This window comes from Alligator mississippiensis, chromosome 12, assembly GCF_030867095.1.
Source record: "Alligator mississippiensis isolate rAllMis1 chromosome 12, rAllMis1, whole genome shotgun sequence".
Classification (NCBI taxonomy): Eukaryota; Metazoa; Chordata; order Crocodylia; family Alligatoridae; genus Alligator; species Alligator mississippiensis.
Window position 1 is genome coordinate 26060674 of NC_081835.1, and position 71941 is coordinate 26132614.

Consider the following 71941-nt stretch of genomic DNA (forward strand, 5'->3'; position numbering starts at 1 on the left):
GCACCACATGATCTGGGGCAGTTCTTGCAGCATGGTGGGGTTGGGCTTTGGGGTCTGCATGGGCTGTCCTTCTGATGTCATGGACCATGTGGTGTTGGTGTCATGCACCACGTGACTGGGGGTGGGGGTGGAGTTGCTGATGTCACGCACCACGTGACTGGGGTCAGGGGGCGGGGCTGGTGATGTCACGTACCATGTGACTGGGGTCAGGGGGTGGGACTGGTGATGCCACACACCATACAAGGGGAAAGGGGCAGAGCTAAAGGGGCGGGGCTCCCGGTCCCGTCCACCTGTCACATTTGCATTGAAGGGCAGTGAGCCTATATACGACTATTGAACTTTTCCACTGTTGGTTGGAAATGGAGTGTTCTTGCTCTTCAGCCCTGAAGAGTCATTGGGACTAGTCAGTTGGTCTAGCCATTAGTCTTCTCAGAGCGTTTCCTTTTGGGTAATACTGGGAAGTCTACCACAGGTAGAATCCTTGGGATGAGTGAGTATTCTTGAACTTTGAGGGATCGAGAGATGCCATTATTTGACTGAATTACTTGAAGCTGGGTATAGTATTGCCCCACCTTTTTAACAGTCTTGGATATTCCAGAGTTGACATCTCCAAGCACAAGTAATAATCCATCTTTCATGGTGGAAAGATCTATACTACCATAGAAAACCAGACTCTGGACATAATACATTCCTTCTGCGGAGTTCAATACACTTGGCAAATCCCAATCACAGCCTCCAAAAAGCCTTCTAAAGTCTTCCTGATATTCCAAGGAAGAAACTGACTCACAAAGTCTTGGGGACAGATTTTTTAAAAGCACATGAGGACTGTAACAAGACCTCTAATGGGATTGCTCAAAAATATGAAAGTCTTAGCGTGGGAACTAGATTTCCAGTGCAAATTTCTGAAAGCATCTGAGGGGTCTAAAAGGTAGATGCCACAAAGCTCATTACTACTGGGGAATGACATCAAAATTGCCACTCTTCAACATCTGAAGACTAATACTGTGATGCTATGGCAATCGATGCTTCTGAAGCAGATCTGGGGGTCACCAGGAATCCACTCTGGTACGTAAGTCTGTTAGTGCTGTGAACAGAACAATACCAGTATGAATCATTTCCAAGGATCCTTTTAAATGGTAAAGGTGGCACATAATTTACCATCAGGGCTGTTCCTAGGGGGGGCGAATCGGGGCGACTGCCCCAGGCCCTGCACTTCGGGGGACCCCGCAGAGTGGACTGGAGTAGTGGCTTCACATCCAGCCACTTGCTACCCCACCCCCACCTCCCCTAGCTTCTTCAGGGCCGGGGCCCGTGGAACCAGAGTGGGGATGGGGCCCTGCATAGGCTGATTTGCCCTGGGCCCAGCACCCTGCTTGGGTCAGCTTTGTTTGCCAGACATTTTATTCTAGGAATGCTCCCAGCTTAGGCTGTGTAACAAACAGCTTGAAGGAGGCCACTGATGATAGTGCTATATTTTCCAGTTCAGTTTCGTAGGAGATAATGCCTTTGCTAGCTAATAAGCAAGTGCCAGACTTGCACCAGTCCCAGGTTACAGCTTTGGCCAGCAATATGATACACTACCATAAACTATAGAACTTACAGATGTTGTGGCTCTCTTGTATCTGTACACTAAAATGGTGTAGTCACAAAGGAGAGCATCAGGGCAGACTCTGGCTCTGTGTGGAGACTCAGTGGAGTGTAGGCAACTCTCAAAATTAGTGTGTCAACAGGCAGAATTTGTCCATTTGATATATTACACTGCATTCTTGGGTACCCAGTGATGCATGAAGTTACAGTGGCAGCAAGAAGATCAGATAATGGATGGATGGCTGAAAGTCCCAATACATTTAATCCTGGCTGCGAACACTGTTAATCCAGAGACCAGGTTGTGGACAATTTATTTTGTGTGGGGAAACATTCATAAACATATTTACACCCAGGGATATTTGGCTGGAGTTTGACAGCATTCTAGTGCTGATTTGTATGTTTCAATGCTCCAAACACTCGATACGTTTCTGACATCATAACAATGCAAAACTTTGCAGATGGAAAGCAGGGAGGAGGCTGGGAGGGTTGCTTAAGTCTCTTTTTTTAAAAGGGAGAAAAAACAAATGGAAAAAGAGTAGCTGATGTACATTTCAAAAAAGGTAATCTAAGCTGAAGTGTTTCTATTAACAAATTATCACTTTCCAGCAATTCATGAGTCTGTCTAGTCTGTCAGTAGTTATTTCCTTTTCTGACCCAAGGGAAATGTGGTGTCTTGGATATCCGCCTGTGGCATTGACTCATGGATGTTGGTTTAATGGTGGTAACTGTCTTTGGTCCTAAGATGAAACATTCAAATAGAGCTCTTTTATGATCAGCTCGACGTGACCATTGCACTGCAAACACTGTAGCAAAGCCACACTAGCATGTTCAGAATCTGCGATGCAGCTTTGTTTGGTTTTAATTCTCCCTGATGGGGAAAAATAAGGAGTTAATGGGAATGGTTATGTAGAAATTTTATCGTTGCTTTGAATGTGCCCGTGTCTTCCTGGTAGTCTTGGATGAGCTGCCAAGGACTGAATGTGTGTTGGAAGGCTGCATTACACTCATGGCCTTGCTTTACATTCCTGCAGGTCAAGGTTGAGTAAGACTGATGGGACAGTATAGAGAATATTGCCAATGACCATGACATTGTGAAATATTGGTGTGGATGAATGGAGCACTTGAGAGCTTTGGAAAAGTGTATTGTAATTTAACAGGAATTAAATATAGGTCTAGAGAAACTATTCTCTAAAGTTATAAAAAAGTATCTTTTACTAAACTATAGAATTAACCTTTTAACTAGCTAACTTTAACATTATAGAGAAGATGCAGATTACAATCTGTAGGTCTTTTCTGTGAGGAGAATGATCAGAAGAGTTAATTTTGAAAGCTTTGTCTCCAGTCAGGGGGCAGCAGCTGGGAGGAGGAGGACATAAGCTTAGCTATAGAGCAGGGTACACAACAAAGGCATCTAATGCCACAGCGTGCAGCATTCCTTCATTATGTCCCCCATTTCCTACACTTTTGACGGGGCATTGACAGCATCTCAGCCCCAGGAAGCAAGACATTAGGACTGTAGAAGGAACCCACTTCCTTTGCATGGCAACGTGACACAATCATTAGGGCAGGCAGATCTCCTTCTCTAATACCTTTCTCAGTTTATCCTATTCCTACCCTACATCTCATTTGGTCTCCCCTGGGCTTTTTTGATGCCCAAAAGGTAAAAGACTGAGGTAAAATTTTTGTAACATGAGTTTGGCCAGGATAGGCACTCTTCAGTTTTCCTTTTCCTCTTTCTCTACTCTGTTTTCATGTCCATCTTGTATTAAAAAAATACTCCAGTCTGAGATGCATGCCTCAGGAGTGCATTTCGTATGTGTGCTGTGGTCCACTCTCTTAAATGAATAAACAATAAAGGAAAACTTCCTGTCTTCTCCCTGTGTGGTCAACAGGAAGCTGTCTCCCTGCCTGCAATGCGTAAGATAAATACAAGTAAATCCAAGAACAAAATTAGCATTCAAGAACATCCCATAAAGAGCAGCAGGATCACAAAACAATGAGTGGCTTCTTTATCATATATAATATTTTTGTCAGTGTTGGATATAGTAAGTAATCCTGAGTTCTAGTAGTTTTGTTCTATTGGTGCTTGGTTGAATTGTATGGTAGCAGAATTACTAGTGGTATGCCTTCTACTTTACTTGGTACAGTATGTAGTATTACTGGACTAGACATAATTCATAGTTGTTGCAGTCATTGAAGAGCTGCAAAATGAGGCCAAAACTTTTGCATGGTTCTTTGGTATCATGAGCCGGCAAAAGGTTTGGAACCTACAATTTCATCTGATGATTGTTTCCCAAACATTTGGGATGATCATTGAGATCCTTATTATGGTAATTCTTGTTATAAGCTGTGAAAGATGGCTTTAAAAAATTCACAGCCATAACAATGAAAAACCAACCAAGAAAAAGATTTATTGAGAGGCCTATTTTTCCCAATGCTTTGTTCGCAGTGACTGTACAGAAACAAAGCTGCATCCAGACTTAACCAACACCCAGCAATAGAAATATGGCATATGATACATTGTGCAGCCCTAGTGGCAAAGTTAAAGATTTGTGTGGGTTTGTTTGCATGTTTGCTGGTTTAATTTAGTTTATCTGAGCAAAGGTGGGATTTTTAACCAGAAACAGAGAAGTCAGGTCAGATTATTTGATAACACCATTCTGCTTGAGAACAACTTTTAGGAAATTACAGATTTTAGATAATATATCCTAAACATTTTTGTCCCATAAATACTGTCATTATCATCTGCCTAATCAAATAAAACTGGATTGAGAAGTCCAAGAAAAAATAGACCTCGATTCAGGAGGTACATTACTCATGCAAATAGCCAAAGTAGCATGTGAGACTTATTTTGCCCCTGTTTCACTAAACACAGAGTGAGGGGATGAACTAGTATGAACTGCAGTCCCAAGATGGCCTATAAAAGCTCATGGTACTTCATTATTGATGATCTGCTTTTAAGTGAAAATTTTGCTTGGAGCCAAGCAGTGTTGGACTCTGAAGATACACCAGGAAAAGCATCTTGGACCTAGGAATGGCAGAAAATGATGCATTTATCTGCTGTAGCTAGAAAAGATTCATCTAGGATTTTAAATACGAACTGGATAAGGTTCTTTTTTAAATGTGCCTAAATAATTAAAGTAACTTTGAGAAGCTTTTGCCTGATTAAAAAAAATCATGATCTTTTAAGGCCTCAGTGACTTAAACATGGATTGCATGTCTGAAGGCATTTTTCAATTATCAGTTAATTGCAGTGAAAACACTGCAGTGAAAGCTTGCCCTTTTTATTTGGCAAAACAGTAAAATATAAGTGTAATGCCCTTGGTGTTTGGTACCTTTAAAAAATCAGATTGTTTAGTTAAGATCACATGAAACATGTTTCAGAAGGTCACTGAAGCCATTGAGAATAATGATCCAGAAATGAGTAGAGGGAAACTGAAAAGGAATGAATTGGCAAGGAACTGGAAAGAAATACAAATGTACTGAACAGGAGGACAAGCAAAACAAATCTGGAAATCTAAAAACTATTTGGAGTAAACCAAGGGCAGAAAAACTGAGTTGGTTAAGCCATGTAGCAGACATGCCTTTTACTGCAGAGAGGAGTGTTCTGAATGACTGAGTGAAAAATCTGGGTGCCAAAAAGGTGAAGTCTGATCTTGTGAGGAGCAGGTAGAAAGAGATCCATGAGGAGATCATCTGATATGGGCTTATCCCCCTTCAATTCCTACTACAGGTATAGGGAGGAGGGGCTCAGCTCTTTGTTGGGGCTGCTGGGGGTTGGAAGATGCTATGAGAGAGCATGCTATGGAAGATGCTATGAGGATTTCTTCAGGCTGTATTCAACTTGGTGTCAGCTGGCACCTTTCTGGCAGTGGCTAGGGGATCAAGGACCTACAGTGACCATAGAGATCATTACTAAAATCAGCTGAAAGATCTGGGTGAGGCATCGGGTGGAGTTGGGATACATGGGCTTGAGCCTCCCACTGCAGGATAGAGAAGAGGCTGCTTCCTACTTCGTCACCTGCTGTCTTGACTCCTGTGGGGCACACCAAGGCAGCTGAGCCTAGGCCCAAAGTGAGGTGCTCAGACTCCCACTTTGGTAGACTACTTCCCCATTAGCAAAAGATGGTGTGAGGTCGCATTCCTCCCTTTCAAAATCCTACCCTGCCCATGGGAGTAGCAGGATGTGTCCCTGTATTTCTCCATCACAATCTCACTAGCCAGTTTTAACTGAGACAAATTCTGACCAATCTTCCCATGTTTGTCAGTGTGAGCAGTGGAGATATTGGAGGAGGAATTCTAAGCAGCCTAGGCTAAGTCACAACGTGGTGCAAGTGGAAGAAACTCCAGCATAGTCAGTGGAGTTAGAATTGTAGAAAATTAGGGCTGGAAGGGAGCTCAGGAGACCATCTAATCCAACCCCCTGCTCAAAGCAGAACCATCCCCAACAAGATCATCGCAGCTAAGGCTTTGTCTAGCTAGGTCTAAAAAACCTCCAAGGATGCAGATTCCACAGCCTCTCTGGGTAGCCTCTTCCAGTGCTTTACTACCCTCCTAGTGAAAGTTTTTCCTAGTATCTAACCTTCAACTTGAAAACATTGCTCCTTGTTCTATCATTTGCCACTACTGAGAACAGTCTTGCTCCATCCTCTTTGTAACCAGCCTTCAGGTAGTTGAAGGCTGCTATTAAATCTTCCCTTAGTCTTCTTTTCTGAAGACTAAATAAACCCAATTCCCTCAGCCTCTCCTCAGAATCATGTGCTCCAGTCCCCTAACCATTGTTGATGCCCTTTGCTGGGCTCTCTCCAATTTGTTCACATCCTTTCTGTAGTAGGGGGCCCAAAACTGGACATAGTACTCCAGATGTGGCCTCACCAATGCAGAATAGAGCAGAAGAGTCATTTCCCTCAATCTGCAGGTGGCGTTCCTGCTAATGTAGCTCAGTATGCTGTTAGCCTTCTTGGCAACAAGGACACTGTTGGCTCATATTCAGCTTGTAGTCCACTGTACCCCCCAGATCCTTTTCTGCAGAGCTGCTGCTTAGCCAGTCAGTTCCCAGCCTGTACCTGTGCATGGGGTTGTTCCATCCTAAGTACAGGCCTTTGCACTTATCCCTACCGAAGCTCATGAGGTTCCTTTTGGTCCAATCTTCCAATTCATTGAGGTCTTTCTGAATCCTAGCCCTGACCTCCAGCATATCTACTACCCCCCACTCAGCTTGGTATCATCTGCAAACTTGCTGAGGATGCGCTCCATCCCATCTTCCAGGTCACTGAGCTGTATCAGTTTACATTATGTCTCCAATTGGTGCAGGAAGAACAATTGGGAGGCAGGGAGCTGAATGAGACTCCAAAACAGCAATATGAAAAAACCTTGTATTTAATGAACAAAAAGGAGAATGTTGCACTTGACCATGACATGGAGAATTTTAATAAGAAACAATTAGGATCCCAACCCCAGTTAAAGGGTAACAACCAATTTAGAACCTGCAATGGAGTTTTGTTAAGGGTGTCTTTGAGTGCTACATTGTCTAATGCCATATTTTGCTACCTTTCACGTGTGTGGCAAGTTCAAGAAGTATATATCCAGGCCGCTGTCTGACATTTGATTACAAAGAAAGTCATGTTCTGAAGGGTTCCATTTGTAAATGTACTGGCTCTGACAGTGGAAGAATCAAAAGCCATGCTATTTTAGCACTTGTTTCACTGTAATACAATATTAGAATATTATATAACATGGGTGCATAGTAGCGGTGTGCGAAACAGGCTGTATTCAATTTGGATTTGGCCCGAATCAAGGACAGTGATTCGATTCGTTGATTCAGATCACTGTCCCCGATTTGATTCAACCAAATCCAAATCTGGAGATTCGATGCTGATTCGGAGAATCAGCAATTCAGCCATAGATGCAGCTTTAAATGTTTTTTCTACATACCTCGAGGTACCAGACACAGCTTGTGAACACTGTGATGGTGGGGCAGATGAAGCATCCCACAGAAGCACCGGGGGCGGGGGCCGAAGGGCCAGCGTGCTTGGCGGCAAACCTGGAAGTGGACCAGATGTACTTCCGGTACACTTTCGGGTCCACTGCCGAGCTCATGTGGGGGCCCCCTGTGCCCTGTCCCCTGGCTTGGCAATCAGCTGTGGGGGGCCACTTGCCAAGCCAGGGTGGGACAGGGGGGTGCCAGGGCCAGGCGCGCTCCCCAGCAGACCCAGAAGTGGACCAGAAATACTTCTGGTCCGCTCCCAGGCCTGCTGCCAAGAGCACTGGGGAGCCCTCTGCACTCCTGTGGGACATTGCATCTGCTCCAGCATCTCAGCATTCACAAGCCACCTGGTACTTTGAGGTATGTAGAAAAAAACATTTAAAATTGTGTCTATGTCCGAATCGTCGAATCTCTCCGAATCGATTTGGAGGGTTCCAATTCAATTTGGAGAGATTAAAGGGTCTCCTGATTCGATTCGGATTTGGAGATTCGGCCACTGAATTGGGCCGAATCTTCGCCAAATCGCATTGGGGAACGAAGCTTCGCACAGCCCTAGTGCATAGTGATATTCCTTCATCTGTTTTATTTACTATTATTTTGACTTAACTTCTTTTGAGAGATGACATATTAAATGTTGGGGAAATCTGTGGTAAGCATCTGCTTGTAGCTACTCTAAGCTACAGTAAAATCTCTTTGCTCTGTGTTGTACAGACCTTATTTACCAGAGACTTTCAAGAAAAGAGTCTTAACAGGAAACAAAGCAACAAAAACTTTTTGATGCTTTGTTTTCTGCTGGAAGATAATACTTACGTAACCTACAGAAAACAAGAGAAGTCTCAAAGCTCATTTCTTCATAAAGGCTTCTTTGAGAACTCGATGTACTTTCAGTTCTCTTAATAATTTTATGTATAGTGCTACAAGAAGAGAGATTTTAAAACATAAAGTGATGACAAAGGAGATATATTAATACACATTTATATCTACAAGGAAGTTAACACAAGAAAACTAAACTTCTACTCGCAGGTACTATAAATTAGAAATAAAAGGATTAAAATGCTTTTGTTAGTGGTAGTATCTACAATACACATCACTGCCAGCAGCAGTGTGTACTCAGGAAAAATTACTTCCCGTGCCAGCAGGTTACATGAGCCATAAAGATCTCCCCCCTGTTTTAAATTTATTTTTGACTCAAATTAGTCACATACTCACAAAAGCAAGAGCATGCAGAAAAAGCTGTCAAGCAAAATTCAGTTAACGCACACTGTTTTTCAGGGTTAATAGCATAGGTGCCCTGAAAAATCCCTCTGTGCATGGATGAATTTCACCTTCTATTCTTAAGTTACTCAGCTGGGCCTAGATATAGTAACATGTTAACAGACTTTTCATAATAGGCTAGAATGGTACATAATATATTTTACAGGCTAGAGTACAATGTGGGTGAGAAACTAGGCAAAGGGGCTGTTTCTGTGGTTGCATGACAGGGAAGGAGATTCACTCAGATTGTCAAGTACTGACTGTGATCTAGAGACAGAAGTTGGGCAAATGACTGCTTGTGAGGGAAACTGGACAACTGAATGTTCCAGTTGACCTTTTGTTCCTAATAGTCTTCCTTTTAACTTAGAGGAAGCAGAGTTTCCAATTAGCTGACAGAGGGGCAATAAAATGTGGCCTCTTGATTCAGCATAAAGATAACTGCACTGTGAATTACAAATATCTAGATCCCAGTGAAGTGAGGTATAGGCAGTGTGATCATGCCAAACTGAAACCCTTATTTTCGATAGTTTAGTTATTCCCTTGAGGCCACAGCAAGTGGTTCAAGAATTATACCCTCTCCCTGCTTTTTCACTTAAAACCTTAATGACATGGGTATATGGTAGTCCACAAAATATTCTGAGGGCTGAAAGCAGTCCACTGGTCCAGAAAGTTTGGAAACCATTGCCAGAGTAGACAACAATGAACAATTATGTTGGGCAGCTTCTTGCCCACCAGGAAAACAGAAGGCATAGAAAGTGAAGAGTCCTGAGATGTCTCTGAAGTGGATGCCATCACTTCATTCCCTGCAATATGTTATGCTGCATATTTCTTTGAAGAACTACCAGTTACTGCAGAAACAGAGCTGCCTTAATCTTGGAATGCATCAATGTGCTAAGATTTGTAATATCTGATGCTTTCAACAAAAACTAAACACCTTAAACATTTAAAAGATAAAAATTTCAGGCACAGAAAAACATCAGATGAAGAAAACTAATAAAGAGGCTAGCTTGAATAATTTCACTTCTTCAGATTATTCTCTTTGGGTCCAAGATAAAATGCAAAAGGTATCTGCTAGGAGGTCTGTGGTTCAGATTTCTGAAATAAAAAGCAGAAAAAAAAGTCAACAAATTAATTGCATGGATTCACAAGTTCCTTTTACAATGGAAGTGAAATTTCTTCCCGAATCGTGTGCACAGTAAAAGGAAGCCACATTGGCCACACTCCCAGCATATACTCTTCATCTGGCCACCAGGGATTGTATTTTTGCTGAAAGCCTAGTTGGAGGGGAAGAGACATTTACTATTTAAGTGAGCTATTAAGGCTAATGCAAATGGACAGAGATTTCTAGGAAAGGCAATAAGTGCAAATGGTCAAATCAGATGCATAAATATCCAAAGAACTATCTCCAGCATCCAGAAGTATCTAACAAGACAGGGGTAGAAAACCAAAAGTCTAGGCACAATGGTGATGGATGCATGCTTATGTATGAACACGTGCAGGTGGGAGCACACTGCTAGAGCCTTGTGCAGAAGTGGACTTGTATGTCTCAGCCTCCCTCTCTCTTTGTTTCTTCCTCTACTTGAGAGTCCTTAAATTGTTCTGCCTCCATTGCAGAAAATGAACTGAAACATACATTAACATTTCATTGACAGTTTATGCAATAGATCTAAATCCAGGGTGTTTTACAACTGTGACTTTTTTTTTCCTTTTTGCTCTCAGCATTTGAGGTTTCCATTTGATCTCAGATGGTTAAAAGTTGCAGCTGACCACAGAAAATTTAGGCTCAGACTCTCACTTCCATCAAGAGGATAGCCATTTTTTTTAAATTACCTCATTTGGGCCAGAAGTTCTGGATTGTGTGTTTGTTGAAGGAACTGATGAAAAGAAGCTATTGCATAAGTGTCACGTGGAAGTCTGTCAGCAGAGTCAACTTGAGTTACACAAAACCAGGCACTAAAAAAATTGTCTGTGTAAAAGCAATGTAGCTTTCTCTCATTTGAGTGGGGAAGGGGTGAGAGGGAGAAGGCTGGCTGGGGGTAGAGGTAGGGGAGGAATTTCCTCTTACAGGTTTAAGGGTATAATGCACACACAATAGCTGATGCAGAAACTAGCTTGGCACATTAATGCTGTCTGAAGCAGAATGGGCATATGATGCAATGAAACAGATGTCCCTTAAACTCTAACAGCTGCAAGACTCCATAAACTGTTTTTTTGTTGAGCTTTGCAGCTGTGGCAGAGTACAGCAACCATGTTCAAGGCTGTGAAACCAGTATGTCCCAAGAACCAGTGTTGAGTCAAACTGAATCAGAAGCTGGAAAATGTAGGAGATATCAATCAGCAAGTAGTTGGATGGAACAAGCACTTAACACCTATGTTTTATGATATGCACTAGTCATTATCATATTTATGAACAGTTTTAAGGTGCTGGTTATAATCTATAAAAGCCCTAAATAGCCTGGAATCAGTCTATGCACAAGATTGTCCAGTGCTATCAGGAGAAACATTTATGATGGCCTTTGCTTCTGATTACAAGAAAATGCTGCTGACTGAGCTCTGGATTCTGGATACCAATCTACTAGTTCAAAGTAGTCTGGAAGTAATGTCCTTTAAGGTATGCTTCATGGCTAGGGTGACTATATGTCCCAGATTGGCTGGGACAGTCCCAGATTTTTAAAGCATTGGAGAAAATTGAAGCAAAAGTCCTGGATTGGTGTGAACCTGGCTCACGTGCCCAGCTCCTGACTCAGGACCTGGGCATGTGCTGGCGGGTTCCTGCCAATCCAGGGCCATTGCTTCAATTTTCTCCAGGGAGCCCTGTCAATGGGCTGTTGCCTGGTACAGACTCTGCTGGGCTGCAAGTGGAGCTGCTTACACAGTACAGTGGGAGTGGGGGAGGGAAGGGTTGGGGTGGGGGTGTATGTAGGCTGCACTGTCCTGGCCAGCCCTATTCCTGGGATGTGTGTGTGTGTGTGTGTGCGCGCGCGCTGTCCTGCCTGGCCTCAGTCCTGAACTGCTGCTCCTAGGAGCTGTGGGGTCAGGGGCTGGGGTGTGGTGTGTGTGTACTGTCCTGCCTGACTTCCTCCTGGGACCTGCAGGGGGCGGGGGGCGGTGCATGCATGCTGGCACATGCCGAAGATTTCCCTGAAATTTGTTATGGGTACCCTATTCATGGCCAAGTTTTCACCAGTTGATTGAGCAGAACCATAGAGAATGAGAGAAAAATAGCCATTGATATAGGTTGGCTAGTTCCTGCTACCATATGCCTGGCCCTTATTGTTTATAATTCAGTCAAAATACATTCACTTAAGCTAAAAAATGTTATACCTGATTTTCTTTTGACTGTGGGGGATGTGTTGGAGGGCAGGGAGAAAGGGGGCAATGGTTTTCTCCTGTTTCTTTTTTAACTCTGTAAAATCAGCTGGAGTCACTTCTAAGAACAGAGCTAAGGAAAAGTAGGTAGTCTTATATTAAGTTTCCAGCTGTCCATTTGAAGAGCTCTAGTGCCTACAACCTAAACTAGGGATTTCTGTGTTTTATAGGGAAGTAATCCGGTGGCAGGATGTGCCCTGTGCTATCCCTATGAAAGTTCACCTAGCTTTGATGAAGTTCTAAAGATATCCATGATCTCCAGCAGCAGGTGTTTACCAAGTTATCCAGTCCCTGAACATTTAACCTGCTCTGAGCATGCTTCAAGCTCTTATTCAGCTTTTAAGATACAGTAGGACAAGACTAAAGAAGCTATAAAGTTCCCTCTAGAGCACAAGGTGTGCTGAGCTGGGTTACAGATGGCAACCATTATTTCTAATGACATTTTTAGCTCTTTGCCTAACTGGTGTTAATTTTATGCAGTTCATGGCTCCAACATCAGAACAAGCCTCATGACCTTACCCTAAGAAACTAATAACTACCATTTTCCCCACCCTTCATTCCTTCCGTTTTTCAGATGTTGTAGCTAAAAGCATGGAGAAGATGATTTCTGGCAGAGCTGGGACAACTGTAGTATGACAGATCAATCTAATTGGCAACACTGCATTTCAAAATGAATCACAAATATAGTAGCAGAAAGGTGGTCCTTTCCTCTACCCGGCTGCACTGAGAGACAGGATGAAGTATGCCTAGTTCACCTCTGGCAGATGTTTGACTCCAGAACTTTCCCCAGGAAATGTGTTTCAGCTTCTAATATTTAGTTTTTCCCCAGTATCCATTATCATCCTAATATAGTCTTTGCAGCAAATTAAAGTGACTTTTTGCTTCCCCCCCCACCACTACATTTTCCATGAAGGACCTTGATCACTGTCTACTTTATAACAAGCTTAATATATACAATATATTTGAAGACTGCTGAATGACCCTCCACTCAGTCTCTCCTTTTTCTAGAGCAGCACTGTCCAACTGGGCTGCATCTAGTCTACAAAGGATTAAAGCAGGGCCCACAAAATCCTGCCAGTCACTACTCCCATCATTGCTTCTGTTTCTGCTTCTGTGGTGGTGGCTGGGATCTTCAGGGCAGGGCAGGGCAGGGCACCAGGGCTGGAGGTGGCCTGGTAAACTAGCAGGTCAGGCCAGAGGGGGCTTGTGCAGCCCACACAGTAGCAGGAAGGCTCTTGAGAGCCCGTGTACTATATGGCCACTGTCATGTGAGGCCCCCAGCTGCTTTGAAATTGGACAGCGCTAGTGCAGAAAAAATTAGCCCAATTACTTTAGTCTTTCCTCATCATTGTGATTTCTAAGTTTGTTATCATTATTATTACTCTCCTGTCTGTATCTTAAAGTCTGCTGCCTGAACCAGGCATGCTTTACCAGCTTAGTCCTTCCCAGCGCCAGCAGATAGGAATGAGTGCCTGCTCTGTCTTGCATACAACATTCCTATTCATTTGTAATTCCAGAAGGAGACATAATGAGCATATTCTTCAAATGACTGTGCCCCTGGTAATTACTACAGCTCTATCCCTTTCAGTCAGGAATAAAACTTTACATTTCTGATTCCAACATTCTTTGCTATCTAGCAAAAAGCTGTTTAAACCAGTGACAATGTGTTACATCTGCTTCCAGCGGGAAGTCCAAAAAGAGGACAGAAACCTACTGCTGCTACTCCTTCAGCTAAAGTGACAGAGAACTTTGCTGTAGTTCTAAAAGTCAGTGGACTTTTATACACGTGCTGTGGGAGATGTGTGGCTGGGGGAGCCGGGGGGGGGGGAGCTTTTAATGAAAGTGCCCCCCAGAGTGTAAAAGCTGAGCTAATTAAAAGCTCCCGGAGTGTCACGTGCTTCAGCATCCTTGCACTGAAAAATAGTAGCAGGGCAGTTTGAACTAAAGCTCATCAAACAAGCTTTAGTTTAAAGCATCCTGCAGCCATTTTTCAGCACGGGGATGCTGATGCAAATGATGCTGAAGGCTGCTGGAGTGTGTAAATTTTCACATGCTGGCAGACACGATTTAATTGAGTCTGCTCTGACATGCTGGAATTACAGTGCATCAGAGCAGGCTCCCTGCATGTGTATAAGAGCCCTTTGATTCTAACTCAGCTGGTGACCACAGCAGACATTCAAGAAGATTTTAAAGCATGAAGTTCAGGTGTGGTCCTTTTGAACGCATGGCTTATGGTACAGTATTTAAATTACGCAGTCATGTGCTGTTTGTCCCTGCCTATAAAGCAGACTAAATGAGGGAGAGAGTTCTGAAATAGAAGGATATTTGTAGTGTCTTAGACCCAGGAGACTTCTCTTGGCTTCTGTTTCTGGCTGTTGCAGAATAGAAATCTCAACTATCCAGGCAGAGTATGCAAGCACAGAAGGCCTGAATTTAGATTGGACTGTCTTAACAACCCAAGTGTACTTTCAGTACAGCTTCTACATGTAATGTTTTGAACCCCTATTTTGTAAAAGGGATGACACTAAAATGGATGCACTGACTACAACTTTTATAGCTGGTAAGGCTATATATGAGTGTTCTCTATTGCTAAAAATGAAATACATTAGTACATTCTTAGAGATTCTGACAAGAATGGATCATTGGATCCCTGATATCCTGTTTATAAAACAGATCCTTGCATTCCACAGTTGCCCCTTTTGTAAACTTAATAACTTATTTAGCTAAGCAGATATTCAAATGCCTTCCTTGGTCTTAACATAAAGCTACAGAGAGGGAGAATCCACAATTTCCTTTGATAGTGTGTTCCAGTGTTACTTGCCTTCTTTGTTAGAAATTTGCATCCTGTTCCCAAGTTTGGCTTCATCTTTAGCCTTTGGTTCTTGCCACATTCTTTTTTGCTAGATTACAAGTTCTTTAGTGCCTGGCATTCTCCCCCCTGGCCCTGTGTTACTTATCAAGTGACCTCTCACTCCCTATTTTTGCTAAACAAAACAGATTGTCCTCTTTAAGGTTCTTATTTTAAGGAATTTTCTCTAGAACTTGAATTACTCTGTGACTTTATTTTTTATAATACATAAGGTTTTTTTAAAAAAAATACACACACATTGTTATTGAGAGTTGTTCTAGAGTTCACTCAATTGATAGAAGGAAGCACATGAGATTATCTGGAGTACTATTAGTACAGTTTACCTAGGAAAAACATCTGAGTTGCACAATGGAAGCCTCCATGATCAGAGGTGATTTTGTAAAGGACAGGTGCCAAGGCCAGGGATTAAAGAAACCCACCAATGTAAAACTGACTTGGAAAGTGGGAGACAGATACAGCACAGAACCCAAAGGGACACAGATCTTCATGTCTGACTCTCTTGATGACATGGACTCTGGTTTGGTTTGGTTTGGTTTGGTTTGGTTTGGTTTGGTTTGGCCATTCTGATGCAAGGTCTCCACCTGTTGTACTGCACCTGACTGATAAATCATAGCTTTTCTAAGACAAGATGCCTTCACTTCTATTTGCACTCCTTGCCTTTCAAGTCTCCATCAGGAGCTGAGCATATTGGAGATGGTGAGGGCTATGGTGATCTGAAGGTCTGATCTCAGTCCAAAGAGCCTTTCTTAAATTGCAAGGGGTATCTTGCAAGACTGCAGAAGGCTTAGGAGTCCCAAACAAGAATATCTGTGGTATGGGGGTTGGGCTGTCTATAACTGAAAAGAAGTGTATTCGGCAGGGGAGGGGGAATTCATGACACTCATGAAAGCCAGAGGACACCTTAGAGGAACCTAGGGTGTGATCATGCTAGTGATTTGGATGAACCTTGAGTCTTTTTGTGTTAACTGAATAGGATAAGAGAAAAATCCATTTGCATTAGATTGCTGACCTGCCTAATAAAAAGGCTTTTGAGAAAGGGCAGGGAAGCACAACTTTACTGCCTCTCTTGGCACTACTGGCACTAAACATAGAGAGTGTCTCTTCCTGAGAAATCATCTTTACATTTTCTACAGAGGGGATATAGAAGAGGCCTCTGTAGTAGGCTAAGTCTCTGCTTGCACTTCAAATTATAAATGTTAATACACCATAAATTATAATCCCTCAAATCAACTGTTTTCAAATTAGCATGAAGCATGTGCTTGGTTTTTATAAAGATTATATGCATAAGGTTCAAACTCTGAAAATTGATTATTTTTAAAAAAGCCCTGGTGAGGAGTGGGTGGCCTGTTACACATATGGAAAGGGCAACTGGCCTGCAGTAGGAAAGAATTTGAAAGGGCCATAACTCACCTTTCTGTCACCTACTGTTTTGAGGATGTCTCAGGTGCAGGCTTCTGTACTCCAAATGCAGTGATAAAAACATTCACAACTACTATAATGAACACCAGTCCAGTTGCAACGTTATTGAGAGCATCCAGCTTGTTGTGTTTTGCAGGGTTGTTAAGGTCATATTTTACTTTAAAGAAAAACAACAAAAATATTCTTACACTGAAACCATGCTTACAGACAGAGTGAAAAGCTTCTTTACTATTCTGATATAAATATAAGTGTTTCTCTTTTACCACCATGCTAAGTGTCACTCACATTAATTTTGCAAAAAGAGAATTTAGCACTGCAACCAATATTGCAGAGCCTAAGAAGCCTAGGAGCCTGTCTTCACTCACTAGAAGCATGTAATATCCACTAACTCCAAGAGCCAAATTTGGCAGCCAGTAGCGAGCGGCAACAGTGCGGACAGTGTTGGTGGCACCCTTTTGCAGGAGGTGCACCAACACATGTACGGGGTGCACGTACACGCACGTGCACCCCCTATATGTCACCCCTGCTTCTTCCAAAGAGAAATTCTATTTTGTAAATTTAAAGCGAACTTCAAAATACACTTTATTTACACTTTTAAAAACTTGTTTATCAGAAGCATACCAATAAGAGATAATTTCTCATGGCCAATAAGGCTGCATATCTTCAACAAAAAAACCTCACCTCACTTTTAGATTTGTGTATGTAAGCCTTTTATCCCCTGGTTTAACCACCCATTGCTTCTCATTTTTTGTAAACAAACAAGAGCCTTATACAGCACCAACAGTATAAAAATTTCTTTCCTTTGTTTGCTTGCAGCTTTTTCTTAGTTGTACTATTGATAGGAGGGATATATATACGAACATGGGAGGTAACACAGGCTTGTTGTAAGCTTCATTTTCCCCAAACTGTGAAAATGTAAAGTGAATGATATTAAGTACCTGAGTGTTTGTATAGGACTGCAGGAAAGTTGGAGGGATGACTCAGCATGACTGGAAAGGTAGATTTCCTCTGACTGTGTCTACCATAAAGGAAGAGCATTGTAATTTACAGCCTAATGCAATCTCATGGCAAGTGGTAAAAATACTGTCACTTATTTCAGTGAGTTTTGGATTAGACTCTCAACAAGGAGATTACTGGAGATATCTTCCAATTTTTATTCTTACAAGGTTATGTAAGTTATAAGCATCGGATTTGGTGAGCAAGATCTTATATCTAACAAGCTCTGGTAGTATCCTAAAGGCTGGAGGTGTCCACAGATGTGCTCATGGATGTGTGCTCTGGTGCACTAATCGGATGGTTATTTTACTAAGCATAATGACCAACACTAAACCAACGCTATTTGTGATTGCTACTGGTGCATCCATATTCACCAAACTGAATTAATAATTAACTTTGTATGTAACACCAGGTGCAGTTTAACCTTTGTGCATACTGGCATAGTCCTGGCCACCTCAGTTTCAAGGCCTTCTAGGCACCTATTCCACATTTTGCAGCTTTGCTCACAGAAGCAGTGCATTGTGAGAGACCTCATAAGCCAGCCAAAGCACTTGAGCAGCTATGAAAGGACTCTTTGAAACACACTAGTTGCTCTGCATTCCACACTGGCTCTAAGTCTAAACAGTTTGGATTAAAGCCATATTCAGGCCTGAAAATTCATTTTGGATACCATGCCTGCACTCTGGAGTGCTTTTGCACATGTATGTTTGCCATCTAACATTTCCAGGATATGGTTGGGGTACATGGTACCTCCAGAAAAGTGAAGCAGAATTCCCATTCTTGTAGTACATAAGAAAAAGTCCCCCAAATTGGCTGCTGGGGGAAATGAGTTAGCAGTGCCTGTGCATTACAAAGACACCAGGTTGTACAGAGCTGTTATTTTAAAGATTCATCAAAATTGGGGACTGGAAAACGGGAAAATACAGCTCTGCCTATTAAGGCAGGGTTCAGAGTTTCCAAACAGAATTACAGTAATCTTGTTTTGTTATTATAGTACTAAACATGAAATTAACCTAGAAACCGTTCTTAAGTACAGTGAATCTTATGTGTTTTATTATAGTGGGAGTGGATTACTATCATTTCATGTAGCCCAAACTATTTCAAAATGCCCCCCGCCCTCCCCCCATGCACACACTTTCTAAGAAGGGCTCATGGTTACTATACCACCTTGAAGGATTAGCATTGAAAACAAATGTTTTCAAAGGAGAAGCGATGTGTAATTTTCCACACATTTTAGTATGGAAATACTAAAATCCACCCAGTCTAAATTTTGTGCCTTAGACAGGAAGTATGGGCCTTGAAAGTAGGCTAAAGGCTCAAAATAGGGTTGCCAACCCTCCAGGATTGCCCTGGCGTCTCCAAGAATAAGATATAAATCCCCAGGAAACTGCTCCCAGGAGATAAATGATAGAGCTTTCATTGAAATAAATATTAAATGTTGAATCCGATTTATACAGTAGTCCAGTGGGTTTTTAAAATGTAATAGTTATGTGCATTTGCCTTCCTAACATTAAGTCAATGCACTATAATCCGTAACTGATATATACAAGCATGTGTTCATGTTTGCACCGTGTGTCACGTGTTGGCCTTCCAGAAACTTCCTGGAATAGATACAAACAGATTTGGCAACTATAACTCAGAATGACCCAGGCCAGAACTAGGGAATTTTGGGAGTCATTCTCAGTTCTAAAAGATTTAAAAGGCCGTTCCAACAAAACATTAAAGGAAGGGATGTCAAGTGACTCCTTTATTTTAGAGTTCAGTAAAATAGCTCTGGGCCTCTCTGTTAAGGGTCTGAAATAAGCCTGAACAATTGGAGAAGACAATTATGGGAGCAATGAGAGGGAAAGGAGGAAGCCATGAAGCAAAAGATGCTGGGAAAGGCAGTCTGCGTACTCAGAACACTTAGGCTAGGGACAGACATTCAAAAAGCCTGAGCCTGAATTGATTCAATCTTTGCAGATTAGTTTAACCTTCAAAGCTTGAACCGATTTGGAGGTGGATAGACATTCCCTTTTCATTCCAAAAATGCAGGCACATGCCTTCAGTGGCTCAGGCTAGGAGCTGGGGGCCACTAGAGCAGCCCTGCCTTCCCTTCCACAGTGCTGAGCTGAGTGGAGTGTGGACAGGCCCCAGCAGGGTGTTCTAATTAGGGAGGGGTTCCCCCCCGCCCCCTGACCAGCAAGGGAGCCAGCAGGGAGTTGATAACAGAGCATTGAGTTACACAGGGGAATGTTGCAGGGGTTTAGGTTGTAGCCGTGTTGGTCTAAGGACATAGGCAGACAAGGTTCCTTGGGTGAATTTGATATCTTTTTTTAGACCAACATGGAAATGTTAGCATTTATCATCCCATCAAACAGAAAAAAACCTCTCTTATTAGTTCCAGCTCTTCTTAAACGACTTTTTTCCAAGGAAGAGACATTACCAGCTGCCTGTTGATTAGCTCCAAAAAGCCCTAACCCAACACTGTTTTGTTTGCCTTTGTCCCGTCTCCCACAGCACGGACTATAGCCAGCATGTGGTTTGTTAGCTAATGCTGAGAGGTGTTTGTGTCAGGCAGAGGGGAGAGGGAAATCCCTGCCTCAGCAGGGAGTGGTGAGGGGAAGGGAGGGAGCAGGAGGAAGCCAAGCAGACCCTGCTATATGTGCAGTCTCTGCCAGAGCTGCAGCCAGGGAGCAGAGGGGAGGGGCCAGCCCTGCTGTGGAGAAGAGAACCCGCCTAGCTCAGAAAGCATGCTGGGACACTGGGGGACTCTGATTTAATTTAAACCAGGAAGGGGTCTGGGACAGACATTGCATAAAACAGTTTGACCCAAATCAGTTAAGTCTGATGCTACATTCAATCAGGTTTATCTCAAACCAGTTTCAGCCATTTTCAGACTGGTTTATGTGCACTGAACATCTCTTCTGTTACAGGTTTAAACCAGTTTCTGATCACTTAAACTGGTTTATGTGTAATGTCTGTTCCAAGCCTTAGTGTTGCGCTCAAGGGTGGAGCTCCTGGCAGAGAGTTAGAAGCTGGCATGAACAACTGGAGAAGAGTTGCTGATCCCTTTTAGAAAAGGTGGAATTTCCTTGACACTGTGTTAGGCCTGTGACCAAAGGGAAGGGGCTGAAAGACAGCTTGGAATTTCATTTGGACTTCCTTTACTGTACAAGAGGAGGAGAGTTTTGACTAGCAAAAACTGTCATTTCTGCAGTGAAGAGTAAGCTGTTGCTGCTGCAGTGCCCACTTGTCTCTTGTTTTGTATCAAGGGATCCCATTTGAGTACCATGAGATCAAAACTGTACTATGATTGACAGTATACCACTGGGACAGACAACAGCTCAAGGAGGGTGGCCCAAAGTAATTCAGGGCTTTGCCCAGTCAATGTCAACACCTCAGACAGGATCACAGGCAACCCCTGCCAATCACTGAACACCAGCTGTACATGCTCTTGGTGAGTCGCTCTGTTTGTCAAGTGGGGCTGCTGGTCGCTACCTTAGCTCTGACTTCCAGTTATTTTGGGATTAATGGGTACTCCCAGATAGAACACCCCTTGGATGCTACTCTCAATGTGGCCAGAGAATTAGATTGGTGAGACCCACATCAAAAAGGAAAAAAAAAACCTTCCTTAGGCAGAAGCAGACTTTAGAAAGCAATGTCTGGTATTGCTGAGAAAACCATCTAACAACAACTGCATATTTTACCAGTCTCACAGGCCATGACCATGAGAAATAAGTAGTTTACCTTTGAGCTGCTTTCTCTCACACCCCTTTACCATCTGCATTGAACTTCTGTTAACTTTTTCAGTCATACCCCAGTCTCTGCCACACACTGGGAAAGACCCTCAACTTCTCCACAAGGAAGACTGATAAAGCCCAGTGCCACTCACTTATCTGAGCTATCACATTCCATGCCCCCTCAATAATAGGGAACCCCTCTAGGAGTTGCTCCTACAACTGTGTGCCGTGGAAATTAACAAATAACATTCATTGAAGTAGCTGTAACTTTAATAGCTCCCTGTGTGAAATCTGCTTCTTGCTAGCCAGATTTCTGTTTTACATATATAAGACTCTTAACTTCAAGAGAAGAGCTTATAACAGTCACATAACTAAAAGACTGAATACTAACTGCAAAGAATCCATAGCTCTCTGAAAATGTTGGCAAGTCTCCCACATATTTCAGTGGCTTATGGTGCAAGCACTTCCTGCTGGAGTGTTGATTGTTGCTGAAAACATAGACCCCTCCTTTAGCAGCTTTCTAAATCATATCAGGCCATCTCTTGACAAGATCTTTGTGTGTGTGTTTTTTGTTTTGGCTAGGTGCTTTTCAGGAATGCTGCTAGGTTTCTACAAAAACTCAGCAAAGTCTATTTTCACACAAAGTGCTCACACAAGCTGGAAAAATTAACGTATTATGAAGTGGCCAAGTGCACTAAGTGTGTCAAAAATATAAACAATGATTTTAAACTTCCAAAATGTTTCAGAAGAAGGCTGCCATTCCACTGTTATCCTACGCTGATGCATAAAAATGAATTCTGGACTCCTGTCCTAGTGCAATTTTTGGTTGATTTTGTTTTTCTTTTTTCTTCTGTATTTACAAAAACAAATACAGAGCCACTAAATCAGTCATGGTCTTTGTTATGGAAATATGCTTGATCCTGTAGCCCATCCAGACAACTCCTCCTGCAGTCAGGACTATAGGATCAAGTTTGCATACAGAACACAGCTGCCCTGCTAATTTAGGTCTTTGGGGATAGGTTTTAGTCTTGTATCTTTAATTGTGTACCTATTTTAAATGTACAACGCTGAAAGAGTGAAATGTTTGTATGGTTTTTAAAATAAATTACTAAAAATGCTGAATTTTTCAGCAGCAGTACAGTACCTGCAACTCAAGCAATAATAGAATGCAGAAGTAGAACAGATTCTGTGTATCTCCATTACTGAATGCTAAATATATCGGGTAAAATGTTGGCTCTACCGCAGTTGATGGCAAAACTCCCACTAGCGCTGAATGCGGGGTGTGGCAGGGCTCTGCAGGTGCCTGTCACTTTAAGGGCCTGGAGCTGGCAGCTGGCAGGTGCCTGATTGGGGCAGCCATTTTGAATCAGGGGCCGCCCCTATAAACAGGGCAGCTCGGCTGCTGGAGGCTGGGCAACAACATTGCCTGGCTGCTAGTATCAACTGGAGGTAAGGGAGGAGCTGTAGGGGATGGTCAGGAGGCTCCTGGGCCTGGGCCTGACCTAAAACTGCACCCTGCCGGGAGTGGGTGGCCTGGTGGGGCTCCCAGTGGCACGGGAGCCCCCAGGAAATGCCAGGCCAGTGACCACCCAGGTGAAAGGCGGGTCGGGGTGCCTTAACCCCTAGCCCCCACAACTGGGTGGGTTACCCTTTGTTGGAGGGTCTGGAAGGTGGACCCCACAGAGGAAGAGTGAGGCCATAGACTCATGCCTGTCTGGACTTCCCCTGACTGGTCCATGCTGGGGCCAGGACCGGAAGGGTCAAAGGGCTGGGGGGGAGGTCACCGCGAGGGATGCCCAAGAGCTGCGGGCCTGGGGTCCCAACTGGCCTGGAGGTGGGCCAGGGCTAGTGAGCCAAAGGTCCCCGGGGGACCACACCCGAAGGGGAAGTGGTTCAGGGAGCTATGCTGCCCGGTATGAAGGTAGGTGAGACCACCTGAAGAGAAGAATCCAGGCAGAGTTCAATTAGTAGGATTTGGGGGCCCAGTGTGGGGCCGGTGATGTTGAGAACATCTGGATGCCATCTGCGAGGCTTGGGCTGTGGTGTAGGAAAGGATCGGAGCCACAGATAGAGCTCCCTGGCATCGGGGCAAGAAATGGGCAGCCTCCAGCTTAATTGACTTCTATTAATTAATTACCAACAAGGTGTGATGGGCGAGAAGGCGGGCGGTTAGCCCAGAAACAGGTGGGTGGGCCATCGTGAGATTGGCCCTGCAAAGGCCCCTGTTACAGGGGATCAGGATTTTGCCTTCTCTTTTTAAATCATTCCCAAAACATTTTGTGTGGTGTTTTATACTTTACATGAAAAACATTTTTTCCCTAGTGACTGATAAGTGAACAGCAATATCAGGAGTAGCATCTCTGATATTCTGTTTAGTCTTATCAGTAAGCAAACTCATTTAACACTATGTAACAGGGTCCAGCTCTGTTACTGTGGGTGTGGAGAAGCTGGAGAGGCCCCACTCCCTGAAAGCATCCCCCTCACACCCACTGCAGAGCTGAGGGGACTCACCAGAGGCTGGGGGCCCAGGTTCAGGGATGCAGGGAGCTAAACCCAGGTGTGGGGGCCAGGGGGGAATAAAAGAGCTGAAAGCAGCCTCTGGGTGGCTGCACTGGCAGACAGCAAGGCTGCCTGGAGTCTGCAGTTACTATGAGCAAGGCTTTTCTTTTTATTTGTTTGCATAAACCCTGCAGGCCCTCAAAGTCTCTGAAAGAGGCTATGGGCAAGTGAAACCTGGGAAAAGCCTAGCAAGCCAGAGACATGAAATCAGCGAAAAGCTGAGTGACAGTTTACTGAACTCTGTTTCTTTTGCATCTTTTACAAAGCTCGTGGTGGTGGTGGTGCTATCAACAACCTCAGCTGTAGCAGAGGTGAGGACCCTGGAAAGTGGGTCTTTAGCTAAGGCCAGCAGCCAAAATAAGTGGTTGGTTTGGGGCGCCTGACCAAACATCCCTAGCTCTGCACAGAAGCTACCCATAATAGTGTACATACTGGTAGTGTTGATAAAAATTAATGGGGCCAGAGGAAGTCAAAAATCAAAATTATCTAGTGCCACACAAAGATAATCTACTTGCAAGTTAAGGAAACAGTCCCGTGGATACAGAACATATCACGTTTCACTCTGTTTAAATCCTGTCATCTTAGCCAAAAGACCAAGATCAGGTGATTAGTGTCTTGATGATAGATTAGCCAAGTCTTCGGAGTGAAGAAATTCTACCTTGTTTGTCTGTACATCAGAATTCGTGATCCTGGTTTGCATTAGTTAACTGTCCCTTCCCACCAATTCATTTCTTCCAAAGGATTATATGCTGATGAGGGATTTGCCCCTTCTATTATCTCTTCTTGGTTTTAGCTCCAGTCAATGTAGGTTTTGACTCAAGTGATTTCTTGAAGTAGCATTTCTGCCATTCGTCCACTACACTTCTATCATACACTCTGTAGACCAGGTCCCTGCTCAAGGCAGGAACATCCCTGAATAAAGCATCCCAGCAAGTGTGTCAATATACTAAAATGTCTATTAATGCAATGGGTAGTATACATGCTAATAACCTATGCTGTTATTTACACCATTAGGTCAGGTTTCTTGAAGGAGTGTTAGGACTCGATTTTCAGTGAAGTTCAGTGGGATCTAGGTGTCTGTCTGTGAATTTTTCAGAGGAGACTAAGATTTTATTGTTGCCAAGCACTGTGTTACAATCTCATTTTTAGGCCCAATACCATTTTCATTTGTGGCCTTATAAGCTTGCTGAAACCAATATGCAACACTAATGTTAAGGAGGGAAAGAATTTGTACCTTCCTTGTAACACCCCCCCCACCCCACCAACACACATACCATTGTGAAATTGTGCACGCAGCATGCTCAAAGAACGTGACCCATTAACATTTCTTTTGACTTCTATTCTATTTCACTATGTTCCTTCCCCCTCCAGCCTTTTGAAAACTGCCCAATTTTCTGTGCTCTGCAATTAAATATGAGGAAGTTCTTTTTAAAAAGAAAATCAGTTTCCCCAAATTATTGCAATGAAATATTCAAGACACTGAAAAACATAATCTGATGGTAATTAATTTTAGCCAATTCTGGTGCAAAGCCATTCAAATAGCTTTAAAAATGCATAAATGTGGTTATTCATATCGGCAGTGGTTCTTGTCATTACTACATACCAAGAAATATCAGGAGCACGCCCACTGCAACTTGAAGTACGAGTGACATGCTGATGAGAACAATGAGTGGGACGTAAAATGAGAAAGAGGGTCCTTGTTCCATCACTGCTTTTAACTGGGATGCGTTGGCCATCAGCAGAGCAATATCCAGCATGCTTTCTGCAGCACTCTTCTTATTGGCATAGTGATTAATGTTCATAGGTCCATTTCTCTGCAGCCACTGTTGTACTCTCTATAGAAAGTAAAAAATATTCTAGTTACAAATACATCTAGTTTAACAAGTTAGAGGTGACTTTGAGCCCAGGAACAATCTCACTAATAATGTTGCTGATCTCTGTACTGCTCTTATTCTATCTCTACTCTCATAGCTACCTACATCTTCTAACAAACAGGCAGTAATCCATATCAGCTTGGTCAGACTTGTACAAGATGATTAACTTACAAATATACTTAGAATTAGGGAATTCGGAAAATGTACTTTGGGAGAAGTCGAGCAAACAAATGGATTTTAGCATGTCAATATCAGGGCTGTACTTCAAATGCCCATGTTATACTGGATGAACTGAGGAGGAGAAGTAAGTTAGATCAGGATCAAGTTAGCTTAACAAACATCTGTACATGTTCGAAGCGCAGCCCCAGAGCTGGGAAAGCCCAGCTACTCACCCCAGCCCCTGGGCTATGCTCTTCCTCCCCTTCCACCACCCCTGACTTAGCTATTTTTAGCCCCTTGCTCCCCCCACCCCCCATTCCTGCCTGTCCCTCCTCCCACCCCAACCTACTTGGATCACGTTTTCAGCTTGGGTCCTAAGACTAGGGAACACCTGCACAAACACGACCTAATCAAAAATCACACAGCTTAAAGTAAGCTGTGTGATTGTAGATCAGGTCTCATCAGTGTGTGCACTTACTCACAAAATGATATGGACCACTTAAACTGCTCACAAGTCCTATTTTGGGGATTCATGTGGGACTCAACTGCTATGTGAGCATTGTGCTGTCCCTGCCACACACTAATCCTCCTTATCCCTTTGGGTTGTCACCACCAAAACTGAATTTGGCCCCCCCAAATGTATGTAGACACCTAAAAATGCAGATACTAGGTGTACCTTGGGGTGTTCCAAAGTGGAAAAATAGCTTAGTTGCCTGATTCTCACTGATAAAACATGGCTCTTGATGCATATATGATATGCATGAGCCAAAATATATCTTCTATTCCACCTCAGCAATGTATGAAGATACCCTGACACCTCTACCCATCTTGGTGCAGGAACACTGGTGTAAGAGGAGGCACAATGTAGGTCACTGACATTTGATTTAGTAACAGTTGTTAAATGTGTAATTGTACACACTTATTTCCTTTCCCATTGGGTGAAGGATGGAGCCCCTCATAGAATGACTTGATCTTGCCCTAATTCAGTATAGGAGTATAAGAAAGAAAGTGTTCTGTTTGATGTGTTTAACTGCTGCTTCTTAGGGATATGCCTACTGTACAAATGTTTTCATTGGCAAGTGTAATCACCGTGGTGAACGTCTATATTTAAAAGTTCTTTCAAATTTGGAAGACACCCTCTAATCATGATGTTCAGTAGTAGAGTTCAAAACAGCTGAATGTCCAACCAGTTTCACCAATGTCTTTTGTGCCTGTGTGTGCCTTTAAACTAGAAAGGTTTCAGTTCGCAGAGTTGCCAGTTCCTTTCAGGACAGCAAGCTGCAAAACTTGACCTATTTTCTCTAGACGCTTTGTATCCTGCCATAATCTAAATTTTCTACTGACAGAAAGATGTCAGCAGCAGTCTTTTTTACAAAAGGATTGAAACCATGTAATCCTAGCATTGCAGAGAAGGCTTGTTTACTCAGACTCAGCTCACAGTGGAAAGAGAATAGACCTGAAAAATTAACATAGACTTCATTCAGGAGTAGCACACTATTCATTTGTCTTTGTCTCGGTTCCATGATCCAAAAAAAAAGCTATTAATCTGGTTCTACAGTCAGTCCTATAACAATAAAACATGCCCACATATCTACTGGAGCATTTGTAAATACAGGGCACCCCCTGGGATGCCAATATCCTTCTACCACTGAGTGTACTGCCCCCATTACTTTCTTTCTAGGGTCATGTGAAATAAATAATCGAGCTACCCATTTCAAGAAGACCTAGACTAACACTTGAGCCTTTAATTATATTGGAAAGAAAGACCACATTATGCTCTTGGTTACAATTAATTAATAACAATAGCAAAAAAATACATGAGTACAACAGAATTTGACCTGTGTGGCTTCTATTAAAAATACCTCTTATTTTAAGGTCTATAAAACTGATAACATTTATAGGCTTTTTTCAACTAATCTATAATATTTGTTTAGATTTTGGTTTACTTTATAGTAGCCTTTCTGCCAAACTGCCTTAGAAAAAAATATTTCACTGGGGGACAGCAACCTGATCCACACAGCGGATAGCCCTGACATAGGCTTTAATTCTGAATGAAAAAGCAGATTTATTCTGTGTTCACATTGCAACAAATACTTGAGCATTCAATCCTAGGAGTGGGAAAGTAACCTTAAACTACTGAGCGTTTTTTTTAGTGGATGCTTCTTTGTTAATTACATGCAAATATTAGTAGACTGTGTCACATCCTGCTTCAGTGACACCTGTGGGTGTACTGGGGTTATTCAAGTGTAAGAGCAGGTAGTGAGTGTATCCTGATTGAGTGGTCTGTTGTACTGGCTGGAACACACAAGCCTAATGCTGAGGGTTTGGGGCAATGGACAGCCATAATTAATGGCTCCTACTCTGAGCTACAGCACAGAAGCTCTGTTAAGCGTTGTGGGCGTCTGTGTAGGTGGTCCAGGGTGGAAGGTGGGGGTGCTTTAATTACAGTGGCTCCGAGAGCCGCTCTAATTAAAGTGCCTCAAGAGTCGTGTGTATTCAGCATCCAGTGCTTGACAGACTAAAGCTCATTCGACGTGCTTTAGTTCAAGCACCCCTCCCCCTCACACCAGTTTAAAGTGTGGGGATGCTGAACAGATATGACATGTAGGCTGCTGGAATGCATTAATTAATGCACTCCAGCAGACTCAATTAATGGAGTCTGCTCTGATGCATGCTAATTAGCATGCATCAGAGCAGACGTCTGGCCTGTGTATAGGTGCCCTGTACTTGTATTTCATACCATCAGCTGAACAGTTGCCAGCTTGACTTGAAAACTCATTGAGACTGAGACTCTGATGTTTTAACAATTCATAACCAGAACCAGCCATGCTGATACCTGTACAATGAATGGCAAGTCTCCACTACATGGCATGCATAGTCAGTATTTCCTTTGGCCACAAGACCAGCGCTGTTTTTTGTTAGAGAGAAAAAAATCTGCAATGAGAGAAGTTCCAGTAACAACTGCCTTTGGTTCCCTGGCTAGGGAGTGGTACTTCCTCACTGGGAACAGAAGAAGAAAGGAACAGTGTAATAGGTCACTCTCAGAACTAGACTTGATACGCTGGCATACTGACCTAAGGCAATTGCTGAAATGGCTAACATTCATGGAGAGGTTTTTCTGTCTACAATTCCTGGAACTGGAAATAAAGGCAAACATAAAGGAAAAGGCAGGAAGTGAATGATAGGTTTCTGTTTTACCAGAGTAGGAAGCATAGGATGCATGCAAAATGGTTTAAAATTGAAATGCAGCTTTATGGCTTTAGAAATATTAGAAGCAGATCACATGAAAACTCTCACTGTTGTGACTGCTCACGGAGCTGCACCTGCAACTTCAGGGATTTTTTCTCTAAGTTCAACAAGCTCTTGATTTATATAAGAAATACCTTATTATGAGAGAGGATACAGAGTTTTGGTCAAACAAGATGAATTTCAATGGTGCTAGTATGTTTATTTGCCACTGCAAATTGACTACAGTCTGACATCACAGTTACAACATCACAACAGCTACAACATCACAGTTACCTAGAACTAATTACAGTGGGTGTCTTTCAAATGTCTGACTATTTTTAAAAGGTCCAGTGTGGAAAAGACTCTGGCATGCTCATTCCCCTATTAATAAGCAGTAAGCTCTTGGATGTATTGGCAGACCTGGTCTCTGAAAAGAACTGTGAAACCTCCCCCCTTTCCCAATCTCTAATTCGCTGAACAGTTTACTGAACACAGAAAATGATGCTATTATCTCCAGATATTTGCCTTAGATTTTATTTTCCTCTAACCTTTCATGAAAGATGAAAAAAAAACCCCAAGCCTGATTTTTGTTTCTTTACATTTAGAGCTCACTTTATTAGTAGTACTTTATCTGAGCTTTATCTGGTCATCTTATAGGTAGAACACTGAAAATACTTGTTTTCATGGACCATTATAGCTTATGCCTTCCACTTCACAGTTTGTTTGATTTTTTTATTTTTTTTTTATTTTTTTTTTAGTAAAGGCGGCTTCATTGCTTACAGTACAAAAGTGGTGCTGGGATGGCCAAGTGAAACCAAATGCTCAAGAGCCGCTTGATGATTTAACAAAACAAAATATCTTATGCTTTCCAGTATGAGTCCAGAAAATATCCATTTGAAGTTTGAAAACCAATTTTAAATACAATTCTCTCTTGTAGTTAAAAAAAAAAAAAAAATCCTGTTTACTGATCAGTTAACATTTGACTAGGAGCTGGTGAAAATTGTTTGTCTGCCTGAAGGTCAAAGTCTCTTATGCATTTGTGAAGTTATTGGTGACTGCTTAGCTCTCTACAAACTGCCATGCTTACAAGACAGGGTCAGACAAAGAAGAAAGGTTTGTAGGGGGAATGGATAATTTAAGTAATTCTAGTAAAATGTTATCCTCTACTTACTGTGAGTCCCAAGGTACCTGTCAGGCTATCAAGACTGGCAAAGGTGCTAATTAGTATGTTAGTTTTTTATTATGTAGGCACCTCTTCATTATAAAGTTTCTCTGAAACGACCAACACTGAAGACTGACAGGGGAGAGGGGGTGGTTTCCCCCCACATCGGCCATGTAAAAGTTGGATTTTGTTACTTTCCTCTGTCCTTGAATATATGAAAGGAAAGGCACTTGGCTTCATGGAGTAAAATTTTAAAATATGACCTTTTCTCTTTTTGGAATACACATAACTAATCTGCTAATCTTCTTATTTTCTTTCCATCATGTTTTCTAAGGGGATGATTTTTTTAAAGCTTTTTAAAACTTTAAGCATCTAAACCTGTGGAAGCCTGACATTTTCAAAGCTACGGAAAAATTCTGTAAATACTTATGTATAGCTAGTTCAGTGGTGTTGTTCACATGAAAAGTTAGTGACAGTTAGTCTAATAAAATGTAAATAATTCTGTTCCACCCAGGAGAGCACACAAACACAAGCAGATTCTCCCTATGCCTGAAGAAGGGTGCTTGTGCCTGAAAGCTTGTAAAGAACAAATCTTCCAATTATTTAGTTGGTCTAACAAAGGATATCACATTTACCCAAAGAACCTCATCTGCCTATGTCCTTAGACCAACACTTATAACCAACCGACTCAGTTACTGAATGCAATTCCTTACATCTGGGTTCTAAAATCTTTAAGAAAAACAGTGGATGGAAAATCTTTTGTAGAAGAACTTTCTTGTTTCTAAAATTTCACATTCCTGAAAACATGTTTCTTTTTAAAAGGTTAAAGATAGTAACATTCTTGAAATATTTGCAAATATTTCAAATCTAAATGCAAACTTTCAGATAACTGCTTAATGCTTTGTCTGACAAATAGGAAGTGTTCATGCTATAATCTGGTATTACTGATTACTAATATAAGAAGCCATGTAAAATAGGAATACTGAGTTGGGGAAAAATAGTTAGTTGGCAGTATGTTAGTAAATCAGAAAGAAACGTATCCCAAGACTCTTAAGAAGAAGAGCTAACACCTTCTCAGATGGCTATTTACATTTAAAGATACTCTCTGAACACTCCTGCACTGTAGAACAGTCTAAATTTAAAACCAATTTCCATTTCTCTCAAACCCTAATGGAAGTGAAATGATGCCTCAGGAACTGAATTCACAACAAAGTTAAACTTCTGACTTCAAAAATATTTTAAATATTTACCAGCTCAAAAACAAAGTCCCTTAGATGTGTGTTGCATATGTATTGGCATATTACATATTCATAGGTGGGAGACTTTTCCAGGAGCAACCAATGAAGACATTGAGCAAATTAAATTCTGAGAGCAGGTAAATTTAGAACACCCAACCCCCAAAAGAGGTGTGAGTTTTCTGTTTCAGGAAGGTTATGGAAGGAGAGGAAATAAAAACTTAAGCACCCAGATGTACATTCTGCTCACATCCCTTACCTCCATGGAGGTCTCTTCCCCAGGATCCTACAGTGCTCTGCTTTCTTCTCCTTCCCCCTCCACCCCTGAAAAGAGGCAGGGAGAAAGTAGGCTGGATAGTTAATGAATGCTGCCTGGGCACTCAGTTGTTACTAGGGCTGGACAGCAGGAATCTCTGGATGGGGAGGGATTGGAGTTGCAGCCCTTAAGGTCTGCCTAGCTGGAAGGAAACTTAAGGGCCAAGCACCCTGTTCTTGTATTCCCTGGCCACAGAGCACACCACTGCATGCCTTCACAGTAATTTTGTTGCAGCCCAGAAAGGAGTGGGGTGGGGTAATGGCATCTGTTCATCTGGATGGTGCTACCTGTGTTGTAGTACTTCTTAGTGCAGCAGCACTTGCAGTGCTACAAATGTTACACTAGTCCCTGGCCTTAAACTACCAGCAGCTTCTCCCGTGACACCCAAGATGTAGATTGTGCATTTCTGGAGAGAAGATGTAGGTTATCCTTAGTATACTGAAATAAATAAAGGAATTGAATCTGGAACCTAAGATTTATCATATTTACTACTTTGCCTATCTCTAGAGCAGGGGTGACCAAGAGCTGGCCCATGGAGCCATGTCATCTGGCCTGCAAGACTTCCCACAGGCTGGAAAGTGCTAGGCAGTGCTAGGAGAAGCATGACAATGGACAAGGCAGAGTGAACAAGCAGTGTCTGGTTTGTGGGGGTGAGTATGAAAACATATCAGTGGAATAGCTTTGGGGCTGATAACTGGGGAGCCTGGAGAGGCAACAGCTAATCATCTTTGGGGTACTTAGGGCTGTGTGGGGACAGAGGACAGAGCCCCATGGGCCAGAGGCTGAGCACCACTGCTCTGGACTGTGAACTTCAGTGACCTTTGGAGAAAATAACTTGATAATCAAAGTTTGAAACTCTTCTTTCTACAGAAGCCAGAGCCACAAGACACTTTTACTTATGCATACGTAATACCATATTTGCTTGAATACAAGATGAGGGGTTTTTTCCACCATCAGTAGGGGGAAGCCCCTCATCTTATAATTGTGCACAAGTAAACCTCATTAAATACATTGTCTATCCATAAACTGCTGCCAAACATGCTCAGTAATGGGAACCAACTATAAAGTTAATTACCGCAGCCAATACTGAGCATGGCTATAAAACCCTTTTTTTTTGGTCCATATGGTGAAACATACTGCTGGGAACCTATCGCAAGTGCAGACAAGCTGAATAAGATATTTTTAAAGGCGTGGTAAGCCACTACATTGCATACATTTCCACTTCCTCTTCACTCCCACAGCTGAGCTGTGCCTTTCTTTCCCAGTTCTAATGGCTCTTGTTTCTTAAACAGCCTTAAATGTCTGGCAAACATCACCAAATGGGGCCCCAAACAGTTCAACCAAGAACCCCTCTGTCACTCCCTCTCTCACCCTGTTGTGTATGATTAGTGTGGCCCCGCCTTCCATGAGGTGGAGCCAGACCAGGTTGCCCTGTGCCTCATCTGCATACACCTTTTTGGAGGATCCCAGGACTCATGACAAGATCCCTCAGTTCCAGTCATGAGTCGGGGGCTAATCGGCACATGGATCCTTTGTGGGGAGTATCTGGACACGGGTATGCGCAGTGCTCAGCTGTGGGGTTGCCATAGCTTGAAATGCTGTTGACCCTGCTGGGGCCCAGCCCAATGAACTATATAACAAATAATGAGTCTTCTGGCTTTGAACTAATACATTGCATAATTTGTAGCAGCAGTGGGTCCTCCAGCGGGAGCTGGAGTGACAACGATAGAGAGGGCACTTTGAACTGAGTATGTGACCCTAGAAGCGGGGCAAGGGTGGAAAGGAAGGATGGACTGGTCTGAGGGACCAGCATGGATGTAATTGTTTTGTATGTGTTGCATGCGTTGTGGATATTGTAATGGGTTCATGTGGCCAGCGGACCTTTGTATGGGTGTGCAGGTGCATTTTTTTTATCATGGATGTACGGGTGCGTTTTATCCTTCTGTGGTGTAAATATATATAACCTTAAATATAGACACACATTATATTTTTACAAAAAAAAAAAAAAAAATGTAATGACTTTACTTACTGACCTTAATGACCTTACTTACTGACCTTACTTACCTAGCAGGAGAAATACCATGACCACCAAGGTGGTTTTCCTACTGGCAGGGAAAATCATGACAAAGGATTTGGAAGTATATGAAACCCTAAGCAGGGGTGGAGGATGCTTGCTGGCAGCAGAGCCACAAATGGTTCTTGAATGACTTGCACAGATTTGGAATTGGATGATTTGACTGGGAATACTAAAACTTTTTCTTTTAAAAAAAAAAAAAAGAAAAAAAGTAGAGTTTGTAATGACAAGTTCATATCCTGATTCAGGTATGCCCTGTGGAAAGCCAGGAACCTGCTCATAAACAGACACTCAGGCCCCACAGTTGAGAACTGTATTAAAATGGGACTAAGTGAAATGTACTGGTACTACAGAAAAACAGAAGACGACAATGGAAAAGAAATAGCAGACATCATATGGTGGAGAGGGGTCTGGCACAGACTTTGTCAGGGGCAGGTTGGGTATGGAGATGGGTGCGCATACGCAGTGCAAACTGTAGCAGATTTTTAATGGTTTAACTGTCAAAGTGTGCTTTGATCTGCCAAGTGAACCACAGGGGCCACTTGGCAGAGTGGTTGAGGTAAAGTTTTTATTTATATGCAATGCAATATATATGCAAAAAAAAGTTTGTAAATAGGTACAAAAGTGTGTTTATGGAGTACCTGTGCTAAAACTTTCAAAAAAGCACTTTCAAAAAAAGGTAAAATATATCAATTCTGGAAGAAATAAATCTATGGGGAGCTGTAGTAATTTGCCTAATCAGGGCAAACTAACTGATGTGAAAAACATAAACAAGTACAAATGGTGAAAACTACTTTTAATTAGTTTTAATAACTTAAGGTGGGAAGCACCTATTTTTTTAGAATAACTTGAATATCTCTGCCTTTTATCACTGCTTTCCATTCTATTGTAGTATACTACAGCATTTGTCAGAAATTGTACTGTAAGTTGACTGTCACCTTATGTTTTGTGAAGCTTTGTCTATATGTTCCTAGTGCTATAAATAATTACTAATTACACTCTACCACTAACTATGAGATTAGAAGGTGTGTCCATTTGAAATATGCAATGCTGTAGGATATGTTACTTCATTCTCTTGAACAAAAGAAGAGCAATATCAAGTTCCTACAAGTTATGAGGTTGTTGCATAGAGTTCTACTTAGCAAAAATTAACTATGGATGTCAGTAGTAAAAAACCACTACGATCTTTCATGGTTCTAGCAAGAAAAAAAATAAGCAATGTGCAATTCAAATAGCTATCAACTATTTCTTTTCCTGTGTCATAATTTCTTCTGAATTTAAAGCAGAATAGTTAAATTGCCTTAGCCTGGTAGGTGGACACACTCATTTGGAATTAGTGGATTTAATTTGGTTTACTTAAATTCATTTCCAAAGTGTTTTGAAGGAAAGTTGTGGATGGTGCTGCATTATTTTTCTTTTGTGCACGTGGACCCTGATCTGGAAGGGCCTAGAGCAGGGATGGGCAATTATTTTGGCTGGAGGGTCACTTAATGAGTTTTGGGGACCTGTCAAAGGCCGCATCCATGTCTCTCCCTCTCTGTCTCCCTTTCCTTTCAGAACCTGGCCAGAGTTGTAGTTTGCCAGGAGCCCCAAAGATCAGATGGAGACTTCTGCTGCAGTAGGTGAGTGGCAGCATCTGCTGTGGGCACAGCCAGCAGGTTCCAGAGCCCAGATGCAGAACCTGCCACCAATGTCACAGCTGACGCTGACACCCGCCTAGCATGTGCTGCTTCGGAAACCCCACCTGGATCCACAGCTGATGCTGCCGCAGCAGGGGCTGAGACTGCTGGGCAGAAGCAGGCCCAACCACCCACCTGTTTGGTACCATGCAGTGGCTGGAGCTGCCAACTGTCCTTGGGCCAGATCCAATGAGTTGCTGGCCATCCACCTGTGGGCTGGATCAAAATCTTTTGGTGGGCCAGATCTGAGCTTCTGAGGGAAAGTCAGAGAAACATTTAATCCTGGTAGAAGGTAGGCATATAGATAGAGAACCAGTATAAGCACCTGAGGAACTTTTAATGCTAGTTACTGAGGCATGTAGGTGCTTTGGACACATCTGATTTTTAGGTGGCTGCTTAGGCAGGAAGGATTGATGACTAATTATTAGATGCAAGTATGCAAATCCTTTTGTGGATTTGGGCACAAAGGCCAGATTTTCAATATACTTCAGCCTCTGCAAACTGGGAATATATGTTCAGAAGAACTCAGCTTCCTGTTAGTCCATGTGCTAAGCTGTTTTCAAAATCTGGCTGTAAATTTTACAGTGGATCGATCTGCTGCTGAACACCTCAAAATCTGCCTCATGTATGTATCTAAAAGGTAACTGAGCTATTTTGAAAACCTGACAGTCAACTTCTACCTCAGATTTCCTCCCCACCCCTTGCCCCCCACCCCACCAGCCTTTTTATAATTTGACTGTTTCAGGCATAGTGAGAGGATTAATGTCTATAAAGTGTTCTGACACACAGCAACCTAATAACACAGGCAGTATTTAAATGTAGGCATTAACTTATGTCAGTTTATTTTTCAGTTATCTTTAATCCAGAGCTTGTATCTCAGTTTGTGGGAAACATTTTTTACAAAGGTTACTGCAGGCCACTGAATATGAAGCAAAATGGGAGAAATCCTAAGCAATAAAGATTTCTGGAATAAACTGAAAGATAAAAAAAAATCCCCCTCTTCAGTTAATTGCATAATCAAAACCCTTTTTGTTAAAATGAGATGGCTGAAGCAGTGTAATTTTAAGAGACTTTCTTTCATTTCACCATTCTGACGTAAATATGCTGTGCCTGGTTTATGGACAGACATTACTCATGCCAAATATATAAAGTTTTTCTGTACTTTCCAGTCTTTGACACTGCTTTAGTTCTAGTGCCAGTGACACCCTGCCAAGGGCATGTCAGGAAGGGAGGAGGGCTCATGAACACACATAATTTAGCCTTATTTACAAACAACATTTTTATGAGTTATACAGGTATGGCTTTATACATGCATTATTCTACTAGTACAGCTTTCTGTATAGACATTTCTTTTGACAGGAGTGTTTTGGTTGAATTTAAACCCCCCTCTTCCACAGCAACGCAAGCTGAACTGTCTTCCAAAGAAATCTGAAAAAAAGAAGTTCATGCTAAAATAAGTTTATGTCCACACTGGAGTGTGTATTGTCACACTTCTTAGGTGACAAGGGTTAAGTAAGCCCTTTCAACTGTGGCAATCAATGCTTTCCAAATTAGGGCTGTTGATGTACTTGTTACCTATTCTCCCAGTCAGTAGCAAAAGGCTGGCTGGTTGGTTTATTTGACTGGTGCATGAAAACTCAGGATAATCCTAACCCTCTGAAATGGGTGTCAAACATATGGCTTGCAGGTTGGATCACCAGATCCAGCCCTTTGATCTGGCCCCTGGTGCATCCTCTTTTGCTTGTGCTGGACCATTCCCATGTGCAGTGCTTGGGACACGCGGCGCTAGCCGGGCCAGGTCCCAGGCTGCAGCCCCCTCTGGGACCAGTGTCCTGGACTGGCCTGGGCAGGTACCTCCTGTGCTGGATCAGGTATGTAGGCTGGGGAGATGGGGGGGAATGGGCTGTGGGTCTCATCTGGCCTGTAGATTGACCCCATGCCACTTATCTGGCCTAATGAATTTGACACCCCTGCTTTAGAATAAGATGTCCATTTCTGAGAGGAAAGGGGGTCCACCTTTTGTTCTCTTCTATTCTCAGCATCTTCTCTATTCTCTTCAATGATCACGGGGCAAAGAGTCCCTCTAAACCAGGGGCAGGCAATTATTTAGGGTGGAGGACCACTTACCCAGTTTTGGCAAGCTGTTGAGGGCCGCATGGGTAGCCCCACCCCTTGACAGGTGCCCCGCCCCCTGGTCACTATCTTGGGACCAATGTCTCAATGTCTTGGGACCAATATTCCAGGGCCAGCGCTGGCAGGGCCCAGAGTGGGGTGCAGGCTGGCAAGTGTCTGTGGAGCCAGGCTGGGCTGCACCAGCAGGGAGAGAGGGGAGCTGGCCCAGCTCCATAGAACTCCTGCCATCCGGGACCCTGTACTCCTGTTGCCCTGCTCTGGGCCCTGCTGATGCTGGCCCCAGGAGACTGATGTGAGCCCCGTGCTCCCACTGACTCCCACACCTGCTTACTCCCACTGTACACCCAGCCCCATGGTACAGGCCAGGGGAAGCATGCAGCCCCGATCCCCTGCTTGCCAGCAGGGAAGAAGCTGGTGCTGAGCATGGGAAAAACGGCCCCTCCCCCACCCCATGGCCAGTGCTCCTTGATGCAGCCACTTGCAGTCCTCAGCTGCTGCCTGCCTGGAGCTCGCACAATAGGTAGCACAGAGGCGGGAGTGGCAGCCTCACTGCAGCCTACTGCAGTGCACGCTCTGGGAGGGCAGCAGCAGCAAACAGTGCCTGGCACGGCAAGCAGGGGGGCCGCAGCTGCTCCTGCCATGCACAACCCCGATGGTCAAGCCTGGAGCCGGCACAGGGCCCATGCTGGCAGTGGGGTGGGTTACAGGCTGGTGCTGAGCATAGGAAAAGCGGCCCCTCCCTCACCCCGTGGCCAGCACCCCGTGCTGCAGCTGATCGCAGCCCGTGTGGGGTGGCCTGTGCCTGCTCAGGACAGCCCCACATGGGCTGCGAGCGGCTGCAGCTGGGAGCACCAGCCACAGGGCAGGGGAGGGGCCGCTTTTCCCTGCGATCAGCACCAGCTCCTCCCTTGCCCACCCAGCTTTTACCTGAGTTTCCGGTGCTGGTGCAGCCACATAGAATCATAGAATTAGGGTCGGAAAGGACCTTGTAGATCTTCAAGTCCGACCCCCTGCCTGGGCAGGAAGAAAACTGGGCTCAAGTGACCCCAGCCAGGTAGGCATCAAGCTGCTTCTTAAAGACCCCCAGGGTAGGAGCCAGCACCACTTCCCTCGGAAGTTGGTTCCAGATCCTAGCCGCCCTAACTGTGAAGTAGTTCTTACGGAAGTCTAATCTAAACCTACTCTCCAATAACTTGTGGCCGTTATTCCTTGTTATCCCGGGGGGCGCTAGGGGAAACAAGGTCTCCCCCAAACCCTTCTGGTCCCCCCCTAGTGAGTCACCAGGTCCCCCCTCAGCCTTCTCTTGTGAAAGCTGAACAGGTTCAGGTCCCATAGCCTCTCATTGTAGGGTGTGCCCTGCTGTCCCCGGATCATGCGGGTGGCCCTCCTCTGGACCCTCTCAAAGTTGTCCACATCCCTCTTGAAGTGGGGTGCCCAGAACTGGACACAGTGGCCTGACCAGTGTCGCTGTGGCCTGACCAGTGTCGCATAGAGGGGGAGGATCACCTCCTTGGCCCTACTCGAGATGCATCTGTGGATGCACGATAAGGGCCGGTTAGCCCTGCTGACCATGACCTCGCATTGTCGGCCAATGTTCGTCTTGGAGTCAGTGATGACTCCAAGATCTCTTTCTGCCTCCGTGCTCTCAAGAAGGAAGTTTTCCATCTTTTAAGTGTGCTGCTGGTTACTACTGCCCAAGTGCAGCACCCTGCACTTGTCAGTATTGAAACACATCCTGTTTTTGTTTGCCCACCCCTGCAATCTATCCAGGTCTTTCTGCAGTCTTTCCCTCCCTGCTAATGTGCCCACCTCACCCCAAATGTTGGTGTCATCAGCAAATTTGAACAGGTTGCTTTTCACCCCGTTGTCCAAATCGCTGATAAAGAAATTGAACAGTGCAGGCCCAAGGACCAAGCCCTGGGGGACTCCACTGCCCACTTCCCCCCAGGTCGAATATGACCCGTCCACCACCACCCTCTGAGTATGACCCTTTAGCCAATGGTTCCAGGCCAGAAGCCTCTGCCGGGGCTTCTGGCTGTGGGGGGCCTGCTGTTGCAGGAACCCACCAGGGCTTCCCCTGGGTCCTACTGCCCCTGGTTCCTGTCATTTTTGTAGCAGGCGGCAATTAACACCTAGGGAAACCACAGATCAACCAACGGAAGAAATCAATAGGAAACAATGTAGCAACCGGGAATTCTCTAAACTTCACTGTTCAAGGGCTAGAAGCCCTGGTCTGAATTAATCAACGCCGGGGACCAGCTTTTGGGCTGAATATCTCCAGATCGACCACTCCCAGAGCCCTATTCAAAATTCATCAACGGACTCCCAAACCTGCACGTACATGTGGATGACCCCTGGGGCTGACAGATGCCATCCAGTAGCCACTGAGGGGGAAGTTCCACGAGGGTCAGTGACCCCTGGATTGGGCAAACCTGAAAACTGGGGAGTCACTCAAGTCTGCCAAGGACAGATAAAAAGCAGTGAAAAGTGACCCTCAGCGGTGCCCTCTTGATCTCCAACTTGACCAGCACCTGGCCTGTCCAGCCAGAAGGACCAGCCGGTGACCCTCTTCTGGAGGATAACACCACATTGAAAGAAGCCTCAACCGGCCATTGACGGCAGACTTCAGCACCTGTGTGATAGGTATACCTGACTCTTGTAGCTCACTACAGTGTGTGTGCTTGTGTGCGTGTGGGGACCAGCCCCAAGGTTTATGAGTTGACTTAATTACAGTGTTTCAATCCGCTTAATAAACCAGAATTTTAAGGATCCCAAGTTAGACATTTGTAGCCAACATTATTTGGTGGAGAATGTGGGCATTATTCTAGGATTATTAGCGGATTGGTAATCGGGGAGACTGTGTCTCCAGATAGATCCCACATCCACGGAGGTGGTGGGCAATAGTCATCCAAGGGGGTGGACTAGGATTTAGACTTGCCCAAGGGGGTGGGCAGACCCAAGGAGGGTCTGGATTTAGTTGTCACCTAAGGGGGCGGGCATAGCCCAAGGAAGGGATTTGGTTGTAGAACTGCAGGGGCTGGGGCAGAGTTGGTTGGGAGCGCGAGGGCTCAAGGAAACTGACAGGCTTGAGGCATGCTGAGGGAAATGTCTTTGTTCAGAACCCCCCCCCCCCCCCCAAAGTTGAAGCAGGAGGCCAAGAAGATAAGTGGGTACGGAGGGAGGAAATTTCCCCTCTCCATAGGGAGATTCTGAAGGGTGGACCCAGCCCATGGAGGGAGGATGTATGCACCTCAGGCTTTTCCATAGGGGACACTGAAGCACAATTTGAAAGATTTTGCCTTTGTGAAAAACCCTCGGTTCAAAGGCAACACAGTGCCTTGGTCTGGCTACTATGGCATGCTGTAAAAACAAAGTTGAGGAAAAAGCTCAGCTAGCCTCTGAAATTGAGGAAAAGGAGGAGCAAATCCAAATTCTAAAAGATAGATGTGTCCAATTGGAAACCAGTAATCAGACTCTAAAGGGGTTGTCTCGGAACTTGGAAAATGAAAATGAGCAATTGAGAAAAATAAATCAAGACAGTGCCCGACAATTGGAATTATTGGACCAAGAAAAGGCTAGCCGAGAAGCCTTGCAAAAATTGGTAAAGACAATGGCTAAAGACCAAGCCGAGAAAGGTGCCAAGGTCAACCATGGCCCTTGTCTAAATACCATTAACCATTCGAAAAAGGAAGTCCAGGAGCGCAGCCTGCAAGTAGCAGCTGTCATCCGGGGAGACCAAGCCAGGGATCCAGACATCCCCTTCAATCCAGGACAGATTTGGGGTGGGGAGATGTGGGGAGATCCAGAGGATGCAGGGGATCCCTCTCCTGAAGACCCTAAGTCAGATCAGGAGAGGACCCTGGTACCTGAGGTGAGTGCAATCACGCACAACCCATGGAAACCACACAGGTAACGGTCCCCCTCAATGGAGCTGATCTAGCAGCCCTGGGCAAGACCCTGAGATCTGCTAACATTAGAAATTTGGGACAGTGATTGCAGAAATCCCTCAACGTAGTGGAGTGTGAAACCCTGAGTGTCCGGGAATGGCACTGCCTACTAAGGGCTTGTGCCACCCCAGAGATTCAGGCAACTATGAATCAGAAGGACAGCTTTGGGGCAGAGAATATTCCCTGGAACAAAGTGGGTTTGGGGATCAGTTTGGAGAGAAAGACATTTAAGGGGCAGTTTGGGGCTAGCCACCAGACACCTGGGGAACCTGTTAGGGACTATGTGATCCGGTGTGTTATGTTGGGATTGCTGTCTAGCGGCAGAACCGTCCCTTGACAAGGAGAACAAATGGACATCGGACATAAGAAGTATAGATTACCCTCCTGGGTTTTGGAAGGAAGTACAGGAAGGCATGCATCAGTCCATAATTGGATTGATGGGGCCGCTCCGAGAAACCGGCCACCCAGTTCAGAGAAAAGCTTAATGACACACCGAATTATATGGTTACCTATTCTAATGAAAGTGCATATCCCAAAACTGATAGGGGGGTTGGGGGTCCAAATTATCACCCCAGCCCACACTGGGTTAACCCGAGGGTATCAAAGGAAAGAGAGGGAGAAAACGGGATTCGGTCAGCAGTGTGGAAGTTTTTAATGCAGCATGGGGAACCAAAAGGGAAATGGTATGGAAAGCCTCTAGCCGAGCTGCTGATCAGAATGGCAGAGCTGACTGGGGAGGGAGCAGCACCTCCCCTTTCTAACAGGGTAGCAGCCTCAGCCCTGGTCTCCGAAGAGCACTGACGGAGCCCCCGTAATGGGACCCCTGAGCAAAGCCCTGGCTCACGGGAGAAATTGGGGACCATCAATTGGGATCCAGAAGGGAGACCCTGAATACCTGTTATGGTGGGAACTCAAGGGCATACCAGTGCACTCCTGGACACAGGAGCTGCGCTAAATGTATTCGGAAGGAAATGGGACCTGAAGCAGGAAAATGGGTACATGTGTCCCAACTGAAACTGTTTAAGGGGGCAGAATAGATCTAACCCTGAACCTAGCCTTGTTAATAGGATTCCTTGTGTCATGAGGAGAGCATCCCAATGACCCAGCTTGGGGAAAAAAAAAAAGTGAGCCACCAACCACCTGACCCTCAAGGAACAGGGTAACCAATCTCTTAATCCTGCCAGCCACCCTTCTTGGCTAGCAGGAAGGAACGGCTTTGAGTCGCTGGAAAATACACATCGGACAGGCTGATCAGCGCCCAGTCCGATGTTGAGGCAGGAAAAGGCCAGAAAAATCCTCAACTTAGAATGGCCACCGTCCTGTAGGTAACTGCTCCATTTTTTCAGTATAAAAGAAAAGCACCCCAAGAATAGAAAATGATGTGTGCACTGCCACTGCACATCTCAGCATTGTACTTTGTAAACATAAATAATCAGCCACTGCAAGGAGTTTTCCTTGGCAGGTTTGGTTTGTGTGTGTTTGTTTTCTTTTGCAGAAGCCACAGTGTAGTCAAAGGTGACCAACAAACCATGAGGCCTCATTACTACCAGCAGCATCTTCCTCATCACAGCCATGGCAAAAAATTGTCTTGTCTGTTTGTGTTGTCTTGTTACATGTTTTGTGTTTGTTTGTTTGGTTTGTTTTAAGTTGTCACAGTTTAAATACATATGATATCATAAAGATATAATAAGAGTAATTGGTAATACCCCCTCTAAAAATTGAACCTGTCTGTGGATCCCAGACCAGAACACTTCCGTCCGGTTGGACTGGAAAGTTGTTCTGATATTTGAAACAAGGGCAGCAATTTTTAGAAGTTTTAGATTCCACTTGGTTAGCAAAAGGATATTTATTAAAGGTCATGTGTACTTTGTTTTTTGGGTTTTTTTGTTTTTCTCTGTACTTCTCTTAAGGATTTAAATGCTATTTAGAATATCAGTATAACAAGATGTGTGTAAAAAAACTGCATTCAAAGTCACATTTTAATAAGCAAAGAGACAACTATACCATTGTAACTGTTCAAATCAACCTTGTTATTTTCTCTCTTCCACCCCCCAAGGCTTTTCCCTTTCAATATCTTTTAACTGCCTAAGTTTTGTTTTAACTTCAAACCAGCTGAAGATGACACATCTCCTGTCTATATAGCTGAACAATGGTGTTCAAACAGTATAGTGACATCACCCTTGTGTAAGGCCAATGTCAAGAGGGGGAATAATGTAGCAGAAAGTCCCCTTTTCCTCTTGCCTGCATTTGCTCTCCCCTCTTTGGTTATATTTCTCTTCTTCTCCCTTTTCTTTCTTCCTCTTTCTTTCAGTATAAGATAAGGAATTGTGTTCTAAAGTTTGTATGTGTGTATTTTGTATCTCCCCTTGTATTTTGGTATTTTTATCTATTTGTGTGCCATGACATTACTTTTGTAGCTTATATTTTATACTCCTTACCTTTTAACTAAATGTTTTTAGTTTCAAAAGTAAGTTATGCATTGTAACAATGTTAACAAAGGCAGGAATCAAACTGCGGCTTCCCTGTATCAGGCGGGCCCCTGAGTGAATCAGTGATTGAATGGTAACACAGTAGCAGGTGGCAATTAAAACCTAGGGAAACCACAGATCAACCAAGGGAAGAAATCAATAGGAGACAATGTAGCAACCAGGAATTCTCTAAACTTCACTGTTCAAGGGCTAGAAGCCTGGTCTGAGTTAATCAACGCCGGGGACCAACTTTTGGGCTGAATATCTCCAGATCGACCGCTCCCAGAGCCCTATTCAAAATTAATCAACGGACTCCCAAACCTGCACATACATGCGGACAACCCCTGGGGCTGACAGATGCCATCCAGTAGCCACCGAGGGGGAAGTCCCACAAGGGTCAATGACCCCTGGATTGGGCAAACCTGAAAACTGGGGAGTCACCAAAGTCTGCCAAGGACAGATAAAACGCAGCAAAAAGTGACTCTCAGCGGCAGCCTCTTCATCTCCAACTTGACCAGCACCCGACCTGTCCAGCCAGAAGGACCAGCCGGCGACCCCCTTCTGAGGGATAACACCATGCTGAAAGAAGCCTCGACTGGCCATCAACGGCAGACTCCAGCGCCTGTGGGATAGGTATACCTGACTCTTGTAGCTCACTACTGTGTGTGTATGTGTGTGTGTGCGCGCGTGGGGACCAGCCCCAAGGTTTATGATTTGACTTCATTACAGTGTTTCAATCCGCCTAATAAACCAGAATTTTAAGGATCCCGAGTTGGACATTTGTAGCCAACACAGCTGGCGGAGCGCTGTCCCCGCCCAGGCTCGGTCCGGCCCGTGGTGCGTGTGCGACGGTGCCGCCTCCCGCCCGCGCTCCCTTATCCCGGCAGGTCGCGGTGCCTCGCCGCCACCCGTCAGCCCGTTGAGCTCGAAGGTCTCGGCCGCCGCGTCCATGCCGCTCCCCGCCCGCACCGCCGCCGCCGCTGCAGGTGCAGTATTTTGCCCACCGCTGCTCTAAACTTTCATCCTAAGCAGTAAGAGGCCCTCTGCTAGGAAGGAAATAACATACTCTATTCTGTTGCTCCTCATAGCAGCTGTATCTAAAACAGTGGTGCCTAACATTTTTACCCCACAAGCCTTATGAGTCTGTGGGCCGGATCTGGCATGCAGTATTGGCCCATCCAGGGCCCAATTCAGCCTCATAGCAATGGCCCACATAGGGCTTGATCCAGCCACACTGAGCTTAGAAATGTAGCAGTGGAGGAGTGATGGCGGCAGTGTTAATTACCAATGTTTCCTGGCTGCCAAACTTCCTAACCTATGAAGAGACCCATAGGCCATGCCATCAGGTTGAGCATCTCTGAAATAATAGAATATCAGCTTGGGGGTGGGATGGGCTGAATGATGATTGTGCTAGAGCTTTTGGCCAGTGGGACTAGTAACTGGCTGTCTGAAGCTGAGCAGCAAACAGGTTAAGAACTAGCAAGAAAAACCAGCATTTTGGCTCTTCTGTGCTAATTTCTGCCACTGTCAATGGCTAATGAACATCCCACTGTTCTATAAAGATGTTTTTCTTGGACTCTCAGACCCCCTTGCTGACCTCTGAAATGGAAGATTTCAGGCTAAAAGTCCTCCAACAAAAGACAGGTGCGAGGAGAAAGAAAGGGTATCCAAAACCTCTTATGCGAGTGACTAATAAAACTAGACTGTAATAAAATATCTTGGCAAAGGATTATTTTAAAAGCTGTGCTCTTAAGCAGAAGAATGTCATACAAATACCATACTCAGAGAAGGAACAGATGAAAAGATTTCTTTTCATTCTGGTCAACTACAATGTACTTGAAATCCAAAACACATAGAACAGTTCTGGTCACCTTTCCAAAGGGGATACAAACAGCAGGGGCTGGGGCACATGACTTATGAGGAGAGGCTGAAGGAACTGGACTTAACTTAGTCTGCAGAAGAGAAGACTGAGAGGGGATTTGATGGCAGCCTTTAACTACCTGAAGGCTGGTTCCAAAGAGGATGGAGCTAAATTGTTCTCATTGGTGAAAGATGACAGAACAAGGAGCAACGGTTCCAAGTTGCAGCAAGGGAAGTTTAGGTTGGATATGAGGCAAAACTTTCTCACTAGGAGGGTGGTGAAGCACTGGAACAGGTTACCCAGAGATGTGGTAGAATTTCCATCCCTGGAGTTTTTTTAAGGACTGGTTCGACAAAGCCCTGGCTGCAATGATCTTGTTGGGGATGGTCCTGCTTTGAGCAGGGGGTGGAATAGAAGCTTCTCAACCTGTGGGTTGTGACCCAAAAGTAAGTCACAACAATCTACAAAAGGGTCACAAACAAACTTTAATAATGGGTTCTCCTTTAAAGAAGAAGAATATGGGAAACCTCCGCTTTTCCCTTGCAGGCTGGCAGAGGTCCAGCCTGCAAGGGGCTGCTTGCTTCCCCCCCTGCCCCCACACACACACTGGGGGGCTGGGGCCTGGGGGTGGGGGACAGTGGGTCAGGAGTGTGGGGCACTGAGTGGGGACTGGCCATCCAGGTTTACAAATGGGTCCCAGTACAAAACTGGCTGAGAACCACTGGACTAGACCTCCTGCAGTCCCTTCCAACCCTCATTTCCTATGATTTTGTGACTTTGAGCATTTGAGCTTTGAAGGCCATCAGATACAGCTCACATCATGGATTATCCTCGTTCATCCCCCTCAAACTACTGGAGCTGCTGTTGCCATCACATATCGTAGCCTTCCTGCATGGCTGCGAGTCAGGTTTCTACTTCCCTTAGCTAACACAGTCCTGCCAGGGTTCCTCTACAGCTGACAACGGGCTCCGTGTGAGACGGGCCCACGGACCACCAGTTCCCTAAAACTGTACCTCACTGGAAGAACAGTAGTGGTTCTGCCTTCCTAATCCCGGGCGGGGGAAGCTGTAATCTTTAGTAACATGAAGTTACTAAAATCAGCTATGCCCCAGCCCGGGCAGCGCTCCAGCGGCAGCCCGCCCCGCAGGGCAAGGCGGAGACCCGGGAGGTGCCCGCCCGGAGCCCGCGTAGGAGCAAGCGGCGGGTCCCACCCACAGCCCGGCCGGTGCCAAAAGCGCTGCCCCGCCGCGGCCACTTGGCCCGGGGGAGACGGCGGAAGAAGCGGCTGCCGCCGGGCCGAGCCGGCTTCCATCGCTGGCTCCTCCTTGGCCCCGGGCGATGCTGCTGGCCTCCGGCCCTGGCAGCCGCGGGAGGAGCCCCCGGAGCGCTGTCCCCGCCCAGGCTCGGTCCGGCCCGCGGTGCGTGTGCGGCGGTGCCGGCTCCCGCCCGCGCTCCCTTACCCCGGCGGGTCGCGGCGCCTCGCCGCCGCCCGTCAGCCCGTTGAGCTCGAGGGTCTCGGCCGCCGCGTCCATGCCGCTCCCCGCCCGCGCCGCCGCCGCCGCCGCCGCCGCAGGTGCAGAGCGCTCGGCTGGGCCCGGCGGGCGGGCGGGCGGGCGGGAGAGCGGCCGGGCGCCGCCTCCCGCCCCTTCCTGGGCCGGCCCCGAGCAGCCGGGAGGGCGGTCCGAGCCGCGGCCGGGACCCTGGTTGGGGCGGGCAGAGGGCGGCCTGGCCGGACCTCGGAGCTGGCGGGGCAGGGGCAGGGGAACAGCGGGGAGAGCCCGCGTCGGAGCCAGCTCCTCCCCCTGCCCTGCGTGACACGGGCCACGGGCGTGCTTCTGCCCGTCGGGGAACATCAGGCCCCGGGGCGGGGGGCAGGACAGGCCAGGCCAGGCCGCCTGCCTCCGGGGCACAAAAAGAGAAATCAGGAAGGGGAGCGAGGCTTGGGTTATTGACAAGGGCTTGGTCGGGGGACGCCGCCCCTGCATGATGCGGGGAGCCCGTGGGCACTGACCAGAGACGCTGCCCGAAGACCTGAGCGGAGGAGTGACAGGAAGAGGCTCGCTCCGATCCCCCTCGCCAGAGCCTCCGTCCTGGTGTTACAGATGGCCAGCGCTCGGGGGAGGCCGGCCAGGAGCTCCTGGCGCTTGGGTGCAAGGTGTGGGGATGGGGCAGGAGGTAGAAGAGGGGCTGCAGCAGGGCGCACCGCGGTCTCCCTCTGGCAAAAGGGGCACGTGCCGTAAAGCATGGCAGAGCACCCCCTGGCGGCAGCTCTGTGGAATAGCTGCCAGCTGATGTCCCTGGTGGGTCACGGGATCCAAGTGGATTACAGACTTGTCCACCGAGGACCTCGCCTAGGGTATCCTGCCACCTGTCAGAGCGGGACGCGAGGACAGGAGGGATGATGGACTGCGGAGCATGAGTGTGTACAGCTGGTGGGGTGGGGTGGGGTGCAGTGAGCTGTTCCGAAGCCGACTGGCTTGGTATCGCCCAGCCTGCTAAGGTGGTGGGGCATGGAGTGCCGTGAGACCTGCCGAGACAGTGGCCCCACAATGGGCTCTGGAGGGCTAGAAGATACTGAGGGATGGGGACTGCCCTGGCACAGGATCTGGTTGATATAGGTGAGGGCAGTGGGCGGCAGAGCAACCTTTATACCTCCAGGAATAAGCAGCAGGGAACATGGTATGGGCAGCACCATGGGCCTGGTCAGTGCAGAGGGATTCACCCACCCCTGCCTGGCATAGTCCACAAGGTCCCCAATATGACTGATATTGGCCAGGACTTCCTCTGGCATACTCAAGGCACCTCCATTGCTGGCATCACTAGCTGGGGGATTTTCAGCAGGGGCTCAGTGAGGAGGTTGGCATCCTGGGCAATGGTCTCTGGGGACCTGGAGGAGACCAGCCTCCAGGCCCTGAGAAGGTCCTGGAAGAAATCAGACAGCTCCTTCAGATCCTGCTTGGCAAGACCTCACAGGTAGAAGAGCTGTTGGTCATATTGCTTCCTGTGCCAGGCCAGCCAGGTCTCCCAGAAGGTGATCACAAAGCCTGTCTTCCAGCAGACTGTTGTTGTAGTACCGGTCAGCAGGCCCTGGATGCTCGGGCTGCAGTGTGACCTGAGCGTATACAAGATTTCATAGATGGTGGTCACTGAAAGGGGCCAGCCTAGTGCCGGAGGTGTAGACTTGGATGGTATTTAGCATGGACGTGTAGATTTGATCCAACCAGAAGTGGCATGCCCATTGCTCCTCCACTCTGGAAAAGGTGAAGTTTTTGGTGTCATCAGGTGGTGGGTATGCCAGATGCCCACCAGGGAGTAGTCCGTGATGATCTCCCTGAGAATATTTGTGGCAGCTCAGCTCCACTCATTGGCAGTACAGTCCTGTGCCTCGAAGGTGGCATTAAATTCCCTACTGATGACCAGGCACTTGTGAGGGCTCAGGATCCTGAGGTAGGCATCCACCTATCAATAAAAACAGGCCAACTCCAGGTCATGCACAGGGACATACATATTTACCAGGTTGAGGATGAGCCCCTGTACTTGGACCTGGAGATGAATCAGGTGGCCTGGCACCACCTCAATGACAAGAAGAACATCTGGCTGCAGACCCAGGGAGAACAGGGTTACCACCCCACAGGATGTTTCTGTGAGGTGGCTGAAGTAGACCCCATTTCCCCACTCTAACTTCAATAGCTGGAGTCATATGGGTCTCCTGCAGGAAGAACACAGAGTACCTCCCAGAGAATGGAGAGTACCTGGCAACTGCAGAGACCTGTCCTGCAGTCACGCACATTGAGGCCCAGCAGAGCACCACCTGAACCACCTGGTCCTCTACATCCCCCCACCACTGACAGGGAGAGCTGTAGTCCCTTGGGGGGAAGTGGGAAGAGGGTTGCATGGCAGGACAATGGCAGGAGAGCCTCTATAGGGTCTTCCTTAGGGTTGAGGAGGTATTCAGTGGGGGACCCTGCTTCTCCGCCTTCAGTTCTGGGGCCACAGGACACACTGAGGTCTGTGGCAGGGGCAGCTTCAGTCGGGGATGGAGGAGATGATTTGGGCACCTGTGTGGTTATAGTGAGCTCCCCAGAGTTCTGGGAAAGGGATTCTTCTCCATCAGGGCTCCCACCTCCCCCAGATAGTCAGAGGGGGAGGATTTTGCTGCCAGACCCATGCCATGGATGGCTGAGACTGGTGAGGCAGGTTGCACCTGGCAGAGTTAGGGGTCTCCTTCATGGGCTTCTCTACTGCAGGAGAGCTGTACTATCCTGGGCCCTTCTCTGTGATGGTGACAGCTATCTTTTTAATTTTTCCTGAGGGTGGGATTTGTGGTGCAGCTCAGGTGGTGGTGAGCATGATGTCAATGTCAGCCCCCCTTTTAGGTGATGGGAGGGGGACCTTCTCCATATCAGAGGACCTGAACTGCCCCTGGGCCTTGTGCTTTGTTTTGCTCTGGGCAGCAGATCACTGCCTTTACAGGACCAGCACCCATCCAGCCAGGGGGCAGGCATGCCTCTCTTGCTACCCTCCCTTGCCAGTGCACACCATTTTGGGACCCTGCTGGTGGCTGTGCTGTGGAGCCCCCTGAGCTTGTCGGGGACTGGATGCTAGGGCTGGGGTGCCAGGGGTACCAATGGTAGTGGCAGCCCTCTCCTTGGCAGGGACCTGTAGTGCCCCCCATTGTTGACTGAGGGGGCACTCTTGCTACCAGAAGCACCTTATCTCCCCTGCTGAGTAGTAGATGTAGTTGAGGGACTCCTGGAAGGGGACCATAAAGGTCCCATTCATCTCCACTGCCAGCTTGGTCACCTGGCAGCAGAAGGATTGGATGTGCTGAAGGCTGGTGTCCTGGCACCCCAGCAGGAGGATGGTGACTGGGAGAAGAACTAGCCCCAGGCCCTGCAGGAAGGACGTGAGTTAGGGATGTAGGGGGGGATGGGGCTGAGGACAATCTAGGTCCCCAGCTTTTTCAAGGCCTCAAGGGGGACATGCTTGCTCCCTACTACAAGCCCCTTGTCCACCATCTCCTGCGCAGCAGCCTCCATGGCAAGATAGAAAACACTCTTGCCATAATGTCTAGAGGTCACCAAAATCTTCGGGTCCCAAGCAAATACCTGCACAAAGGTTTCAAAGGGTGGTGGCTCTATCTCAGGCATGTCACAGTGCACCCCTTTGTGCCTGCTGATGGTGGGGAGGGGGCCCTGGTTGTCTGAGGAGGTGTGGTCAGAGGTGGTGGAGAGCCCAGGCCTAAGGGCTGCAGGTTTCCCTAGAGCCTCCTGGGCATAGGTCTGGCTGCTGGGCTGAACAGACAGACTTGCAGAGCTGGGGGAAGGCAGTGTGCAGGGCACCTGCTAATGAGGCTCTGCAGGTGTTGGTAGTCTGCCTTTGTTTGCATTCCCTTTATCTTTCCCACCCCCTATAGAGGAGGAGGAACAGGATCCCTTGCTTTTTCCCCTGCTCTTGTTGGGTTTGGGGGACCCTGTGGCCCTCTGAGGGAAACTGGCCAGGGTGAGGTCTCCCCTATCTCATTGGATGCCCCCTGGTTGGGGTCTGACAACATGACTGCCCCTTTTGGGGCCTCTGGCCTTGCCATGGGAGGCTAAGTGGGAAGGGGTCAGGTGGGGTGCAGGAAGGAGAGCAGTGTGCTCCCCCTCTTCCTGTGGGGAAGAAGGTGGCTTGCTGTAGAGGGGTCCAGAGTGCCTCCTTCAGCTGCACTGGGTACAGGGACTGTGTGTGTTGGGGAGGTGGGGTTGCTGTGTGTGTGATGGGCTGAGGCTGGGGCTGCGGGGAACACAAAAATACAAACAAGAGCACACAGGAAGGAGGAGGGGAAGCATGCTACTGGCTTACTCAACCATACACAAGACACGGGGATTGGGGCACAAGACTCACCATAGCAGGGTAGACACAGGAGTGCTGTCAGAGCAGCTAGCAGGCAAGCAGTTGGTGTTGCTGGTGGAGGGGTGGTCACAGAATGCTTGGCGAGGCGGCCCTATGGGCATGATCCAGTAAATGGCTGTTCTTATCACAGGCAAGGAGTGACTGGGGGTGATTTGACTTTTCTTGGACTCGGGGCATGGTTGGAATGAAGAGAGACATGTTTTGGAATGCCAGGTTTCCTCCTGGAACCACCTTTGCTGGTCTAACCATTCCCACCAGGCTGCAGGTCCAATAAAGAGAGCATACCCACACAACCCTTGCCTCTGCATCTTCCCAAGATCTTTAATACATTTGTAATGATCTGAGACCTTAACCTGAGGTGATTCAAGGGTCACCAACTTGAAGTTAAGTCTATTAATGAAATAGTTGAGGTTTGGCAATTGCATTGCCCCATTTTTTTTCTAGAATGCTTTTCTCCCTTGTTACTGTACATGAAGGGCCCATATGAAAGGTTGGCTGTAACTGTGTCCACCAGTAAACGCTCTAACACAGGGGGGAACAATGAAACTATAAGGCCCCCGCTACTTGTTACACATATTACACAATTCACTGGTCAATTGCATAATAAATTTAGACTGGTATCATGTGCAAAGTAATTCTCACGTGATAAAAATGACTATCCAGCTCTAAAAAGAGCCAGCCAGCTACCAAGTTAGCGTGTGAACATCTGTAACAACTCTATAGCTGGTTTCTATCCAGCTTTATTTGTGTTTCTGCTCAGTTCAAGGACTGGGACCCCTACTATGCATTACATCTATTATGCAATTAACTGGTGAATTGCAAAATAAATTTAGACTGGCCACACATGCAAAGTAGTTACCACACAATAAAATGACTATCCAGCTATCAAAAGAGCCAATCAGTAGGGCTGTGTGAAGCTTTGGGTGCTGATTTGATTCGGAGGAGATTTGGCCCGATTCAGTGGCCGAATCTCCAAATCCAAATCGAATCGGGGACCAATAAAAAGGTCTGAATCAATTCAAAGCTCTCCAAATCTTCGGAAAAGATTCAGAGAGCTTTGGTGATTTGGGCAGTCTGCACCTGCTACAGCAGGGAGCTGGACCCAGACTCTGTGCTGCTAAGTAGTGGGCGGGGGAGAGGGGGCTGGAGGAGTAGGGATGGGACCATGGGGGGACCCCTGCCAGGCCCCATCCCCTGCCTGTTCCTCCAGCCCCGCCAACCCCCACCTGCTCCCCCAGCACTGCCCACCCAGCTCCCAGTGCTTTAAAAAAAGCCCAGACTCATTGGGTGCTGCCTGGCAGGGGGCGCAATCCCCACTGCCCCACAGTGTGGGGGGCTCTGTCACGAGCTGCCCTGCCCTGCCCGCCCCAGCTCCGGCCCTTGAAGAAAACAAAAATCTGAAAAAACTCACCAGCTCCTACAGCAGCTTTGGGGGGGGGGCTCATGCAGAGCCCCCCCCCCCAATGGTGTGGGGCAGTGCAGGGCAGTGGGGATGGCCCCCCCGGCTGGGCAGGAACCAGAATCCCAGGGGTTTTTTGGTTTTTTTTCCTTAACAGACTGGAGCTCAGGTTAGTAGGGCAGCCATGGGGGGGTGGGACAGCGGGTGGGAATCAGGGGGGCTTGTGGCAGAGCCCCCCCACACAGTGTGTGGCAGTGGGGTCAGCAGGGATAGCCCCCTGCCTGGTAGCACCCACTGAGTCAGGGCTTTTTTTTCCCAAAGTGCCTGGAGCTAGGCCCGGTTGGGAGAGTGGGCGGGGTGATGGGCCTGGGTGATTGGAAGATTTGGCAACAGCCAAATCTCCAAATCAGATTTGGCCAAATCGATTTGGGACAGTGATTCAAATCACCAAATCAAATCACTGTCCCCCAAATGGGCCAAAACTGAATCCAAATCTGAAGCAAATACTAGCTGCTTCACATAGGCCTACCAATTAGCTATAAAGTTAGTGCTTGGAAATGTCTAACAACTCTGTAGCTAGTTTCTATCCACCTTTAATTTGAACCTGCAGCAGGGTCCTTGTATGTACAGAGTAATTGTAAATAGAAAGCAAGAGAGATTATTTTAAATCACTGTTTCTTTATCTTTTTTTTTTTTACCTACTAATATTTTAAGTAAGACCTCTGCTACTTAAGATTTAAGGTGTTTATATTCTGAATTTAAGCAGACAGATCCTTTTATGAATGCTGGCAGTCCCCTCTTTAGCAGCATGGGTATCCCTGGAATTATTTTCCAACAATGAAAAGGCTCGTTACAGTTTGTTCAGTGGCTTTGCTGTCATGTTGCCAGGTTTTGTGTATTTGTATCCAAGCAGAAGCATTGCCTGGTATGGAATCCTGTAGTTCTCAATGGTAAAAAAAACCTTAGCTCTGTCTGGGGTTGATACTTGTGTAACCCTGCCTGCAGGGCTACTTGCAAAAGCCACAACCCACCTCCGGATCCCTGGAGGTGCCCACAGCCTGGACCCGCCTGCCCTCCTGGAGCACAGGTAGACACCTAGTGTCCCTGGACCTTTGATTAGACACCACACAATTTATAACTATGTATACTTTATTTACAAAGGATTAAAGAAAAAGAAACTAATTAATACACAACTGCTAAACTGTCAGAAATTGTTCACACCCTCAGCCAATACCGTTGTACACGATGATGACTTCAGCTGATATGTGTACTAGCTGCTTCCGTTCCTCTCCTGCAGGAAGCGTGGGCAGGTCCCTGCTGCGAGGGTCTCTCAAGGCATAGGCGATGTGTAGAGGAGGCACGGGGGAGCACATGCCCCTGCTGACAGGGCCGTCCCCGCCACCGACACCACTGGAGGCATCTGTGGATGCTTGCCAGCTGTGGCCCCACTGCCAATGCCACCGGCGGTTTCTGCAGGCGCGCCCCAAGACTCAGGAGGCACGAGGCGCCCATGTCTCAAGGCATGCCTCAGCCAGCAAGTGCTCCCATGTCTGTAAAATAGCGTACCTGCCCAGCTCCTTGTCCCCTGACACCCAGGGAACAGGGTCTGAGCTGCAACTCTGGCAATACCCTACTCACACCTGCACACACTCACGTGCCAGGCAGCCAAGTTTGCCCCCTCCTTTGGGTCTTAACTCTTTCTCACGGGGCCCTGCCCTGTATGAGGAGGGTTCACGTCCCCTAGCTCTGCCTCCCACCAGAGCTCATGGGCAACTGGATCGATCTCTCTCCAGCCCCCTCCCCTAGTGCTCCCCACCCCACACATGGGCTTGGAGAAGTCCTCCTCACTGGGGGGTCTCCAGAGGGGCCAGGGGCTCCTCCGAGCAGCTCGGGCAGGGCTCCTAGGGGAAAAGGAGCAGGCGCTGCAGCTGGGCTTCCCACCCCTCCAACCTGCAGCACAGCACCTGCTTTCCTCAGGCTCTGGCAGCGCTGAGGACAAGCTCTCCCTCAACTCTGGGCTTCCCTCTCAGAGTGGCCATCATCTGCCCTTATCACATGATGTCTGGGGAGCCATTTTTCCCTTTCCAAACTGGCTGCCTCTGGAGAGGGTTTCGTTGGTGTGTGTCACATGGTCTCCTGGGAGCTGTGCTGTCCCATGCTGCTGCCTGGCTGAGTTCACCCTGGGACATTGTTCTTCCAGGTAAGGTGATTCCCTTGCTCGTTACACATGCCACTGGTTGAAGTGAGAGTACTTGAAATAAGTGACAGCACAAAGATACCAATGTGTAGGCTTGCTCTTTACATGGAGAGCAGCAAACGAGCTACTGAGCCACGTCCTGGAGAAGGTCCAGTTAACCAAATCCAGCGGCTTTAGGGCTTCTGTGTGTCAGCACGCACGCCCTAAGGCAGAAGGAAGAATTGGGCTCTTCTGGTGTCTGTTAAGTCACAATATTAAAACACAGAACTAAAGCCATTTCTATGTACCTGATTATGAGAAGAGTTATGAAACAAAATGTGATCTTACCCGCCAAATATGCTGCAACTGTTGGGATTACAATATGGGGAATTCCAACTTTCTCTTTTAATTTCTTGGCACTCTGAGCCTTATGGATTCAGAGAAAAGGGAAGAAACAAAACGCAATGCAAATGAAGGCATATCTCCAACCCTGCCTTATTTATATGGAGGGAATATATAAGCGGGAAACAAAGGACAAGATCTAAAAAAATACAGGGTTTTTTTAATTTAAAAAATCATTACCTGCTTATCCCCTTCCCCTGCCTTCCCATACACTAAGTTTGACAATGATTGTTGAAAATGTCAGGGTTTGACTCATGGTAGAGATGAGCAATGGTTTTGCCTTAGGGCTAGAGGAGGCTTTCATCAATCCTTGTGTCTGATGTTCAGCAGGAGTTCTGGATGGTTTCTGCCTATTTGTGTGGAGCTGCCATGTACCAAAGGACTTTGTGGGATATAACCTGTTTTTGTAGTTTACAAAAAATTTCAAAGTTCGGTCAGGCGGCTTACTGTAAAGGGCTGGGAGCCAATGGTTCAATCCAGTTTGAAATGCTCAGTTCAGCATGTGACCTGAGGAAAAGCATATTGTCCTCTCATGCTTTAGTCAGCTTGACTCTTACACCCCATTACAGCAGAGCTTCCCTTTCTCTGCTAAAGAGCATTTACATTTTTCTAGTTTGTTCATTGATTTCTGGTGAAGAAAGGACCCTGTGCTCCCAGTAATAAAATATTTAAAACTCTTCATGAGTACTGGTGACAGCAGCACAAGTTACAGAGCATCAGTGTACTCAGAAAGTTAACTTGTAATGAAAGGGACAGAGAATTGATCACTTGTGAAAACAGCAGCTCCTTCAGTTTGCTTGGCCCCTGAGTACAATCATTGTAAAGAATCAGAACCCTGCATAGAGACATCACATGAGTCTGAATCAGTACTTCCAGTAACAGTAATATAGAGCAGAGATTGCCCTCTAGAAGGGTGGTGACCACATCTTGGATCAAGCAATGAAAAATGAATAGCAGCAACCCAATGCCATGCACTCTGGTGTCTGGTGATGGTGTGAAATTCATTATCAGGTAGCACTGGTATCCCAAGCTATTAATTGTAATTAACCCATTTCCCTAAGTTTCTTGATGTGATTATGGGGCAAGCGTAGAATGGCACTGATTTCTTTACTATGGAGAATGACGCCATTCAATGATTTATTTTCAGTGAAATCTGAAGTTTGAGATTTCATTTTATCTAGTGATTCATTTTCTTTAATCCAGTACTGTTTATGTGGCTAGAGAGAGTGTCTGAAGAGATTCCCAGAATAAAAATACATGGTAATAGCTGACATTTGTGGTCACTCTAAGAACAGGTTATGCAAACTGGTACTTCCTAACTAGAGCACAAGTTTAAATAAACAGAATGTGGTATAATCTCTCCATGGGAAAAAATGGAGGTCACTCATCCCTGCTTAAAAAAAAGGGGGGCAGGGGAAGTATATATGTTAAAAAGAAGATGGGGTGGTGAGGGTATAGTTTTGAAACATCAAGAAGTGATTTCACATAAGAATAGAGGTTGCAATTTCAAACCACCATGTGGTGCCAGTAATGGCGGTAGTCCCCTTTTAGCTCTAGATCACATCCTGTTTCATTATACTTTCTGCTTTATTTATTACTTAAGATGCTGTGGATCATCCACCAAGCAGCTACTCTGAAAAAACACCTCTTCTTGAAGGTGTACATGCTATTTGTTTCCTTGTTTTTATTGGGAAAAGGTAGGTTTATTACTTAGCCAGTGGTTCTTTTTGTTTAAAAAAAAAAAGAAAAAATTCAAAGCAAACTGCTCCAGATCTCTTCCTTCCGCTTTTGGCTTCCAGTTTGTTCTCCAAGCCATTCATTATCCCTTCAAAAGGTATATTTTAAGATCAGTGTCAAAATTAAATGAAAAATACAAATGATTGTTTCATCTTTCTTCAAATACCTGTCTGTCTTCTAGACTGAAAATAGCATTTCTTAAAATAGCTATCTATCTGGTGTACAGAGTTTGCCATCTTTGTTGCTGTTCACTGTACTTCATGGTGGAGAAAATGCATTTTGGAGCCGCCTTTACTGAGTTCTGGGAAGTAAAACTGTGTGTCCTGCAGTTCTACAATCTCACAAATACCTTGGCACTTCCCTTTTGTGTCCAAACACTACCTAAAATCCTCTTGTCCCTGTTCTGTCCTAAATTATGGCTTCTGGCCCTTGTGCCACCATGTGCCTCTTTCCCAGTTGGTCACTCCTTTAAAAAAAATCCTTCATCTCTGTAGCTGCTCCACCCTTTAGGGTATTTCTCTGCTATAGTGAGGTGTTGCATTTATAAAATTATTTCAGTACACCTGGAGGTATCTGATAACTTTGTAACTGACACCACCAATTAATTCAGTGCCGCACACTGTGTCTCTGAGGTCATGCTGCATAATTTAAATCTAATATGTGCCATTGCCCAGGACCTTGAGCATATGTTTATTTAAACATTGCCATTCATGCTAGAAAGCCTTAAGGTGCATTGCAGTATTTATATACCAAGATTTCTTGACCATACACTGAAGGTGGCTTACCCTGGGATATGAGTAAGACATGTAAATCTATTAATTTGACCTGACTGTGGAATAAAGAAGTATAGCTATTAAGCAGGTCCAAGAAATTTGAATAGATTATCAGACCAGAGCCACCATGCGAGAGAGGCAATCAGCTTTAAAAATCTTTCAATCTGACATGTGACAAGGTGAGGTTTGGACAGATTCCAGAACTGTTGAAGGCCACATATGAAATGAACTGCAAAGTAGGTACAATCCATCAAAAGCTTTAGATAAATAGAAAATAACTCAAGCCAAAATGTTTTGAGATCAGGAAAGAAAGCATGCAGGAAATGGCAGAAAGCCAGTGATTTGTGGTGCAACATGGGAAAGTGCTAGGTTAAGTGCCTCTGTATATTTTAGAACGCAACATGTTTCACTTACTAGTTGAGGATTAAAGTGGATTGTGAACAAGTACCTACTCTCCCATTAAAGCAGTTTATAACCTGAGCTATACAAATAATTTATATCAAGATGCATGCTAGATAAGCTATGTATACTTCTCTGTTCATAATTTGCCTGAACAGATGATGGTTTTCTTCATATTTATTCCTTTTTTGAAATATTTGTGACAGAGTAACTCTCAAACCATTCATTGACTGTTCAAAGTACATGGTTAGATTAGTGTTGTCTGGATGCTTTGTCTGACTTCAGGGGGACTCAGTAGCATAACTAGAGGTGGGTACCAGCTTAGAGGGGGCACCACAATGGTGGCCCCCCAGGAAGGCTGTTCCACAACAGCAACAGCAGCATCACTACCACCACTATGGCAGCAGTGGCCCATGTCCCAGGAAATTGTGCTGTGGCAGGAGAAACTCATGCTGCAGAAGCAGTGGTAATGGCCCATGTCCTGGAAGGTAAAACTTTCGAGTACTTGGCACCCGGGTCCCCAGTTTTCCATCTTTTGGCACCATGTTACTCCTACCTGAGGCACAAAAAATCCTAGCTAGGTTTCTGCTGGGACTGCTCATGAAAATAAAGTGTTCATAAGCACTGGGGCCCTAGTTTGTTTCTGTTACTTGAATGAATTAGTTATTTGAAGGATTAGGTAGAAATACAATAATTAATCTATTTAAAATGTGCCATGAATATTCCCCAAAATTATCTTTAAAGAAATCAAAAGGAGTGTTTTTCCCTGCCATAATTATTTAACCACGTGAAACCTATTCTTAAATAAGAGGGAAAGTAAAAGCCTATTGCCAGGATAGGATTCAGCCTTTTCCTTAAGGGTTTTAAGGAGACTCAATTTCTGCTATTGAAATCTTTGTAACTATGATTATTCAATGGCAATGGTTTCCTCTAACTATAATGTCAGTGGTTTTCTGATTGATTAGATACTCAGTTCTACTTAGGAGGTTGATAAGAGTTGTGCAGGCCACTATAGACATTTACTTTAAATGACTATGTAGAAAGTATTACATTTCCATAGGAATTAGGGTTAGAAATTCTGCATCCCAACTAGTTAAAACTACCTCCCAACATTGTGTTTAGAATCTATTACCAAATAATTACTTCTTGTAATACTCTGGTGAAGTCAATATTCTAGTATCTTCTCTCTGGTCCATTGGCTACCAGCCCAGTACTGTCAAATACTAGAATTGGTACTTAAGCTGAAGTTGTAAAAGCCTATGCTTAAATATTAAAGGTCCTGGATGTGACTGGACACATGAGCAGGCCACTATACTCAGTAACTCAGCCTCATGTTTTGAGTTGTCTGCTTCCTGTAAGTCTTTAAAAATATGACAAAACTCAGAGGCTTGGGGGGAGGATTAGTCTGCTCCACCCATACAGTCAGGAGATTCTGAAAAGATTGCAAACATTTTGCCTAGTCCCATACTAATATTAAAAATAGCTACAAGCTGATTCAGGCACCATGTCATGAAATTCCCTGTGTATTCAAGAGGTCATACTGGGCAACTATTATTGTTCCTTCTAGACTAGAAATTGATGGACCTTTAAAACCAGTAATTTTTTAGGAGAAAAGACCTGCTCCCTCACTTAAAGAAAAAATATAAAACCTTTAAAAAAGGGCATATGAAGCCTTTGACATCCCTCTCTGCTTTCTTCCCTCCCAATAACTTCTAAGACGAGCTTTTTCATGCAGTCTTGGGCCTCTGCCAGATGCTAAAAGGAAATGAATAGTGTTGCATATTTTTAGGTAGAGTTTATCTAAATGAATGCTCTGCTACTGAAACATGGATGTCTGGAGTTCCTGATAGTCATCCGACCCAGCACTTGCAGCTTAACAATATTCTTTTTGATTAATTTAAACAGACAGTGTAATGCAGTTAGTTCTCCATGTACTACCCTAGGAAGCTGTCCTTACATAAACCGCTCTTCCAGACTGGTGTGCTTGCATGACTAGGCTTCGTTTCTCCTGGGCCTGCTGCCCTTTGAGCAGTAATATATTTCTATACATTGAAATATGTTCAGGGTACACACAAAAATAGCTGTGCTCTCAAATAAACTCCACTACACTATCTTTTTTGAGGGGCAGATGTGCACATAAAATAAGTACACTAAACCTTACTGAGAAGTTTGCCATTCACCCAGGCATTGTGATCTGTTGTGTTTCCGCTATTAGTTGGTCCCTGCCTTAGATTCATTCCTGCTATTCTTCCTTTGAAACTCTTATAAAAACTGAATCTGTGTTAAAGCAGAGAGCTTTCATAAACCTGCCAACAGCTACCCTGCACTAGAAAATGGAGGCAGGAGAACAGTCCCCTTCTCCTATCAAATTTTACATAGAACAAGGGTACTGAAAATGAGACAGCGGAATTTGCACACTGGAGGTGCTGTTTAGTTACCACCAGTAGTCCAGACTAAGTCCAAACCACCCAGACAAACAGCCCTGCTTTACAGAAATTGTTGACATTCTTTCTCAGAGAGCCTGCTGATCCACTAACTTCTTTGCAGGCCTCCAAGCTCTCAGGCCATTACATTTCACTTTAATCCTGGCAGGTATTTCCTAAGAGAATTTGGCTGGTTTGGTCTGGGCTTTCTGTTAACCCTGTACTAGCAAAGTTTTCTGTTTGCATATTCACATTATTTTCTGTAAGATGACAGCATCCGTTATTTACTGTGTGTTATCTAAGACAGTGGTTCTCAACCTTTTTTGTACCAGGACCCATTTGTAAACATCATTAGCCAGTTCCGACCCAGTGCCCCTCACTCCTGACCCGCTGCCTCCCACTCCTAGTGTGTGGGGCAGGGGTGGGTGTGCAGGGCATGGGGGGCCCCAAGCAGCACTTCACAGGCTGGAACTCTGCCAGCCTGCAAGGGAAAAGCCACCGTTTCCCATGTTTTCCTCCTTCAAAGGATAATCCATTTTTTAAATTTGTTGATCTTTTTTTAAAGTTTGTTCATGACCCTTTCATATATTCTTGCGACCCACTTTTGGGTCATGACCCATGAGTTGAGAAACAGTGATCTAGGAAACCACAATTTTAATCCTCACAATAACCCCTAGCTTATTGTTCAAGGTTGCCTAATACTTTCCAGTTTCACCCAGGTTTTGGAAACTCATAACTTTTACCTTTTGGCCTGAAGTTTTCTAAGCTTGGTATCTTGCTTAAATATTCTTTCTTTTTTTTTAAGTTTCAAAAACGTCATTGCAACTGTCTCTAATTACAGTGTGTGTGTATATATATATATATTTAAAAAGGTATTGTTTTGTAGAAAAAAATAGGTTTCTGCAGCTGAAGCCTATTGAGCTAGAAAGTTTGGCAGGGAAAGAGCCCTTACTAAAAAAAGGAAGTTTGTGGGTGTGTCTACATGAGACACTTACTGTGGGGTAGCCTAATAACACTTCTCAGTAGCATGCTGGGAAAAAAACTGTGCCAATAACCTACTGCACACTCTTATTAGGCTACTGCACAGTATGAATCAGAAAAAAAACTGCGCCAGTGCTACTGTGTAGTAAATGTAGTTACAGCACATTTAGTTAGTACTTCATTAAGGAAGTACTAAACTAAATGCTCAGTAATACTACGCATTAATGAACGTGTAGACACAGCCTACGTGCTCTAGTGAAAGTCAATATTGACTTGATGTTTGTTCGTTTGAAACATTAATGCACATGCATAGTACACTTCACAAATTGAGGTTTTCCACGGAAAATGGAAAACTAAGATCCCTGCTTATTACATTTTAACAGGTTTAGTAAAAGGTATCCCATGTACCCAAAGAACCTTGTAACATCTCCCCTTAATCAAGACATATCTCTCAAAACAGAAATTCAGTGTCTGTCAAATATCTCCATAAGCCATTTGATGCAGTTACTTGGTAGGCTTCATTGTTAGAATAACTACCAAAGGATAGTATTCTGTGATTAACTTCCTAAAAGGTACCTCATTCAGTCAATACCCATCCCATTTGATTCCAAACTGATCAAAAGCAAAACAAACACGCACAAACAGGATACACTTATAATGTTAATTCTGTCCTTGCCTGCTTTGTTTAGACTTTGATTAACCAACTATCAAAAAGGAATTCTTTGAAGCTATACAACTGAACAAGTATAGGGAGGAAAGAGTGCCCCCCCCCAAAAAAAAAGTAAGCACCTTCTTCAGCGGAAAAAGAGATACTGCAACTAACCCCCAGCTGGACTAAGGCAATGGATCCAGACTTTGAGAACGCTGAAGAGAAACTAAATCTGCTGGAGGAAAATGTGGATTATCGGTGAGTGGCTGTAGAACCTTGCACAGCCAGCAGCACAAAGGGAGGCTTTTCATCCCAGTCTGTTCCTTGTTGCTCAGACACCTTCTTCAGAGCTAATTTTAATGTCTGATTTGTTCTTTCCACTTGTCCTGAGACTGTGGATGATGTGCAATATGAAATCATTGTTGAATGTTTAGGACTTCACATAAGATTTTAATGCATCCAGAAGTGAAATGGGAACCCAGTTCTGAATCAATTTAGCCTGGTAAGCCAAATGGGGAGAAAATTGTATTAATTAATACATTGACAGTTGTTTTAGCATCATTCTTCCAGGTGGGAATCACTTCAACCCATTTGGTAAAAGCTTCCACAATTACAAGATGATAATTAAATCACTTCCTGCTATGAGGCAGCTCTAGGTAATCCATTTGCAGCCAATACCAGGGTTCTTTAATAGGCTGGTGTCCTAATAATCCTTTAACTACCTGGGCATCAGTGTTATTTGCAATGCAGGGTAGACAGTTATGGATAAAATGTTCTATATCCTGTCTTATGCTAGGACATCAGCCCTCAGCTTCTAATCTTTCAAGTGCCTTTTCAATTCCAAAATGCCCATCTTGATGAGCTAATTTAATCATTTCTTTTCTTACCCCTTGGGGGACTATCCACATGGCATTGTTACAACCTTCCTTTTTAGCTAGCACCAGACCTGTATTGTCTTTCCAGATTTCCCAGCCTCTTTGTTTTTCTTGCTCAGTCAATTTCTGAGCTCGAGCATCAGCATCCTGTACAGATTTTAAATCAGAGCTCCTGTATCTTTACTTTGGATAGCAGTCACAGGTCAACAGTTACTAGGGTCCTTCCACACTGGACCTATTTTGGCTCCTTCTTTTGCTAATGCATCAGCTTGTGTATTATACTGGGCACTGAAACTCTGATTGTCCCTTTACTTTGCCAATTTTTGTGCATGCTGTCTTTTCCTTTGCTAACTTCCACACATACTACAGTTTTTTTCCCCATGTGCTACTGTCTTGCCATCTGAAGTTTTCCAATCCTGTTTTTCCCATAAAGGGATTCAGTCTAGCAAAGCTCTTCTGACCCATTCTGAGTCTGTAAATATAGTCACATCCTGTGTGATTTGTCCATGTGTTCTAATGCAATTGCTATAGCCACTATTTCTGCAGCTTGAGCAGAATGTGGTTCACACTTGCCCTGTATCTTTTGGCCTTTTCTGGGATTTATTCACCCCAAATCCTTTGTTTGGCTTGCCCTGGTCATAAAAACACAATTCACCTACAAACCAAACACAGTATTTTCTGGTACTTGCTCAGGTAGATCTAAGCAATTTTCAAAGGGACAACTTTTCTGGTGTTAACAACATATGAGGGCACTCGTTTGTTTCAGGCTCCCCATCCTTTTCCTTTTCTTCTATTGGCTGTGCTGTGAGAGCACAGGGTACCAAGGCATGGGCGAGGGACTTTTTCAGTAGTGATATTTTTATTTACTAGGGTCAGCATCTAATGGGCTGATCTTGGATTTGAAACAACCCTCATTAATTTTTCCAGACAGCATGAAACTGATGGGAGTATGGCTGGTCATAGTACTATGGGACTAGAGCCTATCGGATATTTCTGGAGCTGTAACACCCATCTAAAGCAATTACCTCTTTTTTCACAGGGTGTGTATGCCTTTTCTGAGGCTTGGAGAACTCTTAATGCATAAACTGCCAGTTGGGGCTTTGTTTTGTGCCATGATCCTGTAGGAACATCGCTCCCAAGCTTTGATCAGTGGTGCAAACCACAATTCAAAAGGCAATTCAGGCCTGGGATATGCTAACCCAGGTGCTTTAGTTAAGGCTTGCCTCAGTGCATGAAAAGCTTTTTGCTGCTTGGGGCCCCACTCCCATTTCTCTCCTCTTTTTTAATAACTATAAGGGGACGCTAACTCAGTATAGTTTTCAATGAACTTATGGGAAAACCCTGTTAGTCCCATAAAGGAACAGAGAGTTGAAACATCAGTTGGGGCTGGGAGTTTGTTTTTTAGCGCAACCCTTTGCTTGTCAGGACTTTTACCTTCTTGACCTAGGTAGATTCCAAGGTATTGAATGTGCTGTGGGACCAACTGGGCTTTCTGAGGGTTAACTTTAAATCCAGCATTCTCAGTGATTTGGAGCACTCTCTGAGTGCTGCTCAAGCACTCTGCATGTGAATGGGCAGTAATTAGGATGTCATCAACATAAGAAATAACATAGGATTGGTCTTTAGAAGGGAAGTGATTCCACAAGTGAGTGAGATGGCTATGACAGATAGCTGGAGCCTTATGGATGCCTTGGGGTATGCCTGTGAAAGTGTATTGCCTCCCTTTGAAAGTGAAGGTAAATTTATACCAGGAGTCTGGGTGCAGACGAATGGCAAAAAATGCATTTGATAAGTCTAGTACAGAAAACCACTTTGCACCACCAGCTATATAAGCCATTACTTCAGGGTATTTAGCCATAATAGATGCATGAGTATGTGTGACCTTGTTAAGGGTACGATAAGCAACAGTTAAACACCATGTTTTTTCATTACAGGGGTGTAGGTTGTAGCCGTGTTGGTCTAAGGACAAGATGCTTTGGGTGTAAATATAGACATTGGATTTATGACACATTTATAACCTGCTTGACATCTGACTCCCCAGGTACTTCTCCACTATTCATCCCCCTTTTTCCCCCCCACCTAGCCTGTCTCTCACTCATTGACTCCTCAGTCTACATATTCACTGACTGCCTATCTTGTATGCATACCAGCCCAGCCTCTGGCTTCTTTACTTTTCATTCCATCCCGGGAGGGCACACACCAACTGCTGAAACTTCGTTAGCCTGACAAAGGGTTTTTGAACCTGAAAACTTGCTTAAAAATTGTTTTCCAACTATTTAAGTTGGTCTAATAAAAGATATCAGATTCACCCAAATAACCTTGTCTGCCTGTGTTTTTCCATCTGCTTTTTGGACTGGCTAGATAGGGCTGTTATTAGATTTGACCTGTTCTACCAGAACTTGCTTTATCAGGCTGTGAATTATTTCTTTTATGCTGGCCTCTGCAGCTGCTGGAAAGCAATACTGTTTTGGGGGCGTGGATCTAATCTTGCTACTCTTTCTTGAGCATCAATCTGTCCACACTTTAATTTTGATTGAGCCCAGATCCTTGGGACAGTGTTGGCCATCTCCCTGACATCGAGGGCCACTCAGGCACTTTTAAAGATTCAGGTGCCTTGAGGGCTGACACTGATGCACTGCATGAATGTATACAGTCTCTGAGTTGTGTGTTTTTTACGTCATTCCTGAGCTGAACGTAGATAGCCAAATTACAAAGATCTATTATGGCCTTAATGGCTGTTAATATATTCATATCCAGGATTCCAACTCCTCCTAATGGGGTGAGGGCAAACTCAGCTTTACCTTGTAATGAGACATCTAGTTCACCAACCCAGAATTTCAAGGGAAGGGAAAAAGGAATCAGAACTTGTGGTAGAGGTAATATCTTTTATTAGACCAAATAGATTTTGCAAAAAAAAAAAAAATTTTTTTAAGGGAAGGGAAATACAGGTAGTGATAGATTTGCTATTAAATCCTTCACGATTTATTACTCAGGGGGCCTTTAAACTGAGAGGTGTAGAGTCCTTCACAGCTTAAAATAGATATAGATGCACCTGAATCTAGAAGCATTTGCTGCCTCAGTTTCTTCTTTTCCAGGAAAAAACCTTGGGTGCTCTTCAGGCTTTTGCTTTTCACAGTAAAATAAGCCCAACATGTTATCTCCTGGATGGAGATAGTGAATAAGTTGCCTTAAGGTTTCTGCATAATCTGTGCTGGTTCTAAATTTAATTTTGGTAGGGAGCCCAACATACTCACCAAGATAGTTGAAAATGAATTTTAGGCATGATATAAGACAGTTGTAATCCAATCTAAAACTGAGGAAATATTTAAGGGCCCAAGGGTTTTGCCCAGAGCCGCTGCCTATGCAGGAGTTAAGGAGGTATTTTCTACATGTGAATGTGTGCCTGTGAATACATGATTTTCATCAAAAGTCGATGTGTGTGTGTGGTGACAGGGGCCATAGGCGCAGTCCTGTCCATTGCAGGAGGAGGTGAAGGAGGTGTGTGTGACACAGACAGGACTGGAATTCTGGTGACACTGGGGTTTTGTGATCTGTAATAATTGAATATATGGAGGCTGGAGGGTTTGGACTATGGTGGGGACAGGGGGGACAAGGGTTTTAGGATCTCTGCAGTAAACGTTTGAATGGCCTGGGGGTGAACTGCTGATATGATCCGTTTAGAGGCTTTTAATTCCTCTTGAGGGCAGCAATCTGTTGATTACATGTAGCGGGGTCTGCCCCCTGTTTTTTTATCTGACTGCTCTGTTGCAGTACCTGCCAAATTCTTTCCTGTGCTTCCTGTGTTTTAGTTTTCCAATGATCTATTTCAGTTTCTAGCTCTGCAATTTTTCCCTCTGCTTCCCTTCACTTTTCTGTTTTCTTGTTCGTGGTATTAATGAGGCCCAGATTTTGTGCTGTGAGTATTTGAGCATTAACTTTACAATTTTCGGCTTACTTTCTAAAAGCCACAACTTCTAATTCTTCATTTGCAATTTTATCTTGTGCGTCTTTTCTAGCGGTCTCCATTTCTAATTCTTGGTCCTTAATTTTGGTTTGCAATTGAATAACTTCTTGCTGTAGGGCACGACAAGTTTGAATCAATGTTTTTTTCTTGTTCCTTTTGCTGTTTTGGGGATTATTTGAAGTGGCCAGGTCTTCCCACCATGCCCATAGATTTTCCCATGATATAGGGCCAGTAATCTATCTGTCTTCCAAGGACCTTTGTTTAATTTTTGCTCCTGGACAAATTAAGTACATTTCCCATGATTGAGTTAATGCTGGCATGGTAGAACTGTCTTTTCCAGCTTCCTTACTACCCTTTTCCCGCAGCATGATTTGGGCCCCTGATATAGTAGTCAGGCCCCCAATATAGTAGGTTATGAACCTTTCTACTCGGGTCCAAACACTTGGATTCATATTTAGCTCTTCTTAACCACTAAAACCAGAGTCTCTCACACAATCTCTTTCACTGTTTCAAGAAAATAAATTTACAACAGCAATGAATAATCTCAAAACTCAAAACTTTAAACTCACAGCAAAACAAAACAATCTTACAAGCATTTCTGCTGTCAATTCACACTAGAAATCCTGGACAAGCTCACAGTTTGTTGCATTTACAAACCAGATTTTAAACCTAATGCTTTAAGAATTGACACAACACTCAGTTGATTAATAGAAGACTGTAATAACTACCAACATGCTATAAAAACTAAATGACAGAAAAAGACTCTTTCTCAATATTCAGTAAATGAGCTATATTACTACACAGTCCTGTATTAGCTGCAGGAGATTCTTTATCCATGCAGGCCAGAAGTAGGTCTGTTTTTTCTTCAGCTTTCTCAAAGCATGGATTTGTTGCCTTAGTCCAACTGGGGGTTGGTTGCAGTGTCTCCTTTCCCTCTGAACATGCTCACTTTTTGCTGGCAACTCTTTCGCTCTTATACTTGTTTCACGTGTATAGCTTCAAAGCATTCCTTCTTGATAGTTGGTAAATCAAAGTATGAACAGAGCAGGCAAGAACGGAGTTAACATATTACAATTGTATCCTGTTTGTGTGTGTTTTTTGCTTCTGCAAGCTTTTGATCAGTTTGGAATGGGTGGGTATTGGGATGAAATGAGATGAGTATTGATTGAATGAGGTACCTTTTAGGAAGTTAATCACAGAATACTATCTTTTGGTAGTTATTCTAACAAGCCTAATAATTAGCTGCACCAAATGGCTTATGGAGATATTTGATGGACATTGAATGCCTGTTTTCAGAGAGATGCCTTGATTAAGGGGAGATGTTACAAGGTTCTTTGGGTACATGGGGTACCTTTTATGAGACCAAAGCAGGTCTGTTAAAATGTAATAAAGATCAGAGGCTATTGAATACAAGAGGTGTGAGTTTCAGGAGAATACACTGGTTTAGCATATTAAACATTCAGAGATTGACTGCCTATTTTGAGAAATATGCCTTAATTAATTGAATGCAAATGTAAGGCAGTGAGGATCAGAGGCCACTGGGGACAATAGGTGTGAAGTAGGTAGGTCAGATGCATCAGCTAGACTGATTTAGCATAATAAGCATTGGGTGCATTTACAATTAACACAGGAGATGAGATCAATTTGGGATTGCTTTTGTTTATATGATCCCAGCCATAATCTTGCATTTTTTTTGTACAAAATGTACCATTTTAGCAATTTAACAATTTAAATTTCATGTGTAGGTCCAGCCAAGCTTTTACAGCCATCAGTCTGTACCTGGCGTAAAAGAAGAGCCAGGTTCTAAAAGTCAATACTATAGAGAATGAACCAATTAAAGGAAAAGATTGGTTTATATGATTATATGGTTTCTGTGTACAGCAGTGAACCATACTGTAATTCCTAAAGCAACTACTCCTAAAAGCATGCTCGCATTGTACAAAATAATCTTTTGACTGGGTCTTTTTCCCCCCACTGGATTTTGGTACAGTGCATTGTACCCAAATCCAGTGGGGGAAAAAAAAACCCAATCAAAAAATTATTTCATACAGTGGGATCATGCTTTTAGGAGTAGTTGCCAGCTGAGAAGAAATATTAAGAGGGGGGTAGGATCAAAGCAGATGCATGGTTGCTATAGCAGCCAGGAGGTCTAGTAATCCCCAAGGCCTTGAAGAACCCCTCTGCAGGAGGAGAGAGAATAGAAGAACAGAAAAGGTGGCCTTCTAGGATGCCTGGCTGCTAACAGACATGGATAAAAAAAAAGCTGTGCTTTACTGGAAGAAGCTGCACGCTAGTTCGACTTGGTTTTGCAGCATTTGTATAGATTGTGCACTTCAGTGAGGTTTTTTGGTGGTTTTATCTAACAGCTGATTCAATCAGCTATTAGATAAAAGTGTCAAACCCCCTCCCAAAGTCCCCAATCTATACAGACTTTAGGTGAGCTTGGTCCAACTAATGTGGTGTCTCTTTAGGGCATGCACTGGGCTCAGAGCAGGGGCACGCCAAGCTTAAAGTGCTGGGTTTTGGGTTTTTTTGGGGGTGGCGGGGTGGGTGGGGGGGAGTTATGTCTGTGAGCAACGCCTGTGTCTGTCCCCATCCATTCTTTGTGCACTTCATTGATCATCATTTTCCAAATGAGTGTTCTTGCTACAGAGCAGGGAGTTGTGGCAGTAAATCTAGCCAGTCAAAGCCTTCATTTTCCAGTAGAGCTCTGCATATGGGTAGGTCATTTGTGCCCCAGAACAACTGTAGGAACACAGCCTGTATTTGTGGTTTGCTTTTTCATTTTAACGTTTAGCTGGCTGACTGGATAGACACATGCACACATCTGCCTCAGAACCATATGAGTATAAAGGCAACAGACCCCAAATAAGTTGCACACTTTCAAAGATCTTCTGTATGTGCTTGGATAGCACATATATCATACCCCAGCATTAGGATACTATTGTAACTACTACATGAAACAGGGAAGACTAAATTTCTTTACTGTGCAAGTAGGAATGGGACAGAGTTAAGATTGGCTTTTGGAATCATAGCTGACTGTTTCCAGAACTTTTGAGATATATAAACTTTTAAATGTTTATTATTATAATTATACTATTCTAATATGTGAAATTACAGTTCCATTCTTTCTTCACCAAGCCCTTTTATATGGAATTTTACAGGGGAGTTTTAGATACACCAAAAATTATACTTACATACATAATGTAAGGCAGTGAGGGACAGCCATTTTGCAGGCGTGCCCCACAAGGTAAACCCTGCACTAGGGCTGTGCAAAATTTCGGCAGCCATTTCATTTCAGAGATGTTTCAGTGGTGCCCAAAACACCGAACACGAATTGAAACAGAAGGCTCCGAAACATTTTGCAAATGCTTTGGTGAATTTCAGAGTTTCAGAGCCGGGCTTGTCTGCTGAAACCCTGCGTGCAGATCCAGGGACCCGCACCCCTGGGAAGAGCTCGGGAAGTGGAACCGGGAGCTAGATGTCAATATCAGAGCAGTCTTTTCTGCTCTCTTCCCCCTCCCTCTTCTTAGTTTTGTCCCTGAACATTTCTCCCAGTTCCCAGTTCAATGCCCCAGCCCCTTGATCTTTTCCTCAGCTCTCTGATTGCTTCCCTCAGCTCTTCCCAGCAGGGCTTGGGCCCCCGGATTTGTGGCAGGATGACAGCAGGCTGCCGATACCAGCTGGTGATGGCAGCGGCTCTGGGCTATGTCCCCAGCTGGCAGCAGCAGCTTGGTGAAACCCAGAGTGCAGATCCAGGGCCTGTGCCCCCTGTGAACAGCTGGGGGAATGATCAGAGAGCTGGAGAAAGTGATCAGAGAGCTGGGGAATTGAACTGGGAGCTCCGGCTGACTGCTAGAGCTGCCTCAGCTCCCAGATAGCACACAGAGCCCTGCCGAACCACGCTGCACCTGCGCCATGAGGTAGCTGCCGCACAGGTGCCAGGTGGCAGAGGCGATCCTTGCTGCCCCACACTGCCCTGCACTGCATGTGGGGGCTCTGCCACAAGCTCCAAGAGGTCCTGATCGCTGCTGCTGCATCTGGTCAGTGCAGGGCTTTTTTTCCCTCCCTTTTTTTTTTTTTTAAAGTACCGGGAGGCTGGGGCCAGGCAGGGCAGCCATGGGGGCTTCTCCCACGGCTCCCCTGCTGGGGCAGAGGCAAGCGCAGACAGAGGAGCTGTGGGACAAGACCCCATGGCTACCATACCCAGCCCCATTCCATGCCCGGCCCCAGCCTCCCAGCACTTAAAAAAAGGCCCCGCACTCACTGGATGCAGTAGCAGCAATCAGGGCCTCTGGGAGCTCATGGCAGAGCCCCCCTATCCCCCTATGCAGCACAGGGCAGTGGGGGGCAGCGGGGATTGCCCGCCCC

At 45.0% G+C, this 71941-nt stretch overlaps 1 protein-coding gene across 2 annotated transcripts; it reads right to left on the minus strand.

The window, feature by feature from the left end:
* Nucleotides 1–6950: 6950 nt before the first annotated feature.
* Nucleotides 6951–47500, minus strand: NINJ1 (ninjurin 1). 2 transcript variants are annotated; one of them, XM_059715406.1, is made up of 4 exons: nt 47358–47500; nt 25365–25596; nt 16476–16641; nt 6951–9922 (listed from the first exon to the last, which is right to left on the minus strand). In XM_059715406.1, exons 1-3 carry the CDS (start codon nt 47427–47429, stop codon nt 16487–16489), a joined length of 459 nt encoding a protein of 152 aa, XP_059571389.1. In that variant the 5' UTR covers nt 47430–47500; the 3' UTR covers nt 6951–9922; nt 16476–16486. The 2 variants fall into 2 exon arrangements, with proteins under 2 accessions (XP_059571389.1, XP_014452066.1); XM_014596580.3 differs by lacking the exon at nt 47358–47500 and adding an exon at nt 31679–31780.
* Between the last annotated feature and the right edge of the window lie 24441 nt (nt 47501–71941).

Coding starts and splice junctions, on each gene's coding strand:
- NINJ1 (XM_059715406.1), bottom strand. CDS start 47,429: ATGGACGCGGCGGCCGAGACCCTCGAGCTCAACGGGCTGACGGGCGGC. Junction 25,597..47,357: donor AGGCGCCGCGACCCGCCGGG/GTAAGGGAGCGC, acceptor TACTTTCTATAG/AGAGTACAACAGTGGCTGCA. Junction 16,642..25,364: donor CGTGCTCCTGATATTTCTTG/GTATGTAGTAAT, acceptor TTTTCTTTAAAG/TAAAATATGACCTTAACAAC.